This window comes from Acanthochromis polyacanthus, chromosome 1, assembly GCF_021347895.1.
Source record: "Acanthochromis polyacanthus isolate Apoly-LR-REF ecotype Palm Island chromosome 1, KAUST_Apoly_ChrSc, whole genome shotgun sequence".
NCBI lineage: Eukaryota > Metazoa > Chordata > Actinopteri > Pomacentridae > Acanthochromis > Acanthochromis polyacanthus.
This window is the reverse complement of record NC_067113.1, coordinates 21335915-21396862: the sequence shown is the minus strand read 5'-3', so window position 1 is coordinate 21396862 and position 60948 is coordinate 21335915. Positions and strand designations below refer to the sequence as shown.

The window sequence follows — 60948 nt, the reverse complement described above, 5'->3', positions numbered from 1 at the left end:
AATATAGCCGCCGGTGTGAACTTGCTAGTTAGATTTGCTGACAGGCTATCAACTTGAGAAGAAATAACAGGACAGTATTTTATAGTCCAGTTTATGGGTATGTTGAATTTAGCTCTTGGTTTTGCCACCCAGAGGAAACATTTTGCCATTCTGGAAATAAAATAGTAATCTATAAGATCAAATGAATTGCACGTGAACACCAAACAAGTGCTAATAACGACTAACAGCAATTTGTTAACATTTTTCCTTACATCTTCAAGTAACATATGCATTGCTAAAACAGTACCTAGAAGTAGTTAAACAGATTACTTTTAATTTGATTCCACGAACGCCACATATCCGGTTTATCGTGCGTGTTACTCGCCAACTTGACGCCTTTAACCTCATCCATATGGTTCCACATTAGATGTGGGAAATAAGAAATCTGCGCTGCTAGCTAACATTTCACAGCTGTTGCCAGCGGGGGTAACGGCCGGAAAAGAAGCGGGGTCCCCGGCTACAGGGTAACCGGACTGTCGGTAGATTTTTTTGCACTTTAAGGAGAAACTTTACACTGAAGGATTACTGCTTGTAGCCTTTTTTAAACATTACTCGACGAACATGCCCTCGTCTAAATAGCTGCGGTGGAGGTCGAGGATGGCCGCAGACGTGGATAAAAGAACCTCCGAGGAAGAGAGCAAGATCTGGCCGCAGAATGGGCGCCGGACGCCGGGCTCTGGTTCGTGGATCTACAGGGGCATGTGGACCCTGCTGATGGTCTGTGCCGTCCCTCTTCTCGCTTTTGGGATCAAATACTACCAAGATGCTCAGCTGCTCAAACGTCATGTAAGATCCACATCTGTAATAACGTTTTGTCACAGTTAAACAGTGACCTTAACTTGGTGACTCAATTTGTTGTTACTTTGGAGTGACCCCTCTGGTGCATTTAATTACCTTTTATTACACGAACATAAGTGTAGGAATTTTAGCTATTGTGTTTCAGTAGCAGTAGTAGTTATTTGTCAGACATCAGTCGCCTTACAGAACCACATCTGCAGTTTTTTTCCACCTGGTGTTTTATTAGAGGGCTGGATCTTTGGCACAGCTGGTAAAACTCAACCCCTTGTTCAAATCCTCACTTGTTTGCCTCCAAAGGGTCTTCAAGTTGTTCTTGCACCCCCGCCCCCTCCCCTCCCCCCCTCTTCACCTCCATTGTACAGGCCCTGATAGGCACGCATCAGCCTGAGTATGAGTCTCCTGACTGGAAGACATGCGAGGAATCTGTGCCCTCTGGGCTGATCTTTCCCTGGGCTGGACTGCTGAGGCAGTCAGGCATCAGTGACGAAATACTGCAATATGCTTTGAAAACACACAATACCTACAGCAGTGCTTTTGCCATCATAAGGCACATTGCGAAACATTTGTGTTCACTGCCCCAGTTTTGATGCATTGAAAATCCCTGAAGCATGTGAAATAAAAGCAAGCATCAGTCTGAGGCGCTTGTGTCTTTTTTCAATAGGAAGAGAGTGTTCGAACTCTGGGTGCCGAAGGGCTTTTTCTCTTCTCCTCCTTGGACACCGACCGTGACCTCTATCTCAGCCCGGAGGAGTTCAAACCCATTGCAGAGAAACTCACAGGTGCTACATTTCTTGCAGTTTTTTTTTTCATTTTATTTCCTCCTCGTATAACCCAACACTGACTGTGATCGCTATGAACTCCTGATAGGGATCACACCCCCAGTGGATGTTGAGGAGGAGGTGATCCAAGACCCCAATGGGGAGACGTTGACCTTGGAGGCCAAGATGCAGCCTCTGCGGCTCGACTCCATGACGAAAAGCAAGGATGGGTTCCTTGGGGTGAGAAAACACAAAACTCCCTCATGATTCCTTTGTACAGCAGAGTTATTCTTTATCTCTCGACATCTGTACAGACTCTGCAGAGGACTGCTTGGATGAAACATCATTTGAATGCAGTTCATTCAGACTCTGTCAGCAAACAAGATCTGAATCAGCAATGAAACAGTTGAGAAACTCCGGTGATCTTGAATTTCCACGTCTATTTTTCCCTTTTAAAGAATCTTCAGTCTCTGTCTTTCAGGTTTCTCACAGCTCACTGAGTGGACTCCGTTCGTGGAAGAGCCCAGCAGTGCCTTCTTCATCGTTCTCCTCCGGCCAGTTCAGGGTTTTTCTGCCCCCAAAGAACAAGGGAGAAGTGGGAGACACGTGGTGGGTGATTCCCAGCGAGCTCAACATCTTCACCGGATACCTGCCCAACAATCGATACCATCCTCCCACACCGAAAGGCAGAGAGGTACCGATAACATCCATCCCCGTTTAGTCTGTGATGAGGTTTTAAGTTGTTTTTATCACACTGATGCTGTTGTTCTCCTGCTGCAGGTTCTCATCCACACCTTGTTGAGCATGTTCCACCCTCGGCCCTTCATCAAATCCCGTTTCGCTCCGCAGGGTGCAGTCGCCTGCATTCGAGCCAGCAATGACTTTTATTATGACATAGTCTTCAGGTGAGTCAGAAGCAGATATAAAGAAAAACCATGGTGCTGCTTTTTTCATCTTTTAGTCTATTAACTACTAAATTATGTATACTTTGCATTAGTGCTGACTAATGTCAAGAACATACAATGAATTTTAATTTTATAATTCAGTCTGGCAGGCAGCCACCAGTTTCAGGTCTGACCCAGCACAGTTTTAATTGAAAGATGGACTTTCATTGTGTGTTTATGTGGTCAGAATTGATATACCTGTTTTAAAAACTATGATACGAAGGTGAGATGTCAGAGTCAGGTGTTGAACTTTGTGAGCACAAGAAGCTGCCAGATCTTTATGCTAAAGCATTTCATTTTCACCTTTTGACTAAAACTTGAACATCTTGTTACTGCTTTAGTTTTAGCAGCAGAACCAAAAGAGCTTCAGTCACTTTCAACAGCAGTTCAGTGTAGCAGTGAAGTAACATGGACATATACATTATAAAGCACTTTAAGATGTTTACAATCTCTGCAGTTTGGGAATAATAAAGCCTGATGGAGTGTTTGAGGGTTGAAAATCAGTTTACAGCTGATGGCTTGCTTTGCAAATGTCAGCGGAAAGGTTAAATATGCAAGACTTTAAAAGATAAAAGCACTTGATAGATGATTAGGACCTTTGTGCTCCAAACTCAGCATCTCTTTCCATTCACTTCTGCAGGATTCATGCAGAATTCCAGCTCAACGATGTTCCAGACTTTCCCTTCTGGTTCACTCCGGGACAGTTCACCGGCAACATAGTCCTCTCTAAAGACGCGTCTCATGTCCGCCACTTCCACCTTTATGTCCCCAATGACAGGTAAATTCTTCAAGCAAACTATTGCATGTGTGCATTTATTGCCTTCTCAGGATACTCTGTACTCAGCCAGTGTGGATCCACTCAGTGTGACTTGTCCTGCTATGCTGCAGGTCTCTGAATGTGGACATGGAGTGGCTCTACGGAGCCAGTGAGAGCAGCAACATGGAGGTGGACATCGGATACCTGCCGCAGGTACGGCCACATGACGCAGCTAGACTTTGGAAAAGACTAGTGTCTTTGTTTACTGTATTTATGAGATATTCCAGAAGTTACTGTACCTTTGACAATATCCTTTTAGTTTACTCTGATTTAGTCCTGGATCATCAAGACATTTTATTTGCATAAAACTCACTGAATCCAATTTCAGTCTGTTTTTGATCATTTTTTATACTTTATTTTTAAAACGTGAACTCAAATCTATGCTTGCATTTTTTTGACAGAGACCTGCTAATAGTGAATTTATTTAGTTATTTAATTCATATTAAGTCATTAGCCTACATTAAATGCCATGTTAAGCTCCTCCTTTTACTTCAGATTTTCTTTTATATGTGTAAACTATACTGTATTTAATATTCAGTCAATTTTATGTGCACTTGTGCATTTTCACTTTAAGCTATTTTTAGTGCACTTCTACCTAAAACAGATAAAATTTCACTCAATATTAATTGAGTGATTTACTCAGAAATATATGCTAAATATAAGGGACAAAGCATATTTTTCAGATATTCCTCAGAAAACACACATATTAAAGTGTTTAGTGTTTCTAATGAAAGATTGTGTCTGCAGTTAGAGCTGCAGTCCACAGGCCCATCCACCCCGTCCATCATCGTAGACGAGCAGGGCAACATCATCGACAGTCGGGACAGCAGCGGCGAGCCGATCCAATTTGTCTTTGAGGAAATCCACTGGAGCTCAGAGATCGGTCAGCAAGAAGCCGCTCGCCGCCTGGAGGTCACCCTCTACCCCTTTAAGAAGGTAATCATCCGTGATCAAACGTGTCGTTAAACACACTGATGGTCGCTGGCTTCATAAATGATTTATTGCTGTCGCTGTGCTCCCACACAGGTGTCCTACCTGCCGTTTTCGGAGGCTTTCGAGCGAGCTGAAGCAGAGAAAAAGCTGGTGCATTCAATTCTGCTTTGGGGAGCTTTAGATGACCAGTCCTGCTGAGGTGAGATCATTAACAATTAGAGGATTTCGCAGCATTGAATTCTCTGCTCCGAATGCTGGAGCCAAATTCAATAAGTACAGATTCAGGCCACTGGGTTTGTACTGATGCACAGACTTTAGATACTTCACACAGAGACCATTTAACTGTTTAAAGAAGAAACAACACAGTCTTCCTATCACATGTGAATAGTTGAATTCATCAGTAATGAAACTTGTTTTTGCTCGTATCCGTACCTTTACTTTTACTGCTACAGCCTTATTTGCTTTGATGTAACCAACAATGTGTGATGGCTTATGATAACATAACCTATGGAAATGTCACTGGATAACTGACTCAACCAGTTTGTTGACGCTCCTGTCTCTTCTCCTCTTTAATTTAGATGAACGTCTGTTTAACATTTAACATTATTCCATTACGGTCTCTTATAGCTGCTTTTTTCACTCTTCTACACAAGTTAGTCTACTTTTTTTTTGTATTGTGAGAGCTGTAAGTGATCGTATTCATCTCTGTGTCCTCCCCACACCACTGCAGGTTCGGGGCGAACTCTCCGGGAGACAGTCCTGGAAAGTTCGCCCGTCCTGGCCCTCCTCAACCAGAGCTTCATAAGCAGCTGGTCTCTGGTCAAAGAGCTGGAGAACATGCAGGTGAGCAATTATACCAGTGGAAAACTGCCAAGAAATTCATGCAGTAACCAGAAAATGAGAAATCCTCAAGGTGGTAATGTAATAAATATCTCATTCCTTGTTTTTTCAGGCTGATGAGCAGAACCCTGTGTTGAGTGAAAAGGCTCGCCTACACCTGGAAAAGTACAATTTCCCTGTGGAGATGATGGTGGCACTGCCCAACGGAACCATCGTAAGTATTTTTGTCATCGTAATAGCACAAGGAGGCAAGACATTTTGCAGCAGTAGGACATTTTGGGTTTGGATTAGCAACAACCTAATAAAGGTTAAATGCCTGAATCGATATAAAAAGCCGGCATAGGAATGGCAAAGTCTGCCACTAACAATGGAAACTATTGTGCAACATGAACAGTATCAAAATGCAATTTAAAGTTGTGAAAATCTTAATAGTTTGACATTTTTTCATTAAATAAATTTGTAACCAGCTAGATTAAAATGGACCTTGACTTGAGCAAGGTTTTCAGAATAAATGTTTCATCAGTTTGGTTGTCTTACTGTACTCTTCACTGTATTTGCAAATAATTTTTTGCCCACACACTACTCTAAGAAGCCCCAGTAAAAGCTCTCATCCGTCTGCTTTTAGGTCCACCACATCAATGCCAACTTCTTCTTGGACCAAACATCCATGAAACCGGAGGAAGAAGGAGCGACTTTCAGCTTCTCTGGCGGCTTCGAGGATCCCTCCACATCCACTTACATCAGCTTCCTGAAAGACGGGTTGGAAAGAGCCCAGGAGTACCTCACACAGTAACGTGTGTGTGTGCAGTAGAGCCTGAGACTCTAAACTGGAGGAAATGATAATCATTCCTCCGGGGAAAGATCCAAGATAAGGAAAACCCAACCAACAATAATGTAGAGAAGCTTTCTCTTCAGTGTTGGCAGCTGAAAAAACATTTTTGTCTTTTATCCTCTTTGCTACTATTTATTTGGACTTGTCTCTCTTGGTCAAAAATGAAGTTTTCTATAAAGTATTTGTATCGTGAGTAGAACATGTACATGATCCACAGGGAAACTATCCTTTCATTATGCGTATTTTAATGAAATACAAAAGGCCTTGCACACTGGGTGGGAACTACCACATTCAGACCTGCTCTTTCTGCTTGAAGCTGCTGATTAACGTCGATGTAAAATGCAAACAGACAGCCTGCCGAGTCAATCTTGAGCGCAAGTGCCCTCGTCATTCCTAAGTGCATCACAACCCAGTGTAACGTTCTAGATTTCTTCTTTTACGTTGTGGTGTTGCATGTGCAATATTTCATGATTGGGTGTGTTCTCCTGAGGCTGACTGGATCCAGAGACGGGTCGGTGCTGTCGTCACCTCCAGCTGTGTCTCAGCAGTTGGTGAAGACTTTGCCTGAAAGCTCTGGCTGAGCCGGGCAACGCCTGATGTTCTCGCTGAGGCTGCTGGAGGGAAACGCCCATCTCCGACTCAGGGGACAAAAGCTGCAGGAAGAACTAGACTGGACTCCGGCACATAAAACGATTAATTCAGTTGTTTTCTTATAGCTTGAGTTTGTAAGCATTTGTTTGTGTTTAGAGGAAGATGTGACCACACCAAAGAACTTTTCTTTTTATATGTATGTACGCAGATGAATTCACTATATTCGTTGTTGTTCACTTTTAAGTAAATTAGTGGAACAAAATAGTTTTCTTTGCAAAATAGTACACATGATATGCTATACTGTTATCTCTCAAGGTTCAGGCAAATGATCTATTTGTTTTTTTTCCTTTAGACAACAAGAAAGGAAAAGATGACAATCTGGACCCTCAACGTACGTCTCATTCTTCCCCTTTTCCAATCATACAGAGACAACTGTGTGTCTTCAATCCTGATTTCAGTTTTGAGTACAACAGCCAAGAACCCAGGGATTTCAAAAAAAACAAAAAAACTCACTTGAATTGGTTACTCTTCAGTTTGCCGTTTCAAGTCCATGTGAAGCATTTGCCTGCTTTGAGCCTTTAGAGGAGAAACACTGTTATTCTTTAACCTACCAGTGCCATTTTTTCCACAAAGCAAAATAAAACTTGTTTTTTTTAGAAGCAGAATCATGTTCTTTTTAGCAACACACTACAACATGCAACAATCAAATATTCAAAAGTTTATATTCACATTGTGCTGATTTTTATTAACTAATCTACAGTACTGTACAATGTAAGCAAAATAGGTTTACCAGAGTGAAAGCAGGTTATAGATACAGCTGAATGACAAAATTGCAGGAATTCCATCTCAAGCTTTCCTTCATTTTCAGTAACCACAGTGATGGAAGAGTCAGCTCTTGAAATGAACAGAGATGAACTCCAAGTGTTCAGTATTAATTTATGCCTTCTGTGATACCGTCGGATGAAAGCCCATAGAAATAAGTGGTAAAGAAAGGGAAGAGATTATCTGTGACACGGTTGGCCGTACACGTGCAGTTTAGAAATCTGTTCATAGTAAGACTTATGTGTGTTTCAAACGTCCGGCTTTAACAGAATAGTTACATGAAAGCGAGGACATGCATTACCTATAAAGACACGAGTGAAATTGTCTTTACATGATGAGATTTCACGACTTTGCCAATTCACATTAAGAGAAAAGTGCAGTCTCTGAGACTCCATTCAAAAATGAGGATTCAAAGAATCCAGTTTCATAACAGTTCAGCTCTACTCACTTAAGCAGAACTCAGTTTGGCTGCCAAACCCACAGGAATGAGTCAAGCATGAAACAGTCCACCGTCAGAACCCACACTGGGACAGCAAGCTGCTTAAGATTAGCCTTTTTGAGTTCACTGCAGTTTGCTCAAACCCACAGCACTTAATCGCACGGATAAATCCAGCAGTTTGTGGCAGATTGTTTTTCTATATAGAGGTTTCCATGTAATGAAGGAGCAGCTGCATGTTTTTTGCTCAGTGATAAATGCTGTCTTGATTAAAGCCAATCAGCAACGACGAGGCAGAGAAACATTATCCAGTCTCCTCAGCTGAACGTCCACACCTCCAGCTCCATGACTCGGAAATCGTCGGTTTCTGAGAGGCAGCAGTTGTTGAAAGTGTAGCAGGGGCTGCTGCGGCCCAGGTACAGGTTCTCATCCACCCACAGACCAAAGTGGCCACTGTGGAAAAAGACAGACAGTGGTTAGGAAGAGGAAACAGAGCCTTTTTCAGCTCTGTTAGAAAGGAACGCAATTTTTTATTACTTTTTTACAAACACAACATAAAAGTATAAATCATGTAAGAGAGGAAATGAAAAATGCATTACCTTCCTCCACCGATAGCAAAGCAGTCCAAGTCTCCTTTAATGAAAAAGGAGTTCTCTCCAGTCCATCTGAAACACTGCACAGACAATCACAGACACCACAAAACTGTATGAGCCGATTCCCATTTTTAACATTCAGAGATTCTCCTTTTCGTAACATCATTTCAGAAAGTGTTATATTTAAGGAAGCATCACAAATACTGAAGTTGTTGAAAGGTGTTGCATGCTCCACATCGATGCTGTTTTAATTGAGCATTTTCACTTGGCACAAAATGCAGCATTTGCAAGTTTTGGGAGACATTAAATGCTAATACAGCCACAGTAACAAGCTCTGGGTGGGTGTTAGCTGGCTAACCTTGAAGCGAGGATGCAGCATGAATAGAAACGTTTCTCCGGTGCCGTAGAACGTCTCACTGGGCCTCAAGGCGTGAGAGAGGAAGGCCCCGAATACCTGATGAAGGAAAAGCCACAAAGTACCAAAACAGCAATTAGAAAATATAAGACGGCAGCACAAGATCTATAATTACTATTAGAGCTGAGTTTTTACCTCATCAAGGGCATCTTTGATGACAATAAGCACAGGAGAGTCTGTGGCACCAAGTTTCCTGTAGAGGGATTTGAGGCTGGCGCCGTGACGGGACGTACTGTAGGCCAGCTGCCACGTGTAGCCGACTGTCCTGGGGGGAAGCTCCTTACACAGCTGCAAGAAGATAAAAGAAAGGGGAGAAAATTAAAGAAGATGGAAGAAAATAAGAGGACATCTACAGCCATGGACGAAAGTCTTGGCACCCTTGGAATTTTTTCAGAAAATACTCCCAGAAATTGTTGCAGTTACAAATGTTTTTTGCATACGTGTGTTTATTTCCTTGATGTGCATTGGAAAAACACAAAAAAGCAGAAGGAAAAAAAAGCCAAATTTCACATAACTTTACACAAAACTCAAAAAAAAAAATGGGCTGGACTGATTGTTGGCACCCTCAACTTAATATTTGGCTGCACATGCTTTGGAAGAAATAACTGAAACCAATCGCTTCCGATAACCATCAACAAGCTTCTTACAACTCTCAAATGCAGTTTTGGACCACTGTTCTTTTGCAAAGTGCACCAAGTCTCTCCGATTTGAAGGGTGCCTTCTCGGAACAGCAATTCCGAGATCTCTCCATAGGTGTTCAATGAGATTTAGATCTAGATTCATTGCCGGCCACTTCAGAACTCTGCAGCACTTTGTCTCCAACCATTTCCTGATGCCATTTGAGGTATGTTTTGGGTCTTTGTCCTGCTGGAACCCCCATGACCTCTGACGCAGACCCAGCTTTCTGACACTAGGCCGAGTAAAACATCTTTAACCTCCACCATGTCTGGCTGTAGGTACTGTGTTCTTTTCTTTGAAGGCCTCATTCAGTTTTCTGTAAACAGTAGAATGACCTGCTTTTCCAAAAAGCTCTACCTTAGTCTCAATCTGTCCACAAAACATTCTTCCAGAAGGATTGAGGCTTCCTCAGGTACATTTTTGCAAACTCCAGTCTGGCTGTTTTGTGTCTCTTCCTCAGCAGTGGGGTTCTCCTCGGTCTCCTCCTGTAGCGCTTCTTCTCATTCAGATGAAGACGTATGGTCCGAGCTGACACTTTTGCACACCGAGTCTGCAGGACAGCCTGAATTTGTGTGGAAGTTGACGGAAGATGTTTATTTATCCACCATTTGAACTATCCTGCGTTGTATTCCTTCATCAATTTTTCTCTTCCGTTCCCGTCCAGGGAGATTAGCCACAGTTCCATGGGTTCTAAACTTCTTGATCACACAAGGTTGTTCAAAAAGAATGAACCGATTTCATTACACAATATTGCTTCATAAGTCCTCAGACACTTCTCAGCTCTTCTTTCTCTGCTCCATGCTTGGTGTGACACACATAAGCCCACAACACAAAGGCTGAGTCAACTTTTGTACATTCTAACTGGCTTTAGGTGTGATTTCTATATTGCCAGCACCTGTTGCCTGCCACAGATGAGTTTAAACGAGCATCACATGCTTGAAACAAAATGATTTACCCACAGTTTTGAAGGGCACCAACAATTTTGTCAGACCCATTTTTTGAGGTTTTTTTTAAAAAATTACATCAATTTGGCTATTTTTCCAGCTTTTTTGTGTTTTTCCAATGTACATCAAGGAAATAAACATGTGCACACCAAAAACATTTGTAATCACAACAATTACAAATGCCAATACTTTTGTCCATGACTGGAAATGCTGGGCACATACTGTATATCCCATCTGAGTGTGCATTAAAATGCTCCCAAACTATAAAATCGACGTTAAAAAAGAGCTTATTTCTAAATTAAGTAGAAGCTGAAATGTACAGACTGTTTCTAATGTGGAAATCTGATGTTAAATATTCACAGACGGGTGAGGAAAACAACATGTTAATATATGACATGACTACGGGGAGTTTAACAGATTATAATGAATAATGTCAACATATGTGACTTACGTCTCTGACATGTGAAGCCTCCAAAATGTGGCTGCTCTCTACAATATTACTGAGTCCTTCGGGATCCCTGTCAGTGATGAGGGTCGTCTTGTCCCTGCTTTCTTCCATCAGCACCATCTGCAAAAAACCCCACAGATAAACCGGTGTGTGAGAGCATCCAGAAGCACGAAAACCCGCTTCTGTCCTCATCAGGGATCAAGCCTTTTGGTCTTTAAGCAGGTGTGCTCACAAACAAACACACCTGTTACTCTCCATTGTTCGCACCGACGTCCAAGTGAAATCTGCTGTCTAACTCTCCTCTGAGATTAAACTCACCTCCCAGTCATCCCCCGAGCTGCGGTGCTTCTGGGACATCTCTTCATCTTCTTCTTCCTCCTCCTCCTCCCTGTCCTCAATGAGTACAAACTCCTCTTCGTCACGGTCGGCCTCCCCGTCCTCCTCCTCCCCTCCCTCCAGTATACACAGGTCAGGTCGGCAGTGCTTTAAGTAGGCATACAGCTCGTCGGCGCTGCAGCCGGGAGAAGAATGCAGTCAGAAATGTTGAAATGACAAACAGCGCTGACAGCTGTGTCAACATGGCAGGAAATGAGAAACCAACACGCCAAGTAGCTTTTGCATTATATATATATACACACACACATGTTCTTACTGCTCCCTTTGCTCAGGCAGCTTTGTGACAGCGTGAGGCACGAGCTGGCAAACGAAAAGTTGGGAACTGCTGGAAAGCAAATTCCTTGAACCACTTCAACTTCAAAGAACCCCTTTAGAGGGGGAGGATCAGTGCGTTAAAGGGTCGCTTGCTCGGTATGAATAGATGTTACTTCTAAATAGTGCATCATTTACTTGATTAAATGTGGCAACATTATTAAATAGCTCAAAAGTGAAACTCCTGCATTGAAACTTATGCACAAAAGCTTACAGCAAACATTGTAAATGGTTGTATTTATAAAGCGCTTTACACGATAAGTCACATTCACACACACATTCACACACTGGCGGAAGCTGCCATGCAAGGTGCTAACTACGACCCACCAGGAGCAATTAGGGGTTCGGTGTCTTGCTCAGGGACACCTTGACATGAGCTCGATGGGCCGAGGATCGAACCGGCAACCTTCCACTTACAAGACGGCCACTCTACTTGCCGCCCCCCGCCCCCATTGTGCAGACAGTGTTCTATTGTCACATTACTGGATCACCATGTTAATATGGAATCAATAAATTAAGCTATTTAACTACTTTACACAATGTTCTGTATTTTAACATATAGAAATTGCTTTTTTAAATAATTTAATCACGTTTTGTATTTTCAGAAATCTCTATAGTAATCATAGCTGTGAAATAAACGTAGCTAAGTTAAAAGTACAAAGTTTAAACTAGCACAAAATATTCATACATGATACTCAAATATTGACAAACATAAAAGTCCTCAAAACTGGAATTTGAGCACTCTATTGAATAGCGATTGTTTGGATGTCGTACTCGCCCTCACAGTTTTTCGTTAATATGTAACTAACTGCAGATGGATTTTTTTGTGCCTTCACTGAGGCCAGAGTAGTTTCCACGTGTCAGTTATGTTTACTCAGTGACAAGAGATGAGCCGACAATCAAGCAAACATTTAACTGAAGTGGCCAGTTTTATCGCCATATGTAAATGGAAAATGTTAGAGGCCTCCTTTTGGACCCCATGGTGTATTTTTTTATACATATGCTAGACAAGTTAAATAAGCAGGCAAGGAGGGGTGGATGGAGAGAGAGGTGGAGATTTCTGTACTTTATAAAGAAGTAGAGTGACATCTAATCCATTTTGGATGAATGGATTGTTTTTATAGAAAACAATCCAAACATGTAACTTTGATACAGTCTGTAGGGGTTAATTCAACTCCCAGAGAGGGACTTCAATATTACGTCAAACTATTATGGAAAAGTATCGCCAGCATGTTTCAAATGAATGAAAGGAGCACCAGATTTTACACATAATCATTAAACTTGTCATGTTCTGCACGATAATACCAATGGAAACAGTTGTGCAAGGCCTTCTGTGGATCTGGAAGTTACTTTAGAGAACGATGAGCCAGAAATATCGGCCATTTTATACTGTTTGCTTACATATATTTAAATGGAATGCTGAAATATACAACCATAGAAGCTAGAATATAATGATGGCAATTATTTAGGAGAGTGAAAACCATAGTAAAAATTCTGTCCATATAAGAAAAGGCCACATGGGTCAGCTAGATCTTGTGATTCACGAAATAGATGGTCAGTATCTGTAGTCAGAAAAGCAGCTTTGATAAGGACACAGTCATTCTGCAGGCCTCAACATTCAGGTCACAAGGTGTACCAAAAACAAAGATTATGCAGGGTTTGAACAAAAAGAAAAGCCTGCGAGGATGATCACGAGCAATGTGGCGGCGCAGCTCATGACAGGAGGTGAGAATCAGGTGATAATCAAACTTTGGCGAGACCTGTGATGCATGTTAAACAGGGTGAATAATCCTGTTTAAGTGCGAGACAGGCTGCTCTCTCAGTGGTGTACAGTGAGTATACAAGTGGACTGATGATCACCAACTCTGCCTCATTCTTCCTTGTCTCAAATGTGCTCTGATTATTTAGTGGAAGAGGAATTCGGGGAGTGTGGAAGGCAGATTAGAGACTCACCACAGATGACATCATCAGGTGTTAAGACTTACCAGAGAGCCTTCATTATTGTCACGGCCTGTAGCGGCTGTGTGTGGGAGAAGGACTTTTGTAGCCCCTTTGTGTCTGGATGGTGTGGACTGATTACACCTGGTCAACGACTGAGCCCAGATTCCCACCTGGCACTCATGAGGAGTGATTAACCTGGAGCTCCAGACCTCCTCCCAGCCCTGGTCCCCCACACCTTGGATTGGTCCACCACCATGACTCCTCCTCCCACAGTCACTGCACATGGCTATATACCTACAACCAAGACTCTCAGAGGTGGCTGGTAGGTGTGACCAGTTCACCCTGGTGCCTCTATGTGAGTTGTGTTTGGTCTGTAGATACTTGTCTACAGACAATTCGAGCTTCTGTTGACGGCTGCTAATTTGGTGTGGAGCCTCCAGTTAGCAGTCTGCCAACTTAGTGAAGAAGAAGCTGTTTAGTATTCAGAGTCTTTGTGTACTGTGTGTACAATATCTGTGTTTAGAGGCACCAGTTTTTAGTTTGTTCTATGCTCTCTTTGTATTAGTTTTTGTTACTTGTTGTGAGAATTGCTACTGTACTCAAGTGTGGCTAGGGAGTTTAGTTGTTTTGTTTGTGTTTAGCTAAGTTACAAACTCTGTTAGCCTTCATTTTGTGATATTCTGTTCTTTGATTTGGCAACATCCACTGGTCTTGTGTTTTTATCGCTTTTATGTTCCATTTGCTACTAAGCAATAAATTCCTTTACCTGAACCAATAATATTCTGGTTATGTCATTGTGTCCAGTTGACCCTACAGGTTGGATTGTAACAATTATAAACTACATTTAGCTGTTGGGTGTGACTGTGGTTGGCCATTCAGTGTAAAATACTGGAAAAGACAGTGACTTTGGAGTTTGACCCTGAGATCAAAAGGTGAAAAATGTTTCAACATTTTTTCTTGTCTTCTGCCTTCTGAGTACTAAATTGTAGTCACTCTTTAAATCTGTGATCTTTTCACAGGAGATGCTTTCTCTACCATTACTTGCCTTTCCTGTGATAGGGCGAGCCAGGCGTCCCTCCTGGGTAAGGTTTTAGCCGTCCCCAGACCTCCGATGCCCTTTTTCTTTGCTGCAGACGGCTGAACCCGCAGCCGCACAAACATCAGACTCCCAAGACTACCTACTGATGACCTTCGAGGAACTGAGAAATACAGAAAGAAAAAAATGTGAACAAAAAAATAACACATGCACCACAAAGAGACATAATTCACATCTGTACCTGCAGTCTGACTCTTCACAGAGGATTTATCCGTTTCATCAGAGTGCAGCAGGTTGATGGCCACTTTACTTGCTGCCTCTTGACCTCCACAGCAGAAGGTGGCAGCACTGCTCAGCACTGCCACGCCCAGGCCGCCCACAGACGCCTCTGACAGCACCTCCAGAGGACTGCTGTCCAGCTCCTTCTCGGCCTCCGCCATGTCTCTGCTCTCCGGCTCTTCATCCTCAGAAACCTCTTTGGTCAGGCTCAGAGCCAAACTGGATAAATCCGATGGAGCCACAGACACCAGAGCTGGACCCGACTCCCCCTTGTGGTTTGGGAGGCCGCCTGCTTGGCTTTTGGCAGTTTTCAACTTTTGGAAAATTTTCTTTCCTTTTCTCCTAAAATTACAAGACAAAAAAAGAAAGTTGCTGTGTGCCATTTGGTGTAATCTGAGTCTGTTTGTGTTGTGTGTTTAGAGTGAATCCCTGCTGACCTCTGGTGGGAGGTGTTGAAGTGAACATGTGAGATGTCAGAGTAGAAGGAGACGGACGCCAGATTGTCAACGGAGCAAGACAGCAGGTATTCTTCACAGCCGTGTTCCTTCACCAGAGGATGCGTCTTACACGGATCGAAGAAGATTTTATTCGAAGTCACCAGCAGGATTCCTGAAACCACACCCTGATGGAGACAAACAGAAAATGTTGACATTAGCTCACAAAAATCCACAAAACTGAGATCAGATGAGGGTTTTTTATCCTCACCTTGCGGTCGGTGATGTAGCGGCAGAACAGTTTGAGGTATGGTGTGGCCTCTGGTCCTTCCCCTTGACAGCACTCTGGTGGCAGAGCCAATAAGCAGAGCTGTCCATCAGGCATCGGCACCGCCTCCACATCCTGTCATCACAACAAACGAGCCCAAAACACTATGTTTTAAGCAGGGATGTCCAATAATATCCGTGGGCCGATATTATCAGCCCGATATTGGCATTAAACTGTAATATCAATCAATATCGTATTGTTCTTTTTTCCTATCATGAAAATAGATAAAATAATGCCTGGATTTCGCCAGCATTTACTCATAGAGGGAAAGAGGGAGAGTGTGAACTGTAGTTTGAGGCAATTAAAAAAAAAGTGGCAATTTTTCCGTAACTAAACTTGAAGTAGTTTTCTTATTTTGCATAGATGATGTTTACATTTGGAAAACCTTGTTGCATTTGAGAACACATCTAATGGGGCATCACAATACAATTAGGCATGATGTGTTAATTCCACGACAGGAGATCTGTGATGTTACCTAAGATTAGTTAAACAGCCCATATATATCAGAAATTGAGAGTTGGACAATATCGGCATATCGGTTATTGGCAAAAAAACCAATATCAGACATCCATAGTTTTAAGCAAGAAATATCACAATAACATACTTCCTATAGGTTTGCAAATGTAAATAGTTACAACTTTTCTTAGTTTTTATAGGACTAAACTTGATACATTGGGATTTTTAGCATTTCATCGGACAAAACAAGACATTTAAATAAGACAGCTTGGGTTTTTGGATATCATGATAGGCATTTTCTTTTACTATTTTACAAAATTTTGCAGAAATTTCAACCCTGGATAATACTGCAATATTAAAATCAGGCTAGTATAGAACTAAATGCCACAAACAAAGAATCACATTTAACTTTCATAGGATTTTTGTGTCTCCTTTGTGCAAATAACAACCTTGTGCAAAATTTTCTTTGTGGGGAAAATACTTCTCTTAAAGAGCTCCATAGTTCCATTTATACGTGTAGGAAAGACTTCAAATTAAAGCTACAGTCAAGTGTATTGTGTGTGAATGTAAGGCTTGCTGACCACTTAATTTTGGACTCAAAAGGACTTCTGCACACACAAAGCCCAGAATCTTATATTTCTTAAATTCAAGCTGCTCTCAGCGCTGTCAAGTTTTGTTGCTTGTTTCCATAGTAACATGTCCTGTTCATTTGATTCCTTCTAAAACTTCCTCATCTCACATTTTTCTCACCACGGCTAATAATGGTCTAATAAGTGGGGGGGGGAAAAAGCCACGGCGATCCCATTAAGATGAAGGGCCAGCACTGTGATAAAATTCATTTTACTACAACAATATTATCTTGTTCGGCTTCTCGGCTATAAATCTACCTTCGTTTCATGCAATATATTGTTTAATTGGGTGTGAAAGCACCTGCTCAAATGCACCGCTATGAATCCTGAGGTGCTGGAATCCTTAATCAGATAAAAGTGAAAGTGCCGGAGTTTCAAAATGCTGACAGCTTTGCATTGGAAATCTGACTAAAAGTGCAAAAGTATCATCAGCAAAATGCTTTAAGTATCGATACAAAAGTAGTCATTATGAAGAGAGATGTCCCCTTTGAGTGACATATATATTACTGAATATAATGCTGGGCAATATGCCAAAACATAAATACTGCTTAATACTAATAATAAGCAAAATATATTTTCAGTGTCATTAATGAGAAAGGAGACATATCAAACATGACCTTGAAGATTCACACAACTTGTTGGTTTAAGAGAAAATTCGCAGAAGCTTTTAATTTGAAGCTAAATGGGTAATATCATATCCAGAATATGATCAGATCCTAAACAAATCAAATGAACTTGTTTTTTTACCTATAAGCTGAAATTTAATCTTGGAATACAAAAGCTGATTTTAACTGCAGTCAACATGACCTCAAATTTACACAACACAACACATTCTGCTGCACATTTTGGCTATTTATGGGGAGAAATCCGTCTCAGTAAGGCTGACAAACGCACGCTACATCATCTACAAATAAAAACCTGATTTAAAAATGTGTGTGATGACTTGTTGGTGATTCACAGTGTTCACAAATGCATTGTCCAAAACCATAAATAAATACCAAGCAATTTAAAGAAATGAAACACAATTAAAGAAGGGTTTTTTGAAAAGCTTCCTGTGTACGTGAACATGAACATCTAAAAATATTTCCTAAGTCTACAGACTGTGAAGCGTGTGTGCACTGACTGACTGAGGCGGATCAGATTACATTAGTGTGTGCATTTGCAACTGTGATGCTTCTGGATCCAAAAACATTTGCTGCGTTTAAGTGCTGGTGAAAAGCTCAGACTCGGATGTCAACACATTTTTGTATATTTTAAAAACCAGACAGCCTTTTCTCAGAAGATTAAATGAATCAAAACTCTCGGACTCGACATTCTGAATAAAAATATTCAAGTGATTTGGCCTTAATGTCAGCACAATCCCAATCACTGACTCCTGTTACTGTCACTAATAAAGATGAAGCACCCAAAAGAGTGCAAATAAACATTTTCTATTTTCGTCATTCCCCCATGTCTGATGACAATAAAGCTATTCTATTCTATTCTATTCTCCATTAGAGAAGATGTACTGTCTCAGATAAACGATACTTTGAGCACAGACATATGGATATGACATTTTTAAACTGCTGGCAGTGATGCACCAATGTGTAAGAAGAGTTTCAACAATGCATTTACTGTCAGTTAGCTTAGTCAAGTGGTTTCCAACTTTAGCATCAGCCGCCTACTAAGAGTCATGAGATTATATGACAAGTCATCAGATAATATGGTAGAAAATATGAAAAAAAATAACTTCTGCTACGCTAGTAATCATTTATTTTAACTTTTCTCTAAAGTTTGACAATAAATCCTTGAAATATTGATGTTAAATGATGCAATGATTTGACCTCTGAGCAGAAGAAACCCTCAGTAGTTCAGAGGGGAAATCTGCAGGCCCCAGCTACACACACTTTTTTTTGTAATTTGTCACAATTTGAAATGCTTCGAAAATCAATGCATTATTGTGAACAATGTATTTCTTCAGGTCATACAATGTTTTGTGTACAATCAAGTTAAAACCTTAAGTCTCAACAGAAAAATAACAGTAAACAAAAAAGCCAATTATTTTGGATTTTAAGCATAAACTAGCATAAAACTGCTTTTAAATACTTAAAAACTATGCTTCTTCATGAACAGTAAAGTGCATTAATAAGTGTTCTTAGTTGCTTTTCACCACTGCTCTTAATTTCACATGTATTTTCTGAAATACTACAACACGAGTGCCTTCTAAATTGCAGAACACGCAGTAAAGGCAGTTATTTTTCTGCTTACCAGTAGTTTGTCATATTCTGCCTCTGGTGAGGGGGACTGAGGCTGAGCAGCGAGCGTATCCAAACTGTCCTGATCTGCCTCCGCCTCCGGCTTCTTTTTAGGATCAGACTCCGAGTCCACCTCTGGGGGAGACGATCCTTGACCGGTGGAAGTGTTTTTCCCTTTCGGGACGACCAGCTGCTTCAGAGTGGAAGCCATGATAAGAATAGCTCTGACATTGACATGGACACACTGTGCAGCCCAGTCACAGGAGTGATTACTTCCTCTTTCTACGGACCAGCACTTCCTCACTTCTCTTTGTTTGTAGTCACATCTTAGCTCCAAAACACATGAGGGTTGTGGATGGGAGGTGGGACAGTTTTACAGCTACAAAACATCGATCTACGACAGCAGATTAGGGAATATTATCAGCCTGACCTAGCTCATAAAAAAGAGCTTTCAGGAGTGTTACTGATAATTGAAAGGGTTTAAGGTGGAGCAACAAACTGGAGCTCACAGAGGGGAGAGCTTGTTTTGCATTTCAAATCAACAACAGCAGCTGTGTCATTTCCATCTTTACACTCTGACAAGCTACACAAAGCAAAATGTGAGTCACATGTCAGGAGCCGTCATGTGTTCACGCTTGACTCTTACCTCTCTGGGGATGAGGGAAGCTGACGAGGAGTACGGCTGTGCGGAGGTGTGGGCGGGATGGTGGCCCATTTTGCTCTCTTCTGCTGAGGATGCACCGTTACTGTTGAACGTAGACGAGACGCTGAACACTGTGTCTCCAGGGAGACCCTATAAGGGGAAAACACAAACACAAGAACATCTCAAAACTGTCTCATTCAGTAAGAGTTCAGATCTGATCACACGTCAGCTTTAAGGGACTTATTCTGTATCCATGCATCAGATAAATGAGCATCCATCTTGAAAACGGTGCCTTTCAATTGTGCAAGAGGGAATAAACTGTGTAGAAAAGGACATCAAGTGTACTATCAAGTAGCTCTACTGACCACTAGTTCAATTATATGCCCGCTGCTTTCACTGTAAATCAGTTTAGACATTTAGGAATGTAATCGGATTTGATGTGAGATTGTGAGCAAAATATACGATTGCTGGCAAATGAGATCATCAAGTTGAAACTGTGGGAGTCGAGCATCACAACTGTCACCCACTGACAGATGGATCCATTGACCCAAATGAGATTACTGGCGTCTGACAGATTATGTGACCACGGAAAATCACTGCGCATTTGTGTGGGTGTGAGCTTGTAGATTTGTCTTAGGAGGCACACTTTAGCAACCATGAAGTGTGTGTGCATGTGTGAGAATGCATGATTACATCATACACTCTGAAGGACAACTGTCAAAATATGAGATACAGAGCGCAATCCGGCAGCAACACAAAATGGTTTGTAATTTCAATCTCTGAAATGTGTCACACTAGATCTTACACCATTTAACATGCACACACAGGGACAGTACACATGATTTTAACACTAAAATAAGAGCTCTTATTAATTCGCACTAATGCTCTGTCCAGATGCAAGATAACACAAAGCCGCATCACAGCAGACATACACCCCCTGTCAAAAGTTTTAGGACACTGTCTCATTCAAATAAAGTAGAACATGTCCTACAACTTTTGACAGGGGGTGTATCTACCAAATTTGGTACACATATGCAGCACATCAGGCTGAACAAAAAAGTCAGTGACAGCCACATTCCAAACTCAACAGGAAGTGAGCTATTTTGCGTTGAACGTCAGATTTTGCCCATTTTTCATTTTTTTCTAGAGCGAGCTCCTCCTAGGGGGAAACTCCAATTCACCTCAAATTGGGCCAGTACATACAGGAGGCCTTAATGATCCAAAGTTATTAAAATCTTTTTCCAAAGTCAAAGGGCGTGTCCGTGGCGGCCTCTGGAATTTTGATCCTTCGCCATGAAATTTCAAATGCTGTGTAAATGCCCTGAACATGCTCCAATCTGCCTGAAACTTTACATGCATGATCAGAGTCCTGCCCTGATCACATCCATATGATGAAATACACCCCCTGTCAAAAGTTGTAGGACAGGTTCTACTTTATTTGAATGACACAGTGTCCTAAAACTTTTGACAGGGGGTGTAAAAAACATTTGATTTCCTTTTTAAAGTCATAATTACAAGCTTCCTCATAAAATCAACAACCAAGCTGATAAATACCTTAGAATAAATGCCTGAAAACACATTCCTCCTGGTGTATTTGTTGCAGAGGCTCTGAAACAGGCTCTGTTTCCCCATGATGTCGTCTCTGACTCTCAGCTCATCTCTGAACCTTGGACGCTCTTTATAAAATGCTCTCAAGACCATAAATTGTGTAACCAGTTATCAATCGCAAAGTGCTTCTTCAGGCAAACCCTATCAGATGTTACATAAATGCATCAATAAATCCACATCTGGCTCTCTTACCTGCTCCCACAGCTGGGGTCCTCACTGCCCACAACAAGTCAAATAAAGTCTATAAAGTAAAAAAAAACAAAACAAAACATGTGACTCACCCTGCTGCTTGTGCCGTCATCTGACAGTGCACCCACACGCTCTTTTGTCACCACAGTATTGTTTAGTTCCCATGAAGTCCCTGCGAGGAATAACAAACACATGACAAAGCACCGTGAGCACAGCAGAGGTATGAGGAAGCAGCACCTTCACACCGGTACCTAACAGGATTACTGCAAGTCGCCACAGCTCAGGCACCATCCATTCCCCTCTGTATGGAAATAACTTCATGCAAAGGCATTAAATTGCCAAGAGTCTCCGAGTTATAAAATGTAAATTCAGGCACCATTTCCTTCCAACGGCCGTTTCGCTTCTACATGACGAAAAAAAAAAAGGAACAGCCTGAGGTCAAGGAACACGGCAGGAGCACCTTGCAGGTAGTACTGCCGCAGCTTGGGGTTTCTGATGTGGGGGATGTGGTTGAGAGGTCGGCCCACGATGGGCTGGTGCTGACGCTGGCTGCTGGCATCCTGCATCGCTCGGGCACGAGGTTGGGACTCCCAGGGCCGCTTTGCGAACTGCGGAGGCTGAGTGACACCAGCAGGCAGCTTGGAGCCCAACCTGAGCGACAGAGCAGCAAAAACACACCATTATTTATACTACTATGTTAAATGGGCTGCATATTAACACAGAAAAACAGTTCCTCTCCTGTTGCACATTACATTTATACTGGACCGCTTTTTTTTATAGCATATGTAAATGTTCCTTCCAGATAATGACCTTAAAATGTCCTCAGTGAACACACAGCAACGTTAGCTTTAATCTGGAGTCGTCTGTCTCTGCCTGTTTTATATCCACCAACTCATGAGAGCAATATAAGCTCTTTGATCTGCAGTTAACAACGAAATATTGACTAGTGCAGCTTTCAAAATTGCGAGTGCACGCTGTGTTTTTAGAATTTTTTAACGGTAAACTCAATACCTATAATATAACATAACAAATCTGAATAGTAAAGCCTGCTGAGAGTTGATAATGTCATCTGGTGACATTTTAAAGTGATGCATAACTCCTTGACAGAGAAACAGCAACTGAGTCAAAGAACATTTGTTTGACTTCATACATCCAGTCAAGTTTGAGTCTTAAAAAAAAAAAAAGGATGATAAAATGTTCAAATGAAACCACTAAAATCACAAGATGCCTGTGTAAGTGGATTATTGCTTTATTTGCTGTCTGTAAAACAGCTGCTACATTTATCCTTTGTTGACTCAGTCTCTGTTACTCAGCTTGAGGAGACAGCTTCAAATGCCCAAAAGGTACAGGCGATTATTTCATGATCAGTTAATCAGATGGTCATTTTTATGATTATGATCAACTGATTGCTCTATAAAACATGTTACTGTCTAAGAATCAGTCCAAAATAGAAAGATAACCCATGAAGTATCACATAAAACCGAGATAAGCAGCAAATGCACACATTTTCAAAGCTGGACTTTTTTCAGTTTCCTTGAAAAACAAGGAATGACTATTCAGCCACCTAATCAATAATCTCTTCAATAAACTTTTCAGCCTTATAAAAGTATATAATACCAGCAAATATAATCAAATAATTCAGGTTTAAATGTCCGCTACTTGACTTTCTGCAGCCTACATAGTCTTCAGTCAGACTTCATACAACAATTTCAATTATTTTTCTTTTGTACACGGCATCCAAACGCCAACAATGAACATCCACACTCAAACATAAGCTTTCCCTTTAGCAGCAGGGAATCGGGGACTTTGTTGTGTGGAGTATTTAACAACAGAACAGAGCAGCGTTTACAGTCATATCGTAGTTATTTATAGGGGAGTAGGAGTTGTCTGCCTGTTCCTGGCAAGATGCTGCAGCTCTCACCCACATGAGTCCTTCAGTGACAGTCCATGAAACCAGCTGACGGAAGTGTGCAGTTACATGTATGACACATTTCTCATTTAAAATCACATCACCCGCTAATGAAAGACTCAATTGTAGCACGCTTAAATCCGACATGCAAACGGCAGCCAACTAATCACATGTCTCCTTTGCTTTCTCCCCAGTAATCCACACATTCAGAAGCCTGACCTGGTCTTCACGTTGCCAAAGTAGCTGGTCCTGGTCTTGTCCCTCTGGGGCTCATGGTCCATGGCTCCTAAAGTTTCAGGCCTCCTTACAGACTGAGCCATGTTTCGTTTTATTTCTTTCCTTTTTAGTGTGACGCTGGCAGCAGTGGCAGATGCAGAAGGACGAGGGGCTCAGCTGGCATCCTTCCTCCTCCTTTTATTCCCCATGCCTACCTCGCCCCAGTTACAGCACCTACACAGGACAGCAACCAAGTCATAAAAAAATGTGGGCTGACTTTACAAGCATCCAGGAAAGGGGGAAAAAAAAGCCTGATGCACCTGCAGCCACATGACCCAGTGAGGAAGTAAACCAGATAATGGAGCAAGGACTGCAATTGAATTAAATTGTTGATCAACCACAACAATTTAATTAGTGTTTAAGTGTGTTAACATGAGGGTTGCTGATCATTTGGGACAAGTTAGACTAATTCTGCACTTATAGCTTAAGATTTCTCATTTATGTAATATTTTTAAGTAGAAGACTACTAAATATGAGCATGCTGCTTCTAAAATGTGTCAGATTCTGTATTTCTGAGCTCTCATCATTACACAGCTGGGTTCAGACATCACCAAAAACTATGTTCATGCCACAGCAAAGGAATGCACATCACAGCTACATCGTGCAAAAGCCTAATTCCTGCAGCTTCAAGGCTCACATCCCTTTGGGGGGTGGCGATTTGTCTGTCATGTCTGAATTAGCAGGCACAGCAGGGTTAGCTTAGCTCTCTCCAGGAATGCTACTTCATTAGCTCCTAACGTTGCTCAGTCACAAGGCGGTGGGATGATAAAAATCTGCCTGCTGAGAATGACAAGGGTGCAGTCATGATCGTGGAGGAAGTGAGCATTTGAGACGACATCTCAGAATGATCGAGACAGCAGCAACAGCAGAGGAAATAATTGCATCAGCGGCAGATGCAGCGGAGATGGAGGCTCCCAGGAGCAGCAGATAAACAGAGGAGTTTGTCTACTGACCTGTGTGTTATCCAGGGATGCGGGCGGCTGTCTGTCATATGAGCGTCTCTTCATATTGCAGTGTTATGATATCACTGCAGACAACAGTAACAAGTTCAATATTCACGCTCCGCCCTGCGACCAAAGAGCCGCTGCGCAGATTCACAGATAGCAGACAAGAGAGTTCCCCTCCCCGGCCGGTGGACAGCGAAGGGGAAAGTAGGTGGGAGGGATTCATCTTGTATTTTTAATCTTTTCTCAGTGCTCTGATGAAAAGAAATTCTTGTTTATTTATCCTTAAAACTCACGAAGAACTAAAACTATTTGTGATCGCCTATGTATGAAATGCTGTTTTGTTTAAATTTCAGCAAATAAATTAAAACTTGGGATGAAGCGGTGTATAGAGGATGGATGGATGGAAGTTAAAACTTAAAATACATGAAAAAAATATTCCAATGGCAGAATTAACTATTTTTATGAAATAAATAAATATCATCATGAAAGTAAAATAAATATGAATCTGAAATAAATTCTGAAAATATGAATGAGGTGATAAACATTATTTTCTTTGCATATGGTTCCCTTCTGCTCCATTATCATTTTTATTATGCACTGAGAGATTATTGATCCATTTTAATGCAAAATTTGCAATGACAATGAAAGAAATTGCATTTTATTATATTCTCTCTTCTACAAACACAACTCTCCTTCTACTTCTACACTGATGACACACAAATGTACCTCCCAAAGGTGAAGAGGTCAAACATTATCTTCAGTTAAGTGATTATATAATAATAGCTTTGTTCCTCTTAATGATCTTGATATTTTAGTAAAAGTATAATAAATGCAAATTGACCTTACAAGTTGCTATCCTGTTTTGCCTTGCTTTATTAGGGTCCGAGCACTGACGGTCCCAAGGACCCTATTGAAACCCCGAGGGTTTCTTTTTCTTCTTCTTCACTCTTTTCCCGTCTTTAAACTTCACTTTGGCTGCCTAAACATACCTCAAAACGCGTCAAACTTTGCATGCACATCAAGACTGGCGAAAAATGTGTTATTTTGTGGGAGTTGCGAACGTGTGGCAAAATGGCTCCATAGCGCCCCCTGTTGTAAAATTGAAAAAGTGGTCATGAGGCCAACTGCCACAACGTTTCATCGACAGCCACAATATTTGGGGGGCATATGTATGGTGGCAAATCAGACTCATCAGATTCTGCTGCAGTGTAAATCTTAGCAAGATTTATATGTTTTTTTTGAATGAGGAAACCAACCAGTTTTACATTTTTGTATAAACCACATTCGTAGATAGCATCTTGTCACCTGAGTGATTTCTTTGGTGAAAACAAAAGCATTACATTTATTATATATTTATTTTGTTTTCCCACTACAAACAAACAGGCATGATGAATGTATGGCCCTGCTTGGACACAGAGCTGGTCTGAGGTCAGGCTACTTCCAGGCTCTACTGTAAAGTCTAGAGAGGGAACATTTTATTCCGTTTAATCTCAACGTGACAAACAAAGGCTCTTTTCTTTAAAGTGTAATCTGCAGATGGCAAGAATGTGTTAATTTCTTTGCAAAATAAGATGTTAAAACATACAAAGTCACATGTTTTGTTACAGCCACAGCTTAGGCTGTGAGCCACAGGGCTTCTTGACGTCTCACCCCACCGTCACTGACAGGTACAGGTGCCTGACGGTGACAGTAAAGATCTGTTCTGATGAGCGATTCTGTATATCATAATCATTTTAATTTTTTGCACCAATGTAACTATGAACTTTTTTTTTTTGCACAAATGTGATCTGGCTTCCCCACGTTTGGCCTGGATTGTATATAAATATATACAGTACAATCCAGGTTCAAATCCCGGCCTGGGCTCTTTTTGCCTTGAGTTTGCATGTTCTCCCTGTGCATGCGTGGGTTTTCTCAGGGCACTCCGGCTTCGTCCCACAGTCCAAAAATATCCATCCATCCATTCTCTATACACCGCTTTATCCTCACTAGGGTCGCGGGGGGTTGCTGGAGTCTATCCCAGCTGACTCGGGCGAAGGCAGGGGACACCCAGGACAGGTCGCCAGTCTGTCGCAGGGCTACATATACAGACAGACAATCACACTCACATTCACACCTACGGGCAATTTAGAGTAACTAATTAACCTCAACATATTTTTGGACTGTGGGAGGAAGCAGGAGTACCCGGAGAAAACCCACGCATGCACAGGGAGAACATGCAAACTCCATGCAGAAAGATCCCAGGCCCAGGCCGGGAGGTGAACCGGGGATCTTCTTGCTGCAAGGCAAAAGTGCTAACCACTTACTCACTGTGCAGCCCAGTCCAAAAATATGCTGAGGTTAATTGATTACTCTAAATTGCCCTTAGGTGTGAATGTGAATGTGATTGTTTGTCTCTATGTGTAGCCCTGCGATAGGCTGTTACCTGTCCAGGTGAACCCTGCCTTCACCCTAAGTCGATTGTTTGTCTGTATATGTAACCCTGCGAAAGACTGGCGACCTGTCCAGGGTGTCCCCTGTCTTCGCCCGAGTCAGCTGGGATAGGCTCCAGCACCCCCCGCGACCCGAGTGAGGATAAAGCGGTGTACTGTATAGAGCAGGGGTCGGCAACCTTTAACACTCAAAGAGCCATTTCGACCCGTTTCCCACAGAAAAGAAAACACCGGGAGCCGCAAAATTCTTTTGGCATTTAAAATGAAGACAGCACTGCATTTATCGCTTTTTTTTTTTTTTTTTTACTTCTATGCCCTTGTTAATCAGTCGTGATTAATTAAGTACAAAGCCTCTAATTAGATTCATTTTTTAAATTGTGTCCTTCCACTAATATTCATCTTACCTGGTTAATGTCATTTTTGCTCCTGGACCTGAAATGTTACATAATGTTAGCTGGAAATCAATATTTTGCGAATGTCTATTTGACTTGTAAAATCTATTTATTTATTTATCTTAAGCTAATAACTTTTCTCCGGTAAGTCGCTGCCCTGTTTTCCAAGACGTCACTCCTCTGACTCTCTGACCTGCTGCCGTGTTCTTGCGTGTAACGTGTATTACCCTACCATGAGTACTTTTGACTCAAAGACAAGACGTGTCTTTCTTGGAGTGGAGCTTTAATATACAGGCTTGCCATTCTTCAGTACAAAACGATGTGAAACTACAGGCGTTGCTTCTCCATCTCCTCCGCATCAACCTTGCGCTCTCATATCCCAGCCAGGGGAAAACCCCAGCAGCACATCCGGTGAAGTGACACGTTAAAATAAGAGCGGTAATTTCACAATAAAACTCTCTATATTAAAATGCATTGAAACGCGCCTGAAAGGCAGAACAATTTATTTTCCAAAGTTACAGGGAGCCACAACAGAGGGCTGAAAGAGCCGCATGCGGCTCCGGAGCCGCGGGTTGCCGACCCCTGGTATAGAGAATAGATTGGTATGCTTCCTTCACTCTGCATTTCTATCCTCCACCACTAGGAGTCGCTCATGCACCGGTTCTGAGGCTCCAGCCAATCAGATCCCAGGACAGGGAGAAACAGGTTTCCGGCCTAATGAACGACAACAGTCTGAAAGACGTAGAGGAGACGCTGCTTCTCCTGCAGACTTTAGTGGTTTAGCTCTACAAGATTCGGCCTTAATCTACCGTAAGTTACACTCTTGCTGCACTGTTGGAATTTTATAAAGGCAAGCGAAACATACTGATAAAAACGTCGTCCCACGATACAGTTGAGGGTCAACCATGGGGCCGTTGTTGGTGCTGCTAAAGCTAACCCTGTGTGTTTGATAGCCATAGCTCAGTTAGCTACCGGCAAATGATAGACTGAGCAAAGCTATCCAAAAATAGAGGTACTAAAGGTTTTCTTTCTGGCGTTGGTTGTCTTCTTCCATCAACGGAAACGTCACTCAAAGCAGCACGCAGTGTTAATTAGCGGTTCTACTTAGCTAGCTGTGTTAGCACACATGATTGTAGATCTTGTCCTGGTGAGATGACAAAGTTGTACCAACGCTAGCTGGCTGACCATGGCTGCTGTGGCTACAGATTTTTAATATGCGTTAGTGTGTCGTTCAATATATTTTTTGGCAATTTAACTATAGAAGTTAAAACTGATGCCTGCTAATGGCTAAATATGTGTGTTAGCTCACTCTATAGCAGCATCTCCGTGTATTTGCAAGTATCTGCTTGCATGCTGTATGCAGTGTTTGTTATGCAGCTATTTTTCTGTCAGATTTCACTTGGCAAGTAAAACTTACTGATGTCTAATTTCACTCAATCACCAAATAATTCAATACGACCGAAATAGTAATGGTATTAACATAATATAGCGAATCCCAATCATATTTATTTCTGTTGTTTGCATTTGTAAAAAAAAAAAAAAATGACTGAAACATGTAACCTGACTGGTTTCAAATCCAGTCAACAATTGCTCAATCAAACAAGCACCCGTGAAACTTTCTGTTTTAAGTTGATCTTAAGGTATCAGTGCATTTGAGTTCTCCTCCTGCTTGTGTCTCTCAACAGATGATCTAACTAATCACTAATTTAAATCCCAAGAACTGGCAGTCGCACTAACATGGCATCTGTTTACTGAACTGCTTCGTCTTCAGACACCGCTAGCACCAAGCTTTGGTGTTCAATTTTCCATCGAATGAGACTGATCCACCGTCGTCATGGAAACAGAAACAGTAAGTTTGTGCTCTAGCTGTAAATGGCATCATAATGTCAATGCGTTATTTGCTTCATATTGCCTTTACCTACCGGATAGTACAGAATGCTCTGACATATTAGACTTTTGTAGAGCCTAGCAGTGTTTTGTTATGTTTTGCAGGAAGTCATCCCCATCTGGCAGAATAAGCCTCATGGCTCCACTCGCAGTGTTGTGAGAAGAATAGGTTCCACTCTACCCCTCAAACCTCCACAAAGAGCATGTTTCCAGGTACATAGAGTATCATCTATTACCCTTTTGTCTAGTAATTATATTTCCCTCTTATTGCAATGAAAATGCTGCTGTGTACTCCAATATCTTATTTCCTTGTGCATTAGGAGCTACCAGGCCTGCCGTCTCTTCGGCCTATGGACGGCCCTATGGTTCCTACCTTGGCAGATATAGCTTGGATTGTTGCAGATGAAGAGGAGACGTACGCCAGAGTGAGGTAACTCTACAGCTAAGCCGTGAGAGACAAACGTGAAGGTTATGGAGTTGTGCCAAGTCAATGCTTCAGAACTACATTGAAGCAGATTGATTTTCCCAATTATTAGATGTACATATGCCACTGACATAACTGATGTGTAATGTTTTGATGTTGCATTTTGGTTCATATTATGTAAGAGAGGTGTTGATTCTGCTCTGTAGTGAAATTTATGGTGTTGTTAACGTTATATAACCATTATAAACTTGACAAAGGCAGGGTTTATTGGATTGCATCAGACTGGACAGTTGTACCTAATAAATTCTTCAGGCCATAAATTAGTGCTCGATTATTTTATGGGCAAGGGTTTACATGATAATAAATGCTCTTTGGTGAACCTAATCACTCATTTCTCTACTTTCAGGAGTGACACACGTCCTCTTAAACATGAATGGCGGCCTACACCACTCTTAGTGCTCCATAGGAACTCATCTGTGCCCAACTTCCGCCGTGAGGGCAAAAGGATGGAGGGGCTACGGAAGCCTGGAGTGACTGCTCTGAATCGTACTACAGCCCTGCAGGATGAGCTCAGCAGACTCCGCGCACAGATTGCCAAGATTGTGGCGAGTGATTCTGGTAGGTAACCCACCAGTGATGTACCACCGTGTGTACGTTTGTCAACTGCGTGTTAGATTTGAAAAAACATTGTTGTGGCAGCGGATTGTAACAGGCACCCTGTTTATTGATACTGTAGTCTGTAAAGCTGTTCAGAGCCACAGGGATTTAGGATTGCTTTATTGAGCCTGTGTGAGTGGGTTTTACCACAGAGTTACTATCTTCATGTGACTGATTCTTTTGTTGTCAAGTCACTTGCCCTGATTCCCCTTAAGCTCTTTGGTACTAAGATGTCTTGGCATCAGTTTGTAGGTCAGTGGTAAAAGATAATCTCCGTGGTTCTGTGGCAGTTGTTTTAACCTGCTGAACAATTCAAGAGTGATATGAGAGCGTGTCATCTATTTACATGGATAAAATAGGGTTTCTCATGTGAAAGCTAGATATCCTCTAAAAGGGAAGCAAGAAACAATTCCTTGGCTCGCTCCTGAGTTGGATCGTTTTTTCCTGTGAGATGAGCTGCATCCCAAACTTGTGCCTATTTATGACAGGCTGTACTATGTTTGTTTACACTATTAAAATTTCACTCATAATTACACATTTTCCAGAATGTAATGAAAGAGAAGTTTCTTTGCATGCATGCTGCTGTCTACATACAGTTTTCAATACAATCTGTTGCGTTTGATGGATGTGAAAAGTTTTGCAACCCCTATTAATAACAATATTTTTTTCCATTCTGAAACCTCAGTTGACTGCTCTACAGTAAAAGCTATGATTGTCCATTAAACTGGAGGCAGTGAATGAGGGAAGGATTTTGGATCCAGCTGTGGTCTGTGAATATAGGAGAGAACTCATGCAGATTAGGCCTTCATATGTGGTATGTTCATGTACAGTGCTGCAGATATGTGAAACCGATTGAATAACCCTTGAAGATACTCCAGTTTTTATCATCTGTAAAAACTACTAAATAGTTGTCTCATGAAATAATTAAATCCTGCAGAGAAAATTAGATTTGGTGACTATGAATAGAAAACTTTGTACAGCACATTTAGGGCTGAGTCGTGGTTTCAGATGATCGACTGAAAACAACAATAATACTCAGACGTTGTAAAAAATCTAGAATGAGAGCGGGACAGATGACAGCTCATAAAATTGCTGCAGTTTGGTAGTTTATAGATCAAGAAAATGAAAACAAAGTAGTGTGTGGACTGTGTCAGAGTAAACCAATGTGTAATGACTTAACTGGAGTAACCACTTTGAGCACAGGTATTGCTGTGGTTGACATTCAGGTTTTTCATGAGTTGTCATACTTTGTAGCATAGTGTGCAGCGCTCGATTTAGACGGTCGCCAGGTCGCCGCAAGCGCCGGGAATCATGGGAGGTTGATGACATCATACAAAGTGGCTGCCTCCATGAAGAAAACATGATAGGCGGTTCAGCTCGATTGAGGGCTCCATTTAGACGGTCGCCATTTGCAACGTTTTTAGTCGCAAATGACGACCTGGCGACCGTCTAACTCGAGCGCTGAGTGTGCATTGTGCAAAGTGCCACACATTTCACTCTCATTTGCATTCTGATTTGGTTATTTCTCCACGTTATGTGGCGATCGTTGTCTGTCTGTCTGCATCATTACTCAAAAACAGACTGACGGATTAGATGAAATTTTCAGGGAAGGGCAGAAATGACACAAGGACCAACTGATTAGATTTTGGCAGTGATGCAGCTTATAGTCTGGATCCACGGATTTGTTTAACTTTTCTGTATCACTGCCAGATAGCGGCACGACGTAACTATGACAGGTGAACGCTGCGTCAGCTGCCTGCTTGATTGCGATCATACTACAAATCAACCATTGCGGTCTCACAATTGATTTAATTGCGGGGGTGTTTCCGAGTCCCATCAATTAACAATTCCCGCTATATATTTAGGTCACGTGATTCGGTATCCGTACATAAGGTGCACATGCACAACGTTATTTTGTTTGTGGGTAGACCTACATTAAATGGCCTCATTCTACGGTGCCGTGATTTCTGCCACACGTTTTTTCAAGATTTCAGCCGTCTGAAGTGATACATCTGAGTGCTTTTCTTGTTGAAGAATTTGGTTAACATTTTCTAAAAGGTCTTCATGTTTAACTTTACTTTTTACTAAATTGAGCTCAATTTTGCCTGTTCTCTGCATGTTTCTTATTTTTGAACTAGTCAAAATTTAAATTTCCCTTCAACTCAACGGACATGAGTTGTTTATAACATCCCTTGACACAACCATTAAAAACAGAAATGGCATTTAGACTTTTGTTAAGCGGTCCAGTTTGTGTGGATCAGATCAGCTCATTTCTCTACTCTTATTTTTTCTTTCAGGCTCCAACCCGCTGACCCCGGATCTGCTCTCCCCCGACGACACGAGCATGAGCTTTTCCATGGCGCCTTTTGAGACGGCGTCCTACCAGCCAGCCGCCACAGCTGCTGCTTCCTTTGTCATCAGTGATGTGACGGAGGAGGAGGAGGAAGAAGAAGAAGAGGAGGAAGAGGAGGATGAGAAAGACGTAGTCTCTGTGGTGTCAGAGCTGGTCCCCGACCCTCTGCCGCCTGTTTCCATGACAGCATCGGCCACTTTTGATCTGGACAGGCCCAGCATGGACTTCCGGGAGGCAGAGGAGGACACAGTGTCACTATCAAAGTCCACTAGTTTTGCTGATGTCATGGACATCCTGAAGGACATGAACCGTATGAAGATGAGCAAAGACAGGCAAGACATACTAATGAACAAAACTCCTCAGCATTCTCTGTTTGTTTGATATATGTCATGACATCTTGTGCGTTTTTGATGTCGTTTTAGGTACAATAGAGGCTGTACGTCGCTCAGAGAGGAGGATTCAGCCACACTGATTTCAGAAGCTCTGAGAAAAAAGTTTGTCCTAAAGGAAGAAGATACTGCCACTGTGAAAAGGAAGTAGCCCGATCACGTGTTTAACCACCAATACCCGATCCTGCTGCTCCATGTAAGTCAGGAGAAAGTTGAAGAGTTTTTGTAGCTCTTGTTAGACGGCTTTTCTTGTAGCCTTTTAATATGATTAACCTTTAATAGCATGTGGGAGGTTAATGTTTTAGTGGCAAAATCTTTATGCTTAGGTTTTGTTTTTTTCTCTTCCTTATTGTTTTTAGGCCTTTGCCTGTGGAATATGTACCCATGGATCCACAACCTTGCTCCTCAGACCCAAGGCAATAGCTGTCTGCCAGAGTTTAAACAAAACAACACTTTGTCTCAATGTGAACTTCACAGTGCTGGTGCAGTGTGAGAGGGAACAGCCAACTCTGGGTAACAATAATCAGTCTGAGCACTGCATCGCATTTTACATTCAGTGTATTTCTCCCTTAAAAAAAGCTTTTATGTTTAGATTTATTTCAATAAGGACTGAACAGACTTGAATCCAGTGACGACCAGTCACTTGGGTTTACATAAATCTGGGATGTTATTTTACAGGAAGGCTTCCAAGAGGCTGAGATCCAAACCTCTTTGCTAAGCTTTGGACTTAAATTCAGGAATGTCCCTTTAAAAAGCCTTTTATTCATCTTGCTATGGGAAAAGCCTTTCCTGAGTTTGTTTTTACTTATGAGTTTTCCACAGAAGCGATGCAAATAAACCCATTTGTTGTGTTTTTTTCCCCCCTTCCGTTATGTAAAGAAGTCTTCTAACGTACTTGAACATATTTTCTGTACAGATGAAACAGCTCTCATGTACATGCAGAGATGTACTGTAGCTCATCACCGTGGGACAAATAACTTCAGATCTTTGCTGTCGATATTTGCATTCCATTACCGACTTTGCAAATGTGCACAGCGTCATGTACTGTATGTCGCCTGCTCCACTGCACCTCCTATGCCTGTCCTTTTTGTTTGTGATTAACATATAGATTGATAGTCACAGGACACTGATTTTAAAACCTAATCATAAAGGAGTGAGAAATGCATCAGTGATGTTTGAAAAGCAGCAGTGTGGTGTGTAAATCAGAAGATGTGAGAGTGAAATCTGCACCTGTCATAAGCTGCGTATTCAGTGAGCGTAACAACAGATACAAGTCTGTACAGGCCTTTGTAGAAACAGGTTTCCCTGCTTATAATATGCAACTTGGTAGAGGAAACCACCTGTTTAATGTTAACTGATAACATAACATTTAAGAGGTGATTTTTTTTATTATTATGATGTAGGGCAGAGACAACTGAGCTATGTGTAAGAGATCTTTTACGTCCTTCTATATGCAGAGTTTTGACAAAACCATAAAATCTTTGTATCAAACAGGATACTAATAATAAATCTTCTTGTTAACGCCTTACCACAGATCTGTTGCCTGCTCCAATGCCTCCTTTTATTCCCACTTTAGTTCAAAGTGCCACGGGTTTGTTTTCATCAGCCCTCCCTTCATTGCCTGCCCTCTTTTGTCCTGAATGTGCCCTTCATTCTCAACTTTATTAAGATTCCCAAACATAGGCACCATGTTAACCACCTGTATCCTTGTTTCTCTTTTTTGAATGACAAAAATACTTTTCCTTCCACCCATGACACTCCTTAGTACGTTGTCATGTTTATGCTTTTGTGAGTGGGAATCCTTTAGTGTAGTTTTGCTGTGTGAAAAGTTACTGCTAAGCTGAACTGAACAAGAATGCGCCTCTCTGTGTGTAGTCGTCTGCAGTGGAGTTGAAGTATGTTTTGTATTGCTGGAACAGGCACACAACCTGTAATCCTCATCGTTGTTTTTCCCTCATTGGTCAAGGTGAAGAAAGTGTTAGCTGAGGCAGATATTATATGCAAGTGACTGTTTTTCTCTTCTTGGGATGGTGAACCTTACACAGCATACACTACCAACTGCATCCTGGTAATAAGTGGAGGGAAAATGCTTTATTTTTAACTTCTACTCTTGTTTATGTCACCGTTCTACATCTGTGTAGGGTTGAGCCCGCCATCACCACCTTCTGTATCTTTATTTTTTGTCATGTAAGGACTTGTAAATAAAGAATGTGCTGATGTTTTGAAACTGTGACTGCTTTATTGCATGTAATTACTGTACAGGGACAAATGTCACCACAAGGGGGCAGTGCAGGGGAACAAAAGTAGTAATCTGTTAATACTTTTCTTGTATAAAGCAATGATCTTAAACAGGGGGTCATCTAATATCAGTCTGAACTATTAGCAGTGGTGGAAGTAAGTTAGTTTATTTAAGTCTAGTCCTCTGGTATGATTGTTTTTACTTTCTCTGTTGTTTTATGCTTCTAGTCCATTTCAGGGGAAAATATTGAGCACTTCGCTGCATTCATTAGACAACGAGAATGACAATTTAGTTGATGATTTTACACACAAAAACATGTTTATATAATATAATGCATCACAGGTAAAATTACCTAATTGTAAATAGACTAATTTAAATTATTTTGGAATTTTTACTACTTTTATTAAAATAAATTATATGAATATCTCTTCTAACAGCGATTATGTGGACTTGTAGTTGGCTTAGTTCTACATTGTGTCTGTAACCAATCAGCAGTGACACTCAGAGCTTTTAGACAGGTTAACTTTAATGTGCTTGATGCAAAACATTACTTTGCAAGACGCACAAGTGGAAGTCCTGCATTCAAATTGTAATTTAAACTATTGAAGGACTAATGACTTAATGGGAGTATAATTTTTTTTAAACTTTACTTTCAATGTGATGATAAAGAACAGTTGTCAAATAAATATAGTAATGAAAAAGTGCAATATCTTTACCTGAAGTGTAGTAGGAAGGCATACCGTGGATAAGGTGAAAACACTGAAAGCACCACCAAATTGGACTTTAACAAACTAATTGAAAAAATTACATTTATTGCATTCCTACACCAATCCATGTCAGCACTAGCCTTCATGTTGCGTTGTCCTGTCATGTTGAAAAATAAGCTTTATGTGCCCAGAGCTTCAATTTACACCATTTTTTGGCTGAATGAAACCTGACAGTCACCCCTCAACTTGATTACTCCCTGAACTGTCTGTACTGATCCGCCTGTAATTTCTAGGATTATTGTTAACCCACATTCTTTCTCATCTTCCTGTTCTTTCCCAGGATGATGTGGCCCCTCAGTGAGTCACAGTCTATTTTCTGTGAGAGTCCTTGGCCTACTTTGTCCCTCTTCACCTCCACGGTGGACTTCCTACCTATTTTAGACACAGGGAGATGTCTGTGGAGAGCTCAATTAATAGGGCTCAGTGTCAAAATGAGGCTCTGTTAAACCTATAAATACAGGCCTTTAGTTTAAAGTGACATTGACACATTTTCATTACTATGACACTTGTTAGAAGAATTTCAAAGCAGGCTAATGCACTTTTGAGTGAGCAGCTGCTGGAAGTTTCCTGAGGCTGTGGAAAATGACAAATCTGACAAGTTTAGACTTCAGGAATCCAAACCAACTTCAGCTTTTACTGTCTTCATTTACAGGTTAGCTTTTGATGTAAAATGAGTTAATTTCCTATTCAGAAGATCGAGAAATCTCTGTGTTTGTGTCTGTTCTTCACATGTCTCAAGAACTGTACATCCATTCTGCTTTAAACTTGGTGGCTGTATTGCTTAGTACCTGAAGCAGTGCAGTGTCAAATCTGAAGCAGACTGGATGAACAAGGACCATTTTTGTGAACTTCTGGGCATCCTCAGTCTGTTCTTTGGCTGCACGGTTTACTAAATCATCAAAAGGCAAATGTATGTCACATGATTATGTTACATTTTAACAGTGGGCACTGCACAGGTAAGAACAACAACTTATATACTTTTTTCCCCCCATTGTGGCCAAGTACTCACACAAAGGAAATCATTTGGTTTCTCTCCATATTACTGTAAGGTCTTGATCTTAATATTCACAGTACCCAGAGATGATTATTCACACTTATTACTTCTTTTAGTCGTGCAATTTAGTAATGTTTGTGTTTGATGTCATGTGGAAAGGATACTTGGGTCAATTCGTGTTGTTCTAAATGTGCTATATTAATAAGGGTGCCTTGACTTTGAATGAGTCTGACGGCAAAGCAGAAATTACAGATGAGTCACGGGAATATTAGAACTACACAATCGTCGCTTTTTTTGGTGAAAATATCATATTTCAGAGGAAAACCATCAGACCATCTTAGTCACTGATATGACTTCAAACAAAAAAACATGAATTATTTCAGTAAATTTACTCTTATTCTTCAATGTTGGTTAAACTTGGTGAGGCCTTGCAGCACAAAACGTGAACTTCACAGCTCCAACCAAGTTTCTGCACTGCGAAAAATGGCAGTGAAGCAGCAAACACGCAAACAGGTAGAGTATCTGTCATCCTGACTGGTCAGCATGGCGCCTTCACCTCCCCGAGCCTCAGAGCTTTTTGTCAATGTCTCCTTACGTTGCTGGAAGCTCTTCATAAGGAGATCTGTCGCTGGAATCAGAAACATCCCTCCTACGTCCTCTGAGGGGCTTCCTCATGCTGCCCAGAGGCATTTGTTACTTTCAAGAACAATATGATCAGACGAATTGCTTTTTGGGTCCCTTTGTGGGGAGAGAATTGGATGGAAGTTTTACTTTGGGCAGAAACATTGTTAGAGTTTTTGGTTTTGATTAATGTGCCTGACAAAAAGCTGCTGCTGCTGCTGCAGGGAGGGAATGTCTGAGCTACAGCTGAGCTGCCGCAAAAGCAAGGAGGAGACTGATCAGTCCAGCAGCCTTCACTCTCATAACTCAGGTGTAACACAGAATGTGCCACAGGAGGTATTATTTACTGCCACATTGCACCTTTCAGGGAGCAACAGGACATAGCTTCATGCTGACACGTTAAAATGCTGCATTAGAAAACCAAATCCAAAATAAAACTGCAAAAATAAATTAGCTTGCTGAAATTATTGAAAGCATTTGCTGCATTTAATGTTGAAAATCAACAGACAACAAGCAGACACTGATTCACCTGTTGTCTGAAGGGGAGGCTGAAATTAAATTTTAGTCCATTTAGATACATTAAAACAATGCTGAGGTAATATAACTACAAGCAAGATTTCAAAGAAAAACTTAAATGAAGTAGATCTTTCAACCTCAGCCACTCAATAGTCTCTTTGCTCATAGCCCAAAACAGAATTAACATTTTATTTCTACTCTCTTACAAGTGCATTTAGAAGCTGTACCTATTTCTGCTTTTAAATTATGGTTTTCCTGGATTTAATGGCCTTCAGCTTTGGAAGTACCAAAGGAAATACCAGAGGCAGAGTGCACTGAGCTTCACAATGATCAAAACAGCTTCCAAAATCTGTCCTCCTCATTATCTGCACAAGAGAGAAAACAACCTGTAGGAGCAGCCAGCGTTTGAAGTATCATCATGCTTTTCATTTGACTTAAAAATACCCCACAATATGCACGTCAGACACAGTTAAGGCGTGATTTATATTAGCCATGGCAGTGATATGTTAAGTGCTAACACCAGAGCAGTCGTGGTTTGACTTCACAACAACTTGATGTGGGCAAAGACATTTCAATTGTGTCTGAAACTGAACAAAAAAAATTTCACAGAATGTGTTAAAACGTAAGCTTTTGATGCGTTTGTCTGCGTGTTCAGGTTGAGTGTCATCTTCCATGTTGTATCGTAGCAACAACCAGGCGAATGAAGCGGGAACTGGGCGGATGACAAGGGTCTGGGGGAACACAAGCACTGCATCTGCTGCTCCCATCCGCCCACCATCCCCGAGTGTCACCCACACATCCACCCGCGTCAGCAAGACTAAACTAACACTTATGACTCACAACAGCAACGGCTCCACAAGAGCGACTGCAACTCCATTGAATTCACTCCATTGTTTCTATTTTGGGGCCTTTGTAGTGTTTCTATCTTATTAGTGGGTTTGCCCTCGAAACATGATTGCTTTGTGATGCAAAGTAAATTGCGTCTATAAGTGGCACTGTTAATAGCACTTAAGTGCGGTGTTGCCCTGCCTCTCGTTGTCATGCTGTGGTGAACCTGTTGCCGCTTTTTCTTTGCTGTGAAACTTGTTGTCTTCCCGGAACAACAGAGAAAAAAAATATGCAAATCTGTCAGATATGGATTCAACTCTTTAATGATCCTTAATCTGTCTTTGATTTGATCCCTTGTGAATCGCTTTCCAAACGCAGTTGTATGACACTTACGAAAAATTGTTATTCTATTTCTTGCCAAGAATTAGATAAAAGACTTTATACTAGTGTCATGTCTGTATGCTGATTTTGAAAATACAGCCAGCTGTCAGTTAACGTAGGCTGCACAGCGTGTAGTGGTTAGCTCGTTCGCCTTGCAGCAAGAAGATCCCCGGTTCAAATCCTGTCGTGGGCCTAGGATCTTTCTGCACGGAGTCTGCATGTTCTCCCTGTGCATGTGTGGGTTTTCTCCGGGCACTCCGGCTTCCTTCCACTGTCCAAAAATATGCTGAGGTGAATTGATAGCTCTAAATTGCCCGTAGGTGTGAATGTGAGTTTGATTGTTTGTCTGTATATGTAGCCCTGTGACAGACTGGTGACCTGTCCAGGGTGTCCCCTGCCTTCGCCCGAGTCAACTGGGATAGGCTCCAGCACTCCCCATGACCCTAGTGAGGATGGATGGATGTCAGTTAACGTAGCACAAAAAGGTAGAAACACCTCTACCTGGATCAGCCCAAATGCTCATTAACATGACTCACACTGATCAGCAACAACATTAAAACCTTGAAAAGGTGAAGTTAATAACATTGATTGTCTTGTTACAATGGCACCTGTCAAAGGCTGGGCTGTATGAGGCAGCATATGAACAGTCAGGTCTTGAAATTGATGTGTTGGAAGCAGTGGTGTAGTGGTCCCTGGAGAAGTGGGTATACTCTTAATTTTCACCTTTTTTTTAATTAGTCCAGAAAAACGCCCTGTTTTAGAAACAGTGACATAGAAGACTACTCTATTCAATTTATTCAGTCATTTCTACTTGCCCACTATTATAAAATTATCATGACTTGATTAGGAGCAGTTTGTAGTTATTACTGGTCACACAAGCAAACTGGATTAATGTAACATGTATTTATCATGAGGCAAACACGGTGTTTCAGTTACTTTTGGACATTTATTTAAATAAAATACTTCAAATATGAAGTTGACAGTGCATCCTTGTTCATATTTCATCATGAATAAAACCTCAATATTGTTTTAGGTCAAATCTTAAACTACCTGTCCCCCATTCTTGTGTTTTTACTTACTTTAAAATCAACTACCAGCCTAGAGGTTTTCCCACATTATACCAATCTAGCTAACTTCAGACTTACTTTAGAATAACGTTAGCCTTTCAAAACGTTAGTCAGACTCGGCCCGACACTCAGTTGAACCCGTTGCGCTTCAGTTGCGCTTCAGTGTTCCGCCCACGGTACACTTTGAGATCTGCATAAGCAATTTGCTAAATGTCTGAAACTGCAAACGCGATTATACAAACACTATACGCCGATGGAAAACTTAGATTCTCATGAATCCGCCGGTATAAACCACTTTCAGATGTGATTACCACAGCGGGTAATATAAACACATTTGTCCGACAAACAACGAATATCCATCCATCCGTTCTCTATACACGGCTTCAACGTACACAGCACGACTCACATTTCCGGGTTCATTATTACACACAGATGAAAATATTCCACAAAAAACGGCCATAATCCAACCTTAGACATCCAGACGACACAAGCCAGTAAACTATTTTGTCCAAAACATGTCTTGAAGACGGTATATGATCCACGAATAGGTCGTTTTCGAGGAAATGCACCTCGCGATGCGCGTCCAATATTCCCTGTATTTCTCGTCATATTTTTATTTACAAATAGAATATTAGCGATTTTTTTTGTACTGAAAATGGCTGGAATTGACTGCAGCTTTAACCACTGGCGACAAAATATCCTCTCCTTGAAATGTGCAGTCATGTTGCCAGTAGTTTAAAACAATGATTCATTTGGAAACCACCTTAAAACTTACCTGAAAATTATATCGTCCATGAAAGTAGGTTCGCTCGATACGTGCCACTCACTTGAAATGTGTTTATTCTGACTTTCTCGCATTTCCGCGCATCTTTCAAGCAGACCTGTCAATCAACTGGAGTGCCACAGAGGTGTTAGCAAAATTTTCCTCTGTATGACCCGCCCTACTCTGCCTCTGATTGGCTCATCCCTAAAGTTAACCAATCGAATCAGTGAAGGTAGCATGTACCAGCCAATTACAGGCAGAGGAGGGTTGTTCATGGCTTCATCATCCTTAAGGAAAAGAGGGCTACCTGGCACACAGATATTACTGAATGATGCGCACTCGGGAGAATTAGAAGTGGGTATACGCAATGCTAACTGAAAAATAAGTGGGTATACGCCGTATACCGCCGTATACCCTGGACTACACCACTGGTTGGAAGCAGGGAAAAAGGCCAAGCATAATGATCTGAGTACATTTGACAAGAATCCAATTGTGATGACTAGTCAGCTGGGTCAGAGCATTTCAAAAATGGCAGTTTTTGTGGGATGTTCCCACAATTAAGGAGTTAGTAACTACTAAAAGTGTTCCAAAAAGGGCAACTGGTGAACTGATCAAGGGGTCATGAGCACCAACGGCTTACTAAATTGCTTGGGGAGGGAAGGTTGATCCCACAGGAGAGTTGTACTTGCAAAAATTGCTGAAAACCTGAACGCTGGCTTAGATAGAAAGCTGTCAGAACACATAGTTTGTCACTGCCTGACTCCTGTCCACAAATGAAAGTGCCTACATCAGTCACATGAACATCAGAACTGGACCATGGTGCAGTGGAAGAAGGTGGTCTGGCCTGATGAATCACATTTTCTGTTATAATGGATGGATGCAGTGTGGTGTTTACCTGGGAAGTAGAAGGTGGCAGGATGCACTGTGGGAAGAAAACAAGCTGGCAGAGGAAGCGTGGTGCTGTGGATAATATTCTGCTGGGAAACCTTGGTTCCTGGCATACACGTGGTTGTCAGGTTGACACATCCCCCTTCTTAAACATTGTTGGAGACCACAAACGTCCCCTCATGGTAACAGTATTCCTAAATGACCTCTTTCAACAGAATGGTGCATCCTGCCACACTGTAAAAATTACTCTGCAATGACTTGGAGAGTTGACTTTGCCCCCAAATTCCTCAAATTTCAATCAGATTGATATGGAAAAACAAGTCCAGTCAATGGAGACCTCACTTTACAACTTCCAGGATTTAAAGGATTAACTGCCAACATGTTGGTGCCTGATGCCACAGAACACCTTCAGAGGTTTTGGTGTCACAAGCGAGACCTAAAACACTATTAAGCAGGTGGTTTTAATTTGGGGCCGACAAGAAGGTTCTGGGTTCAGACCTACTGGCTGACCTGCATAAGCTGACTGTGAGTGCTCTTTTGGCATAAAGCGAGCATATTTCCCCAAATGTCCTTTAACTGTAGTCTCTAAAACGTTCAACTATAGTGATAAAAGATGGGAAAATGGATGGAAAATGAACAGTGTAATGAGAAAGGGTTACAGACAAGGTTGATGGAATCTGTATGAGGACAGTAGAGCACCCAGATATCTGCGACGTGTTCAAATCCATCATTTTACACCATTAATTGGAGCAAGCCACCCTCATGGCCTTGTTTTAGTCTACCAGCTCCTCGTGGATGATACATGGTGTTCATCAGCTAACTTTGAGCTGAATGCATCTTGAGGCCTGGGTGAACTCAAACTCTTTCAATACAACCAAATTTGGTGACTCAAGTAAATAAAGACATAATCTATATTTATACAATTCAGACAAGCACACAGGGAAAGATGTGGGGGGAGTGGAAACAACTGCTATCCTTTCTTTTCTTCCTTCTTCATCTCTTTGCCCCACAGCTCTGAGTCATATTTTGATAAGAAATTGATAAGAGACAGTTTGTGAGTCCCAGATGGTACCCGAGTATCATGGCCCATCCGGCAGCTATTCATTAATGATGAGGTTTCTGTGCAAAAAAGAAACTCACAGAAGCCAATATGCTCTCTAAGTGCTGTACATATAGCTGTGATCAACACAGTGGTGGAATCACATGGCAGATTTCGGTGCCCAAAGTGACATGTGACTGGGATTTTTCCTTACCTTTAGGTCAAAACATGAGATATGATTGGAAGTAAACAAGAGTTTCCTCAAAATGGCCTCACCAATTAAATGGAAAAATTAGGAGAATCTGCTTTACTAAATTACTATCCTTTTTGCTAAGAAGCTGATTTGGCTGGTGATTAAGCTGATGAGGTTTCTTTTTACCATTTGATGTCTTCTCCCATTTCAACCACTTTACTCAAATATGATCAACAAACTGCTGAGGCATGAGCAATCGTTAATGTCTCCCAGTTAAGCTCCTGGTGGATTCCTGGTAACAAAAATCTATTTTTTCAAGGCCATCATCATGGCTCCATGAACACACGTTCATACATTTGTTTTGTTTTTTAAATTATGCTTTAGCTGTGGTTTACAACCAATTATCAAATAACCACAGCTGAAACCACAAAGATAACCTGAGGCCAGGAGCTGCACGCTGTAGCCTGACCTTAAATGTCTTGATACAAATAAGCCATTGCAAAACTTAAGATGAATCATATTTGTGGTTTACCACAAGGCACATTAATCCTCAAGTAGGTCTCATAATATCGCTAAATCTTAAATGTTGAAACAACTGGTGCAAAGTGAATAATTTAAACTGGTGCATATATTACTACTCTATCTATTGGGTATATTGGCATCATTTGCACAATTCACTTTAAAACCTCTTGCAATGAGTGATGCATCCAAGTTGCATTCGACTATTAGTGCTCATAAGGTAATTTTCTTAAGCTTTTGATAAATATTTAACAGTTGAAATAGTATATTTGATTCCAATGCAGTGGAAAAAGCAGTGGGACAGCTAACTAGCTCCCTTGTTACCACAGGAATTGGCATGTCAACCAGTAAACCCCGGCTAGTCATGTTTTATGGGGATTAACAGTATGTTTGGAGCCCGTCGTCAATAAATCATATTGTTTGGCTGAACCAACCCAGAGTATAAATAAAACATCTCACTTCAGGCCGCCTGTGTGAATGGAAGACTAATGATGCATAAATTACATTTCTAATGAAGTGTGCACCCAGTGATCATATTTTAGTCAAAATACAAAAATTACATGACAAGTTGTGACCCAGTAGTCTTTATTTATGGTCATCCAAATGTTTTTTTCTCCTGACAGTAGCTGTCATTAAGCCAAAAAAATATCTTCCAGTGACATCGCCAACATTTGAGTCGGTGATATTTATAGCACATTTATCCAACTGGCAAATGGTGGACAAACATTGTCTCAGATAATCACGTTTCAGTGGGTGGCCCTGTGTCTGTCAAGATTTTTGTGGAACATGAAGGAGAACATTAGTTATATTGTGTTGTTTAGTCAGTGACAACAAATCCCACAAAAGCTGATTAGAAAAGTGATACTAATGGTATTGTTTCTGTCTTTTTGAGTGTCTTCCTCAGTGCAATATACCCGAAAAATTAAATAAAAAGACAGGAAATAGCCACACTGTTGCAATGAGTGGCATGTCTCTACACTATCATCCACACTCTTTTGGTTTCATGCTGACGCGATATAAATCACTAGCACTTCAAATGTGTATTAATCCACCACTGAAAATAGTCCCCACCCAGTACACTGTTTAGTCTTATTTATTTTTGCAATAAACTACTGTTTGATTAAATGTATTTTGCAAGATATTTAAAAAGAATGTATGTCTTCTGGTGAGGGACTGAGCTGAAAAGCACGAGGACTGACAGATGAATTCATCTAAAATTATTTCGGCCAAAAAAAAACAACAAAGTTTCAAAAACCAATACCAATACCAAATTCGTGCCCATGAAAGAGGTCAAAATGTAAGCTTAACTAAGGCCATGGGCAACAAAATAACCCAGCACCAATTACACTGATAAAACAAACTCATAACAGACCTGAAAAACACAGTAGGAAAGGGGATATGTGTATACTGGCTGATCAAACCAATTACACACAGTAGGGGGGATCACAAAACACCAAGGTTGATGCTAGAGGTACGGACCCGTACCAAACACCAACACCTAAATTAACAACAAAAACACAAAACAGTACAATTGGACTACTTAATCAAAATAATAATAAACAAATGTAAAAGGTTTCTAATTGTCCAACATAAATCAAATGAATAAGGTATTATTTAATCAAATTAACTTGTTCCACCCCTTGAACTGGCTGCACTTGGTGTGGTCTGATTGTGACCGGTATGAAAGCCTGCTGCTCCCCTGATGTCTGCGTTTGCCTGAAGACATCCAGATGACCACAGCTACAGAAGACCAGATATCTCAGTACCGGTAAAACAAAGAAATGATGCTGAACACAAAAAAGTTAAATGAATGTGCGTGGTGTGTGTAGAACTTACTTTGAAATGACAAAATTATGTGTTATTCATGAGTATTTGTACACTCAACAAAAATATAAACGCAACACTTTTGTTTTTGCTTCCATTTTTTATGAGATGAACTCAAAGATCTAAAACTTTTTCCACATACACAATATCACTATTTCTCTCAAATATTGTTCACAAATCTGTGATAGTGAGCACTTCTCCTTTGCTGAGATAATCCATCCCACCTCACAGGTGTTCCATATCAAGATGCTGATTAGACACCATGATTAGTGCACAGGTGTGCCTTAGACCATAGATATATACAAACACTAGATGTCTCAAGACGGAGTCGGCGTCGTCGTCACTTGGCGGCCATCTTAGGACAGGGGACTGCTCTGGCGCACTGTATTGCAGTCAATGGTAAGGTGGATGATTTCCTCACTTTAACACTCATAACTCGCTCAATTCTTGATTGATTTACAAACGGTTTAGTTTATTACAAGCCTTATTAACGTGGCTATGATTCAGGCTCAATTCCGAAATCGCAGCTTTTCGTTTTGAAAAATGCGGCATAGTTGTGTGTCTTTTCTGCCTGGCTACTCACATTGAAGATGGTGTTACTCACAATCTGATTTTCAATTATTAGGTTTTCCTGAGACCAACATTTTTTGAGAACCTAATCTTTAGGTGAAATTACATTCTTTGTCGTTGTGGTTGTATTTATTTGCTTGTTAAGAGACTTTGATTGAGACCTTAGACTTATTGTTTGTATACATCTATGCCTGGATTAGTTAGCCTGCAGCCGAAATGCATTGTGGGTAATGTAGGCACCAGGTTCATGAAAAGAAAAGACAACATCTCTGTTTGTTGTGCATTGATTTTGGTTGAGCTTTGTTTTTATCTGTGCATTAGAAAGCTGATAGTAATACAGAAGTGCAATGCTAAATAATAAAATTACATTTACATCCATTTATGCTGAAAAAAGATGATATCTGTGTTCATTATTATATGAATTCAATGGTTTTAATTATTCTTATGTAAGCAGTAAAAGAAGTACATCTCTGACGTTTATAACAAACCAAGCTGTTCTAAAATGGGTTGAAAATTGAGCAATCTACAGTGATTTTAAAATCCATGCTCCATTGACTTTAATGTTATGAGTGATCGAGCAGCCCTGTCCCAAGATGGCCGCCATGTGGCGACATCGCTCCCCATAGGCTGACAGCGCTCATGAGCCATCTAGTGTTTGTATATATCTATGCCTTAGACTGCCCACAATAAAAGGCCACTCTGAAAGGTGCAGTTTTATCACACAGCACAATGCCACAGATGTCGCAAGATTTGAGGGCGTGTGCAATTGGCATGCTGAAAGCAGGAATGTCAACCAGAGCGGTTGCTCGTGTATTGAAAGTTCATTTCTCTACCATAAGCCATCTCCAAAGGCGGTTCAGAGAATTTGGCAGTACATCCAACCAGCCTCACAGCCGCAAACCACGTGTAACCACACCAGCCCAGGACCTCCACATCCAGCATGTTCACCTCCAAGATGGTCTGAGACCAGCCACTCGGACAGCTGCTGAAACAATGGGTTTGCATAACCAAAGAATTTCTGCACAAACTGTCAGAAACCTACTCAGGGAAGCTCATCTGCATGCTCGTCGTCCTCATCGGGGTCTCCACCTGACTCCAGTTCGTCATCGTAACCGACTTGAGTGGGCAAATGCTCACATTGGACGGCGTCTGGCACGTTGGAGAGGCGTTCTCTTCACGGATGAATCCCGGTTTACACTGTTCAGGGTAGATGGCAGACAGCGTGTGTGGCGTCGTGTGGGTGAGCAGTTTTCTGATGTCAATGTTGTGGATGGAGTGGCCCATGGTGGCGGTGGGGTTATGGTATGGGCATATGGAGTTAGAACAGTCTCATAATTCACCAATGCAAACAGAAGAATTCACAAATGTAAACTGCAATCCACAAATGCACACAGAAGAATTCACACATGTGAACTGGGATTCACAAATGTAAACTGCAATCCACAAATAAATTAAGAAAGTTCACAAATGTATTTCTGTATACACAAACTGCTTTTGTGTGTGAATCTTTTTTGAGACTGCTCTGCCGTCAGCTCGATCCACAAATGCATTTTTTTCAACACGGAAGTTTCTGTAGCCAATCAGATGTCTCCCTCCTTTCAGCCAATCACAAAAACTCACCCCACGTGGGGGTGGGTGTACTGTTCAGCCAATCATATGAACGCGTCCGCACAGCGTTATACTTGACCGTGTCATTGGACTGAAGAGTGAAGCTGCCCGTCGGAGAGACCATGGCGTCTGATGGGGACAATAGACCATTTATTTGTTTACAAACATTGTGACGTTTTTTGTGGCCGGGGCTTATGCTGGAGGCAAAAGCTGAGCGAGAAGTCAAGCGGGACTGGGAGTATATAGTTTGCGCTGGGAGTTTGCAGCGCAAACTCGAGCATTTTTAACCCGTTAAACTTCAGTGTACCGCCGGTGCTACACTTACTAATTTGCATAGAATGAATACTAATTTAAAGAATGTCCGAAGGCTGCAAACGCGATTATATAAACATTATACGCCGATTCTCATGAATCCGCCTATCTCACTCACTCCGATACTCCCGATGCCAATCTCACTCACCCACTGAGCTATACTCCCTATCTCACTCACTCCTGGAATCGAACCCCGGCCTCCCAGGTGCCAGCCAGTCACTCTGCCCACTGCACTATACTCCCTCTGCCTATCTCACTCACCCACTGAGCTATAGTCCCTATGCCTATCTCACTCACTGACTCCTGGAATTGAACCCTGGCCTCCCGGGTGCCAGCAAGCCACTCCGCTATACTCCCTATGCCTATCTCACTCACCCAGTTAGCTTTACTCCCGATGCCGATCTCACTCACTCCTATTCTCCCTATGCCTATCTAACTCTACCTACTGAGCTATACTCCCTATGCCTATCTCACTCACCCACTTAGCTATACGACCGATTCCCATCTGACTCACCCAGTTAGCTATACTCCCGATGCCTATCTCACTCTTCCACTGAGCTATACTCCCTATGCCTATCTCACTCACCCACTTGGCTATACTCCCGATTCCCATCTCACTCACTTCTATTCGCCCTATCCCTATCTCACTCACACCTGGAATCGAACCCCGGGCTCCCGGGTGCCAGCCAGCCACTCTACCCACTGAGCTATACTCCCTATGCCTATCTCACTCACCCAGTTAGCTATACTGTCGATGCCTATCTCACTCACCCACTTAGCTATACTTCCGATTCCCAAGTCACTCACCCACTGAGCAATACTCCATATGCCGATCTCACTCTGCCCACTGCACTATACTCCCTATGCCTATCTCACTCACCCAGTTAGCTATACTTCCGATGCCTGTCTCACTCACACACTGAGCTATACTCCCTATGCCGATCTCACTCTACCCACTGAGCTATAACCCCTATGCCTATCTCACTCCTATACCTCATTCACTCCTATACTGCCTATGCCTTTCTCACTCACCCACTCAGCTATACTCCCGATTCCCATCTCACTCACCCACTCAGCTATACTCCCAATGCCTATCTCACTCTCCCACTGAGCTATACTCCCTATGCCGATCTCACTCACTCCTATTGTCCCTATGCCTATCTCACTCACCCACCCACCGAGCTAAACTCCCGATGCCTATCTCACTCAGTCCAGTACTCCCTATGCCTATCTCACTCACACCTGGAATCGAACCCCGGCCTGACGGGTGCCAGCCAGCCACTCTACCCACTGAGCTATACTCCCTATGCCTATCTCACTCACCCACTTGGCTATGCTCCCATCTCACTCACTTCTATTCTCCCTATCCCTATCTCACTCACACCTGGAATCGAACCCCGGCCTCCCAGGTGCCAGCCAGCCACTCTGCCCACTGAGCTATACTCCCTATGCCGATCTCACTCTACCCACTGAGCTATACCCCCGATGCCTATCTCACTCCAATACCTCATTCACTCCTATACTCCCTCTGCCCACTGAGCTATACTCCCTATGCCTATGCCTCCCTATGCCCTCACTCACCCAGTTAGCTATACTCCCTGTGCCGATCTCACTCACCCAGTGAGCGATACTCCCGATGCCTATCTCACTCACTCCTGTACTCCCTATGCCTATCTCACTCACCAAGTTAGCCATACTCACGATGCCAATCACACTTACCCACCGAGCGATACTCCCTTTGCCTATCTCAATCACACCTGGAATCGAACCCCGGCCTCCCGGGGTGCCAGCCAGCCACTCTGCCCACTGAGCGATACTCCCTATGCCTATCTCACTCAACCAGTTTGCTATACTCCCGATGCCTATCTCACTCACTCCTGTACTCCCTATGCCTATCTCACTCACCCAGTTGGCTATACTCCCGATGCCTATCACACTCACCCACCGAGCTATACTCCCTATCCCTATCTCAATCACACCTGGAATCGAACCCCGGCCTCCCGGGGTGCCAGCCAGCCACTCTGCCCACTGAGCGATACTCCCTATGCCTATCTCACTCAACCAGTTTGCTATACTCCCGATGCCTATCTCACTCACTCCTGTACTCCCTATGCCTATCTCACTCACCCAGTTGGCTATACTCCCGATGCCTATCACACTCACCCACCGAGCTATACTCCCTATCCCTATCTCACTCACACCTGGAATCGAACCCCGGCCTCCCGGGTGCCAGCCAGCCACTCTGCCCACTGAGCTATATTCCCTATGCCGATCTCACTCACCCACTTGGCTAAACTCCCGATTCCCATGTCACTCACCCACTGAGCTATACTCCCTAAGCCGATCTCACTCACTTCTATCCTCCCTATCCCTATCTCACTGACACCTGGAATCGAACCCCGGCCTCCCGGGTGCCAGCGAGCCACTCCACCCACTGAGCTATACTCTCTATGCTAATCTCACTCACTACTATTCTCCCTGTGCCTATCTCACTCACACCTGGAATCGAACCCCGGCCTCCCGGGTGCCAGCGAGCCACTCTGCCCACTGAGCAATACTCCCGATGCCTATCTCACTCAGACCTGGAATCGAACCCCGGCCTCCCGGGTCCCAGCCAGCCACTCTGCCCACTGAGCTATACTCCCAATGCCTATCTCACTCACCCACTTGGCTAAACTCCCGATTCCCATGTCACTCACCCACTGAGCTATACTCCCTAAGCCGATCTCACTCACTTCTATCCTCCCTATCCCTATCTCACTGACACCTGGAATCGAACCCCGGCCTCCCGGGTGCCAGCGAGCCACTCCACCCACTGAGCTATACTCTCTATGCTGATCTCACTCACTACTATTCTCCCTGTGCCTATCTCACTCACACCTGGAATCGAACCCCGGCCTCCCGGGTGCCAGCGAGCCACTCTGCCCACTGAGCAATACTCCCGATGCCTATCTCACTCAGACCTGGAATCGAACCCCGGCCTCCCGGGTCCCAGCCAGCCACTCTGCCCACTGAGCTATACTCCCAATGCCTATCTCACTCACCCAGTTAGCTATACTCCCTATGCCGATCTCACTCACTCCTGTACTCCCTGTGCCAATCTCACTCACCCAGTTAGCTATACTCCCGATGCCTATCACACTCACCCACCGAGCTATACTCCCGTTGCCTATCTCACTCACACCTGGAATCGAACCCCAGCCTCCCGGGTGCCAGCCAGCCACTCTGACCACTGAGCTATACTCCCTATGCATATCTCACTCACCCACTTAGCTATACTTCCGATTCCCAAGTCACTCACCCACTGAGCGATACTCCCTATGCCGATCTCACTCTACCCACTGAGCTATACCCCCGATGCCTATCTCACTCCTATACCTCATTCACTGCTATACTCCCTATGCCTTTCTCACTCACCCACTGAGCTATACTCCCGATGCCGATCTCACTCACCCAGTTAGCTATACTCCCGATTCCCATCACACTCACCCACTGAGCTATACTCCCTATGCCTATCTCACTCATTCCTATACTCCCTATGCCTATCTCACTCACATATGGAATCGAACCCCGGCCTCACGGGTGCCAGCCAGCCACTCTACCCACTGAGCTATACTCCCTATGCGTGTCTCACTCACCCAGTTAGCTATACTTCCGATGCCTATCTCACTCACCCACTGAGCTATACTCCCGATGCTGATCTCACTCACTCCTATTCTCCCTATGCCTGTCTCACTCACCCCGTTATCTCTACTCCTGCTGCCGATCTCACTCACCCACTGAGCTATACTCCCTATGCCGATCACACTCACCGAATTAGCTATACTCCCTATGCCGATCTCACTCACTCCTATTCTCCCTATGCCTTTCTCACTCACCCAGTTAGCTTTACTCCCGATGCTTATCTCACTCTCCCACTGAGCTACACTCCCGATGCCTATCTCACTCACTCCTGTACTCCCTATGCCTATCTCACTCACCCAGTTAGCTATACTCCCGATGCCTATCACACTCACCCACCGAGCTATACTCCCTTTGTCGATCTCACTCACACCTTGAATCAAACCCCGGCCTCCCGGGTGCCATCCAGCCACTCTACCCACTGAGCTATACTCTCTATGCTGATCTCACTCTACCCACTGAGATATACTCCCAATGCCTATCTCACTCACCCAGTTAGCTATACTTCCGATGCCTATCTCACTCACCCACTGAGATATACTCCCAATGCCGATCTCACTCACTCCTATTCTCCCTATGCCTATCTCACTCACCCACTTAGCTATACTTCTGATTCCCAAGTCGCTCACCCACTGAGCGATACTCCCTATGCCTATCTCACTCACCCACCGAGCTATACTCCTGATGCTTATCTCACTCACTCCTGTACTCCCTATGCCTATCTCACTCACCCCATTATCTTTTCTCCTGATGCCTTTTTAACTCACCCACTGAGCTATACTCCCTATGCCGATCTCACTCACCCACCGAGCGATACTCCCCATGCCTATCTCACTCACCCACTGAGCTATACTCCCTATGACGATCACACTCACCGAGTTAGCTATACTACCTGTGCCGATCTCACTCACTCCTATTCTCCCTATGCCGATCTCTCTCACCCACTGAGCAATACTCCCTATGCCTATCTCACTCACTCCTATACCCCCTTTGCCTATCTCACTCACACCTGGAATCGAACCCCGGCCTCCCGGGTGCCAGCCAGCCACTCTACCCACTGAGCTATACTCCCTATGCCTATCTCACTCACTCCAATACTCCCTTTGCCTATCTCACTCACCCACTTAGCTATACTCCCGATGCCTATCTCACTCTCCCACTGAGCTACACTCCCTATGCCTATCTCACTCCTATACCTCATTCACTCCTATACTCCCTATGCCGTTCTCACTCACCCACTGAGCAATACTCCCGATGCCTATCTCACTCAGACCTGGAATCGAACCCCGGCCTCCCGGGTGCCAGCCAGCCAGCCACTCTGCCCACTGAGCTATACTCCCTATGCCTATCTCACTCACCCAGTTAGCTGTACTCCCTGTGCCGATCTCACTCACCCAGTTAGCAAAACTCCCTGTGCCGATCTCACTCACCCAGTTTGCTATACTCCCAATGCCTATCTCACTCACCCAGTTAGCTATATTTCCGATGCCTATCTCACTCACCCACTGAGCTATACTTCCTATGCCTATCTTACTCACCCCTATACTCCCTTTGCCTATCTCACTCACACCTGGAATCGAACCCAGGCCTCCCGGGTGCCAGCCAGCCACTCTACCCACTGAGCTATACTCCCGATGCTGATCTCACTCACTCCTATTCTCCCTCTGCCTATCTCACTCACTGAGCTATACGTCCAATTCCCCAGTCGCTCACCCACTGAGCTATACTCCCTTTGTCTGTCTCACTCACACCTGGAATCGAACCCCGGCCTCCCGGGTGCCAACCAGCCACTCTGCCCACTGAGCTATACTCCCGATGCCTATCTCACTCACCCAGTTAGCTATACCCCCTATGCCGATCTCACTCACTTCTATTCTCCCTGTGCCTATCTCACTCACCCACCGAGCTATACTCCTGATGCTTATCTCACTCACTCCTGTACTCCCTATGCCAATCTCACTCACCCCATTATCAAAACTCCTGATGCCTTTCTCACTCACCCACTGAGCTCTACTCCCTATGCCGATCTCACTCACTCCTATTCTCCCTATGCCTATCTCACTCACCCAGTTAGCTATATTTCCGATGCCTATCTCACTCACCCACTGAGCTATACTTCCTATGCCTATCTTACTCACCCCTATACTCCCTTTGCCTATCTCACTCACACCTGGAATCGAACCCAGGCCTCCCGGGTGCCAGCCAGCCACTCTACCCACTGAGCTATACTCCCGATGCTGATCTCACTCACTCCTATTCTCCCTCTGCCTATCTCACTCACTGAGCTATACTTCCGATTCCCCAGTCGCTCACCCACTGAGCTATACTCCCTTTGTCTGTCTCACTCACACCTGGAATGGAACCCCGGCCTCCCGGGTGCCAACCAGCCACTCTGCCCACTGAGCTATACTCCCGATGCCTATCTCACTCACCCAGTTAGCTATACCCCCTATGCCGATCTCACTCACTTCTATTCTCCCTATGCCTATCTCACTCACCCACCGAGCTATACTCCTGATGCTTATCTCACTCACTCCTGTACTCCCTATGCCAATCTCACTCACCCCATTATCAAAACTCCTGATGCCTTTCTCACTCACCCACTGAGCTCTACTCCCTATGCCGATCTCACTCACTCCTATTCTCCCTATGCCTATCTCACTCACCCACCGAGCTATACTCCCTATGCCTATCTCACTCACCCACTGAGCTCCACTCACGATGCCGATCACACTCACCGAGTTAGCTATACTCCCTATGCCTATCTCACTCACCCCATTATCTATACTCCTGATGCCTATCTCACTCACCCACTGAGCGATACTCCTGATGCCTATCTCACTCACCCACTTTGCTATACTCCCGATGCCTATCTCACTCTCCCACTGAGCTACACTTCCGATGCCTATCTCACTCACTCCTGTACTCCCTGTGACTATCTCACTCACCCAGTTCGCTATACTCCCGATGCCTATCACACTCACCCACCGAGCTATACTCCCTTTGCCTATCTCACTCACACCTGGAATCGAACCCCGGCCTCCCGGGTGCCAGCCAGCCACTCTGCCCACTGAGCTATACTCCCTATGCCTATCTCACTCCGATACCTCATTCACTCATATACTCCCGATGCCGATCACACTCTCCCACTGAGCTGCACTCCCGATGCCTATCTCACTCACCCAGTTCGCTATACTCCCAATGCCTATCACACCCACCCACCGAGCTATACTCCCTATGCCGATCTCACTCACTCCTATTCTCCCTATGCCTGTCTCACTTACCCACTTAGCAATACTCCCTATGCCTATCTCACTCACTCCTATACCCCGTTTGCCTATCTCACTCACACCTGGAATCGAACCCCGGCCTCCCGGGTGCCAGCCAGCCACTCTACCCACTGAGCTATACTCCCTATGCCTATCTCACTCACCCAGTAAGCTGTACTTCCGATGCCTATCTCACTCACACACTGAGCTTTACTCCCTATGCCTATCTCACTCACCCACTTAGCTCTACTCCCGATTCCCATCTCACTCACTCCTGGACTCCCTATCCCTATCTCACTCACACCTGGAATCGAACCCCGGACTCCCGGGTGCCAGCCAGCCACTCTACCCACTGAGCTATACTCCCTATGCGTGTCTCACTCACCCAGTTAGCTATACTCCCGATTCCCATCACACTCACCCACTGAGCTATACTCCCTATGCCTATCTCACTCATTCCTATACTCCCTATGCCTATCTCACTCACACCTGGAATCGAACCCCGGCCTCACGGGTGCCAGCCAGCCACTCTACCCACTGAGCTATACTCCCTATGCGTGTCTCACTCACCCAGTTAGCTATACTTCCGATGCCTATCTCACTCACCCACTGAGCTATACTCCCGATGCTGATCTCACTCACTCCTATTCTCCCTATGCCTGTCTCACTCACCCCGTTATCTCTACTCCTGCTGCCGATCTCACTCACCCACTGAGCTATACTCCCTATGCCGATCACACTCACCGAATTAGCTATACTCCCTATGCCGATCTCACTCACTCCTATTCTCCCTATGCCTTTCTCACTCACCCAGTTAGCTTTACTCCCGATGCTTATCTCACTCTCCCACTGAGCTACACTCCCGATGCCTATCTCACTCACTCCTGTACTCCCTATGCCTATCTCACTCACCCAGTTAGCTATACTCCCGATGCCTATCACACTCACCCACCGAGCTATACTCCCTTTGCCTGTCTCACTCACACCTGGAATCGAACCCCGGCCTCCCGGGTGCCAGCCAGCCACTCTGCCCACTGAGCTATACTCCCTATGCCGATCTCACTCACCCAGTTAGCTATACTCCCTGTGCCGATCTCACTCACCCAGTTAGCTCTACTCCCGATGCCTATCACACTCACCCACCGAGCTATACTCCCTATCCCTATCTCACTCAACCACTTGGCTATTCTCCCGATTCCCATCTCACTCACCCACTGAGCTATACTCCCTCTGCCGATCTCACTCACCCAGTTGGCTATACTCCCGATGCCTATCTCACTCTGCCACTGAGCTGCACTCCCTATGCCTATCTCACTCACTCCTATTCTCCCTATGCCTATCTCACTCACCCACTTAGCAACACTTCCCATTCCCAAGTCACTCACCCACTGAGCTATACTCCCTATGCCGAACTCACTCTACCCACTGAGCTATACCCCCTATGCCTATCTCACTCCTATACCTCATTCACTCCGATACTCCCTATTCCTTTCTCACTCACCCACTGAGCTACACTCCCGATGCCTATCTCACTCAGACCTGGAATCGAACCCCGGCCTCCCGGGTGCATGCCAGCCACTGTACCCACTGAGCTATACTCCCTGAAGCTATCTCACTCACCCAGTTCGCGATACTCCCAATGCTTATCTCACTCACCCACCCACCGACCGACCGAGCTGTACTCGCTATGCCTATCTCACTCACACCTGGAATCGAACCCCGGCCTCCCAGGTGCATGCCAGCCACTGTACCCACTGAGCTATACTCCCTATGCCTATCTCACTCACCCACTGAGTTATACTCCCGATGCCACTCACTCCTATTCTCCCTATGCCTATCCCACTCACTCCTGGACTCCCTTTCCCTATCTGACTCACACCAGGAATCGAACCCCGGGCTCCCGGGTGCCAGCCAGCCACTCTACCCACTGAGCTATACTCCCTATGCCTATCTCACTCACCCAGTTAGCTATACTCCCGATGCCTATCTCACTCACTCCTGTACTCCCTATGCCTATCTCACTCACCCAGTTAGCTATACTCCCGATGCCTATCACACTCACCCACCGAGCTATACTCCCTTTGTCGATCTCACTCACACCTTGAATCAAACCCCGGCCTCCCGGGTGCCATCCAGCCACTCTACCCACTGAGCTATACTCTCTATGCTGATCTCACTCTACCCACTGAGATATACTCCCAATGCCTATCTCACTCACCCAGTTAGCTATACTTCCGATGCCTATCTCACTCACCCACTGAGATATACTCCCAATGCCGATCTCACTCACTCCTATTCTCCCTATGCCTATCTCACTCACCCACTTAGCTATACTTCTGATTCCCAAGTCGCTCACCCACTGAGCGATACTCCCTATGCCTATCTCACTCACCCACCGAGCTATACTCCTGATGCTTATCTCACTCACTCCTGTACTCCCTATGCCTATCTCACTCACCCCATTATCTTTTCTCCTGATGCCTTTTTAACTCACCCACTGAGCTATACTCCCTATGCCGATCTCACTCACCCACCGAGCGATACTCCCCATGCCTATCTCACTCACCCACTGAGCTATACTCCCTATGACGATCACACTCACCGAGTTAGCTATACTACCTGTGCCGATCTCACTCACTCCTATTCTCCCTATGCCGATCTCTCTCACCCACTGAGCAATACTCCCTATGCCTATCTCACTCACTCCTATACCCCCTTTGCCTATCTCACTCACACCTGGAATCGAACCCCGGCCTCCCGGGTGCCAGCCAGCCACTCTACCCACTGAGCTATACTCCCTATGCCTATCTCACTCACTCCAATACTCCCTTTGCCTATCTCACTCACCCACTTAGCTATACTCCCGATGCCTATCTCACTCTCCCACTGAGCTACACTCCCTATGCCTATCTCACTCCTATACCTCATTCACTCCTATACTCCCTATGCCGTTCTCACTCACCCACTGAGCAATACTCCCGATGCCTATCTCACTCAGACCTGGAATCGAACCCCGGCCTCCCGGGTGCCAGCCAGCCAGCCACTCTGCCCACTGAGCTATACTCCCTATGCCTATCTCACTCACCCAGTTAGCTGTACTCCCTGTGCCGATCTCACTCACCCAGTTAGCAAAACTCCCTGTGCCGATCTCACTCACCCAGTTTGCTATACTCCCAATGCCTATCTCACTCACCCAGTTAGCTATATTTCCGATGCCTATCTCACTCACCCACTGAGCTATACTTCCTATGCCTATCTTACTCACCCCTATACTCCCTTTGCCTATCTCACTCACACCTGGAATCGAACCCAGGCCTCCCGGGTGCCAGCCAGCCACTCTACCCACTGAGCTATACTCCCGATGCTGATCTCACTCACTCCTATTCTCCCTCTGCCTATCTCACTCACTGAGCTATACGTCCAATTCCCCAGTCGCTCACCCACTGAGCTATACTCCCTTTGTCTGTCTCACTCACACCTGGAATCGAACCCCGGCCTCCCGGGTGCCAACCAGCCACTCTGCCCACTGAGCTATACTCCCGATGCCTATCTCACTCACCCAGTTAGCTATACCCCCTATGCCGATCTCACTCACTTCTATTCTCCCTGTGCCTATCTCACTCACCCACCGAGCTATACTCCTGATGCTTATCTCACTCACTCCTGTACTCCCTATGCCAATCTCACTCACCCCATTATCAAAACTCCTGATGCCTTTCTCACTCACCCACTGAGCTCTACTCCCTATGCCGATCTCACTCACTCCTATTCTCCCTATGCCTATCTCACTCACCCAGTTAGCTATATTTCCGATGCCTATCTCACTCACCCACTGAGCTATACTTCCTATGCCAATCTTACTCACCCCTATACTCCCGTTGCCTATCTCACTCACACCTGGAATCGAACCCAGGCCTCCCGGGTGCCAGCCAGCCACTCTACCCACTGAGCTATACTCCCGATGCTGATCTCACTCACTCCTATTCTCCCTCTGCCTATCTCACTCACTGAGCTATACTTCCGATTCCCCAGTCGCTCACCCACTGAGCTATACTCCCTTTGTCTGTCTCACTCACACCTGGAATGGAACCCCGGCCTCCCGGGTGCCAACCAGCCACTCTGCCCACTGAGCTATACTCCCGATGCCTATCTCACTCACCCAGTTAGCTATACCCCCTATGCCGATCTCACTCACTTCTATTCTCCCTATGCCTATCTCACTCACCCACCGAGCTATACTCCTGATGCTTATCTCACTCACTCCTGTACTCCCTATGCCAATCTCACTCACCCCATTATCAAAACTCCTGATGCCTTTCTCACTCACCCACTGAGCTCTACTCCCTATGCCGATCTCACTCACTCCTATTCTCCCTATGCCTATCTCACTCACCCACCCACCGAGCTATACTCCCTATGCCTATCTCACTCACCCACTGAGCTCCACTCACGATGCCGATCACACTCACCAAGTTAGCTATACTCCCTATGCCTATCTCACTCACCCCATTATCTATACTCCTGATGCCTATCTCACTCACCCACTGAGCGATACTCCTGATGCCTATCTCACTCACCCACTTTGCTATACTCCCGATGCCTATCTCACTCTCCCACTGAGCTACACTTCCGATGCCTATCTCACTCACTCCTGTACTCCCTGTGACTATCTCACTCACCCAGTTCGCTATACTCCCGATGCCTATCACACTCACCCACCGAGCTATACTCCCTTTGCCTATCTCACTCACACCTGGAATCGAACCCCGGCCTCCCGGGTGCCAGCCAGCCACTCTGCCCACTGAGCTATACTCCCTATGCCTATCTCACTCCGATACCTCATTCACTCATATACTCCCGATGCCGATCACACTCTCCCACTGAGCTGCACTCCCGATGCCTATCTCACTCACCCAGTTCGCTATACTCCCAATGCCTATCACACCCACCCACCGAGCTATACTCCCTATGCCGATCTCACTCACTCCTATTCTCCCTATGCCTGTCTCACTTACCCACTTAGCAATACTCCCTATGCCTATCTCACTCACTCCTATACCCCGTTTGCCTATCTCACTCACACCTGGAATCGAACCCCGGCCTCCCGGGTGCCAGCCAGCCACTCTACCCACTGAGCTATACTCCCTATGCCTATCTCACTCACCCAGTAAGCTGTACTTCCGATGCCTATCTCACTCACACACTGAGCTTTACTCCCTATGCCTATCTCACTCACCCACTTAGCTCTACTCCCGATTCCCATCTCACTCACTCCTGGACTCCCTATCCCTATCTGACTCACACCTGGAATCGAACCCCGGGCTCCCGGGTGCCAACCAGCCACTCTACCCACTGAGCGATAGTCCCTATGCCTATCTCACTCACCCAGTTAGTTGTACTCCCTATGCCGATCTCGCTCTACCCACTGAGGTATACCCCCTATGCCTATCTCACTCCTATACCTCATTCACTCCTATACCTATACTCCCTGTTCCTTTCTCACTAACCCACTGAGCTGTACTCCCGATGCCTATCTCACTCAGACCTGGAATCGTACCCCGGCCTCCGGGGTGCCAGCCAGCCACTCTGCCCACTGAGCTATACTCCCTATGCCTATCTCACTCACCCAGTTAGCTATACTCCCGATGCCTATCACACTCACCCACCGAGCTATACTCCCTTTGCCGATCTCACTCACACCTGGAATCAAACCCCGGCCTCCCGGGTGCCAGCCAGCCACTCTACCCACTGACCTATACTCTCCATGCTGATCTCACTCACTCCTGTACTCCCTATGCCGATCTCACTCACCCACTGAGCTATACTCCCTAAG

At 43.8% G+C, this 60948-nt stretch overlaps 3 protein-coding genes across 6 annotated transcripts; 2 read left to right on the top strand and 1 right to left on the bottom strand.

Annotated features, from left to right (window-relative positions):
* Window positions 1-366: 366 nt before the first annotated feature.
* Window positions 367-7211, top strand: selenon (selenoprotein N). Its single transcript, XM_022197072.2, has 12 exons — window positions 367-825; window positions 1499-1616; window positions 1705-1835; window positions 2077-2289; window positions 2376-2500; window positions 3180-3317; window positions 3428-3509; window positions 4104-4292; window positions 4383-4488; window positions 5020-5132; window positions 5242-5343; window positions 5755-7211. Exons 1-12 carry the CDS (start codon window positions 637-639, stop codon window positions 5920-5922), a joined length of 1674 nt encoding a protein of 557 aa, XP_022052764.1. The 5' UTR covers window positions 367-636; the 3' UTR covers window positions 5923-7211.
* Window positions 7212-7270: 59 nt separating this feature from the next.
* si:ch211-15d5.11 (nuclear receptor coactivator 7) lies at window positions 7271-24652 on the bottom strand. 3 transcript variants are annotated; one of them, XM_022197046.2, is made up of 16 exons: window positions 24512-24652; window positions 23502-23732; window positions 21834-22024; window positions 21466-21545; window positions 19580-19726; window positions 18947-19126; window positions 15558-15689; window positions 15290-15474; window positions 14815-15194; window positions 14583-14736; window positions 11207-11399; window positions 10892-11008; window positions 8954-9106; window positions 8762-8857; window positions 8410-8483; window positions 7271-8263 (listed from the first exon to the last, which is right to left on the bottom strand). In XM_022197046.2, the coding sequence occupies exons 2-16, from the start codon at window positions 23600-23602 to the stop codon at window positions 8128-8130; spliced, it is 2319 nt and encodes a 772-aa protein (XP_022052738.1). In that variant the 5' UTR covers window positions 23603-23732; window positions 24512-24652; the 3' UTR covers window positions 7271-8127. The 3 variants fall into 3 exon arrangements, with proteins under 3 accessions (XP_022052738.1, XP_022052745.1, XP_051802705.1); XM_022197053.2 differs by having other exon boundaries at window positions 18947-19123; XM_051946745.1 differs by lacking the exon at window positions 23502-23732 and having other exon boundaries at window positions 24512-24642.
* Window positions 24653-27992: 3340 nt separating this feature from the next.
* On the top strand, window positions 27993-35263 carry mtfr1l (mitochondrial fission regulator 1-like). 2 transcript variants are annotated; one of them, XM_022197092.2, is made up of 8 exons: window positions 27993-28136; window positions 29012-29175; window positions 29319-29426; window positions 29534-29643; window positions 30044-30255; window positions 32592-32979; window positions 33070-33232; window positions 33396-35263. In XM_022197092.2, the coding sequence occupies exons 2-7, from the start codon at window positions 29161-29163 to the stop codon at window positions 33185-33187; spliced, it is 951 nt and encodes a 316-aa protein (XP_022052784.1). In that variant the 5' UTR covers window positions 27993-28136; window positions 29012-29160; the 3' UTR covers window positions 33188-33232; window positions 33396-35263. The 2 variants fall into 2 exon arrangements, with proteins under 2 accessions (XP_022052784.1, XP_022052794.1); XM_022197102.2 differs by having other exon boundaries at window positions 27995-28136; window positions 29098-29175.
* Window positions 35264-60948: the final 25685 nt, after the last annotated feature.

What these genes read in the sequence shown, in the direction of transcription:
- si:ch211-15d5.11 (XM_022197046.2), bottom strand. Translation starts at nt 23,602, where the DNA reads ATGGCTCAGTCTGTAAGGAGGCCTGAAACTTTAGGAGCCATGGACCAT. An exon ending in GCGGCAGTACTACCTGCAAG is followed by an intron (nt 21,546 to 21,833) that starts GTGCTCCTGCCG and finishes TATTCCTCGCAG; the next exon opens with GGACTTCATGGGAACTAAAC. An exon ending in GCTCGGGGGATGACTGGGAG is followed by an intron (nt 11,009 to 11,206) that starts GTGAGTTTAATC and finishes GGTTTTTTGCAG; the next exon opens with ATGGTGCTGATGGAAGAAAG.
- mtfr1l (XM_022197092.2), top strand. An exon ending in GAGACGTACGCCAGAGTGAG is followed by an intron (nt 29,644 to 30,043) that starts GTAACTCTACAG and finishes CTCTACTTTCAG; the next exon opens with GAGTGACACACGTCCTCTTA. An exon ending in GATTGTGGCGAGTGATTCTG is followed by an intron (nt 30,256 to 32,591) that starts GTAGGTAACCCA and finishes TTTTTCTTTCAG; the next exon opens with GCTCCAACCCGCTGACCCCG.